This window comes from Mesocricetus auratus, unplaced genomic scaffold, assembly GCF_017639785.1.
Source record: "Mesocricetus auratus isolate SY011 unplaced genomic scaffold, BCM_Maur_2.0 Super-Scaffold_100694, whole genome shotgun sequence".
In the NCBI taxonomy this organism is placed as follows: Eukaryota; Metazoa; Chordata; class Mammalia; order Rodentia; family Cricetidae; genus Mesocricetus; species Mesocricetus auratus.
In genome coordinates, this window is record NW_024429268.1 from 5674739 (window position 1) to 5746283 (window position 71545).

The following is a 71545-nucleotide window of genomic DNA, read 5'->3' on the forward strand; positions in this document are numbered from 1 at the left end:
TATCCAGGAGAGGAACCAAATTTCAGTTGGGGCTAAAACCCATCTTTCTTTCTTGAGTTCCTTTTTCATAAGTTAGTGGAAGCTTGGTCTCCTTCTCCTGAAAATAGTAACCAACTATCCTCATGGTTGAAATGAAAAACAGAAAGTATCAAAAAGGTAGTCAGACAAATTTTACATAATGGAGAAGTCTCTAGAAAAAAGAAATCAAATGAAAAATAACCAGAAGTTCAGACAAAGGTTCTATAATAATAGGGTACCTGAATGCATGGGGCCAAGAGGTATAATTCTTAATCATCTAGGGTGCATCTGAACCATCAAGTACTATCTTCTGTTTTCCTTTTCTTCCTAAGTATCTACCCCAAAACATGCAGATTTTAGAGGGAAATAAAATTATCCTTTCCTCCATACACTATTAGCCTAGTACTTAGTTAAAATTTTATTGTACAATAGATTGAAAGCTTGCACATAAAGATTATATTCATACTTGTCTGATCTTGTATTACACACTTCAAACCCTAAATCATGCTAAGAAGCCATCTGTTATCAAATGTAGCACAATTATTAGCCACATGGTGCTGCAGAAGTATATAGGTAACTATCTTTTAAGATACAGTGAGATTTCTCCATGATGTAAACTTTTTCTGTTCTCTTTTGTAGGAGAAACTTCTGGTCAGCCTACCCAAGCTGCAGTCACCCAGGCCAGCCTGCATGCGCGGCAGGCGGTTCTTCCCTGAGCCAAGCCTTCCTCTACACTGAAAATAAGGAAAAGTGTTTGCTGAGACTCAATGAAGCTACTTTATTGTGAGTTCCCACAAAATTAACATCGTGTGTCCACATTTCCAATAACCAATGCATAAATTGTATTAGAAACAAAAGGAATTAGACTGAAACAAGGAAGGGCGGAGTAAGGACAATGCTAAACATGAAAAATAAGGTGTTCTAAACTCCCAAAATATTGGTCCATTAACACCACTCTGTATCATTATTTGGATTATGTGGTAACTATTGCTATCTTCTTTAAATCTTCCAAACTGTTGCAGCTAAAGTTTAAGAATCACAGAGCAAGATTCATCATAGTGATTAACAAGCCTATTTGGTATCAACTTTCAGTTTTAAAACTTTTCTGAATTCCCGTAAGTTAAAAGGAAGGAAGATTCGTAATGGCTGAGATGTCATTGAATCAGCTCATTATTGCTTGTCTTGGTGTCCTAGACAGCATCATGTAGTCAGTACAATATGATGGCCATTACTCACTCCAGAGCAGATAGAAAGGAAGAAAGAACAAAGGACTCTGGGCTTTAGAGGCATGCAATTAATCAGTCATTCTTTCTGATCATATTTCATCCAAACACACACTGTTTCCTATCATTGTATCTTAAATGAATAGTCCTTACAGAGCTTATGAATGTGGATGTGCACTGTCTCTCCATTCAGACTCTATGCATCTGCAGGCATTCGGTGCCTTTTTTTTCTGCCTGGGGAAATACTGTGAGCTTCGTGGACAAATATCAATGGCTGCAAGCTCCAAGTGTACAAAAACTATAAATTAAAGGCATATTGGTGGTCAGCTAGTTCAAATTGTCCCTCTGAACCAAATCCCCAGGAGACAGTTTTAGACCTAGGCAGTCTTGAAATAAACTAATTGGAGTCCAGAAGACTGGATACCAACCTTGTGGAAAGCACAAAAAGAATGTGCTGTTAGCAAGATGCAGAGTTATTTAACTGGTACGACCAGTGATACAAAACTCAGAGAGATGGTGTGCAAATAGTTCATAAGAGTGAAATTTTATGGAACTGGCTTATGGGTTGTGAGCAGGGCAGGAAGAAGATGACCAAGAAATTACCCAAGACCTTACATTTTCCTGACCTTATTTGTCAATTAAGGATATAGACGGTTATAGAGAAAGGATGAACAAGGATGGAAACATTACAATTAGATATGCAGGGAGTCTGCATTGCTCCTCAAAGTATCAGTACCTGCTACACTGACCCCATGATAATGGGAAAAGCTCTAGGCAACCATCCCCTCACCTTAATATAAGCATATGGTAATAGTAGATTCTTTCTGAACAGGGTGACTCCGGTGGCCCTCTCATCTGCAATGGAGAGATCCAGGGCATTGTCTCCAGTGGTTCAGTCTGTGCAATTAGAGGCAAGCCTGGTGTCTACAGCAACGTCTGAAGCTATCTGAGCTGGATTCTGGAGACCATGGACACCAAACTTAGTCTTTTTACATCCATAAACCACCTAGTCTCAATCTATTACTCTTTCTACCTGTGCTTGAAATAAAGTTGAAATAAAAGTATTTTCTCTAGCTCCCTACCTGTGCAAATCTGGCTTTTGCTTGATTAGTGGGCATACTATGAAAACTTGGTGCTTAATGAGAACATGACCAGAAAGTTCATCTTGCCAGTATCATTTAATATATCAACATTTGTCTACTGGTCTCCCTCTTTGACGTATGCATTACAGAGGATACAGTGGTGAATGTGAATGCAATTATCGCTGTATTTTTGCAATATGATTATTAATTATTCATTAATAGGTAGGATACATTTTATTTAAGACATATATCCCCATATACACAGTTTAGACTTGCTTCATAATAGATTTAATACACATATCTTATATAATAGAACACATGAAATGAGTTATTATCACTCGCCAACATATGGTAGCATTTTCTTATAAAGCAGTAATTCAGAATGAACAGTCCTGATACCTGATTCTTTCCTTTAGCCCTCAGAATAAGAGAATCTTCATGGGGCTAAGTGATTGAAAACTCTCAAAGAACACATTTTTAGGATTTATTTTTGCTTTTGATTTCATATAGATGTGTGTGTGTGTGTGTGTGTGTGTGTGTGTGTGTGAGTGAGTGAGTGTGCCTGTATGAAGGATTATGCACAGAAGGAAAGTGCATGCAGAGTCTGGATGTGTTATAGATAGCCTTGTGTTGCTGTTACGGGATTTTTGTGAGCTGCCTGACATGGGTGCTGTGAAACAAATTCTGCTCCTCTGCAAGAACAGCATGTGTTCTAAACATATGATCCATGTCTATCATTCTAGAAAATTTATTTTGTAAATACAAATTATGTTTTTTTCCAGTGTTTTTGTTTCTGTGTCACTTCCACTAATCAGTCCCATAATTAGAACAGGAATGTATATAAACAAAAGCTATGTGGGAAAATAAACTATAGTACATAGATTTTCAGAATGTAGGTGTACTCTGCTGCTGTCATATTCCACTGTGTGCACAGGAGTCATATGCTTTTTTTTATCTCAACCTGAAGAAGGAGACACAACCATGTTTCCCCATCTGCTTTTCACCACCCACCATTTGCACAGGGATAAGGGACTAAATATTTGTTCTAGAAGATCCTACCAACGCTTCCTGGGATAATCTGGGATGATCATGGGGATTTAAGGACATATTGGGCTTAAGTCAAAGCACAGTAGGAAAATGGGACAGTTTTGAAAAGGAAAAAAAAAGGTATATACTCAGAGATAAGGAAACATATTGTCATGGGAAACTCGGGATGCCATGGCAATAATTCAATAGAACCCAGCTTCAAAATATGAATTACCTCCTCGTGTTTCTCTACTCTTTTCCGTCTCAACAGTTCCGTGGGATCAAAAGCCCATGTGTAAATTCCCACTGAGACACAGAGTTAGTACGGCTGCCTATGAAGTACAGTGAAACTCAAAAAAACTTAATCACTTCCAAAACGCAACAGCACAAAAGAGAAGTTACTAAAGGGAGGAAGAGCACACAAATGAAAGAACGAACCAAAGCAACAACACAGCTCTGAAGATTTAGTGTTAAATCATGATGCCTTTTGGGAGGTGTCTGGAGCACATGCTGGCATCATTTTCTCCAAGAGACTTAGACGGCACATCCTGTAGAGTTGCCACACACAGTAAATATTCTCTCTCTCTCTCTCTCTCTCTCTCTCTCTCTCTCTCTCTCTCTCTCTCTCTCTCTGATTCTCTCTTTGTCTGTCTCTGTCTTCCTGTCTGTTTCTGCTTATCTGTCTCTCTTCCTCTCTCCCAAGGAGACATAACTTAAAGCGACCCGCCTTTCTCAGAGGATGACCCATATTCTTGGCAGTCCTCTAAACCAGTCTTCATTGCAGCTAGGGCTTTACAGCACATCTTAATGCAGAGCTACTCGCCAATTCTCTAAATGGAGACTTTTCTTTCTACACAAATGCCTAAAAGGCCAGGCTTTTCCTAGTGATACAGATGCAAGCTTCCGTTTTTCCGTAACACTTGAATCCTTCTTGTCAGCAATGCCACAACCTCATAAGCAACACGTTCTTCACCTGCTCATGGATTGGCCTTTTATTTTCCTCTGTGACCATGTACTTTCTGGCAACTGAAATTATAAGTATGTCCCAAAAGTTCCTTTTCCAGAGGTGCAATAGAAAGATTTCTTTTTGCATACTTTCTATCTCAAGAAATTTCTTTTACATGATAATATTTCTAGATATTTGAATGAATGAAGAGTTTCCCTTCTGACACCTTCCTGACTGACTGCATAGTGATAGGCTTCATTATAAGGATGCTAATCTCTTTAATAATTGCAGATGATGGTAAGGTTTACTCTGTCTATAATCTAACACAGGTTCTTGGTTGTATCTGTCTTAGGGTATTCTACTCTCCTTTTTCTCACAATTACAACTACAAGTCTTATGCCATCACTAAGTCATGACCATGCCATGCAGCCTTTTCTACCTAAATTTTCTCATTTAAGTGTCTTCCTACAAGCACTCAAATTTTAGAGGGAAATAATAGCATTCTTTGCTCCCTGAGACATTTACCTAGTCATTTGTCTGTTGGGAAGTAAATATGGAAGGAATTGCCAGCTTGTAAAAAAATTATCTTTCTAAATACCTTACCTTGTATTTAAAACTTTTAATCATAAATACCTGTTTAGTAGTTATGTCATAAAATGCAGCACTACCACCAGTCACATGGTATAACAGAATAATACAATTTTGGGGATCCGTGACGGGGTAGTTAAAGAGCTTTTGTATAGATCAGAGAAATAAGGAATGATGTGTTAGCCAGTTTGCAAGTGTATGAACATTATATAACATTACAACTTAAAGCCATCTGTGCCCTTGGTTTGAGAGGATTAAATATAGCATTACTTGGCTTCACATACTTGCACAGCAGCTCTGGCAGAAACTAGTGCCAGAGGAGAATCACCACATGATGAAATTCAGAAAATAATGAGGAAATATTAGTAGTGTATAATAAAACACAACGTCATGGCCTATTAGGTGACTATCTCCAACTTAGCCACACCTTCCATAATAGCAACACCAACTGAGTATCAGCTGTTTAACACAACAGACTGTGGGCTACATTTCACAGTCAATGCATAACCTCTCCTAAAATGATATGCAGAAGCTCATAACCATCTCATAATTCAAAACGTATTTTTCTTCACTTCCAAGAATCCCCAAGTCTAAACCATGGGAACATCATTCTCAAGTATAAACGCTATGTCCCTGTAGAGGAAATTATGGTCCATATTTGTAATATCAGTAATTGAGGGGAGAAATGGAGGCACCATGATGGTCAGAAACAGACATGAGGGCTACCTGGGCCAGAAGGGACTCAAAGGAAGAAAGAACAATGTCTGAAGCATTTTATACACAAAGGTGTAAAATCTGAATTATTGAGTGGAGCAATAAAGGGACAAACTCGCAGATAAAGAGTAAGGCTGAATCCACTGCTGATTCCACACAGCCTCTCTGCCCCTTGTGTCTCCCACCATGCCAATCACCAGAGAGAGAGAGAAAGAGAGAGAGAGAGAGAGAGAGAGAGAGAGAGCTTTCTCTTCCAGTTTTTCAGCCCCCATGTCCATGCCATGCAATGAAGTGGTATCTTGTTTATGATATAACATATAAACCTTACCTAAAGATCAGAGTGCAAAGCTAGCCACAGCCATAGACACCAGGCAGAGGTGGTGCACACCTTTAATCCCAGAACTCAGGAGATATGGGCAGATGTATCTCTGTGAGTTCAAGGCTCCCCTGGGCTACATGACAGTGATTAAGTCTAAAGGAGAAATAGAGTTTACACATTTAATTCTCGCATTTGGGATAGCATGCCTTTAATCCCAGCACTAAGAAGGTGGAGACAGGAATGATGTGGCTGGTCAGAGAGAGGAATATAAGGCAGGAGGGACAGGAACATCCGGCAATCTGAGGTTTTGGTGGAGACAGATGCAACCTGGAGATGCAGTCTGAGGGCAGGATCGCCCTTCAGTCTGAGCATTGGTAGAGGTGAGAACTCTCTAGTGGCTGGCCGCTTTGCTTCTCTGATCTTCAGCTTTAACCACAGTATCTGTCTCTGGGATTTTATTACTCATTCTACAATGCCCTAAGGCCAGTACCCCAAAGATGCTGGAGGAAAGAATTCCTACATTTCCCCCCTTTTGTCTGAAAAAGAAGGTTCTATACCTAATTCAAAACTTTATACAATAAAGACAATTATTTTTTTATTTTTATTTATTTATTTTTCAGTTTAAATTTAGATAAGAAACAAGGTTGCTTCACAAGTCAGTTCCAGGGCTCTCTCCCTTTCCCTCCCCTCCTCCCGTGCCCTTCCCCCAACCCCCCCATTATCCCCTCATTTCCCCAGGGAGGGTGAGGCCCTCCATGGGAGTGACCATAGTCTGTCATTTCATATAGGGCAGGGCCTAGACCCTTCCCCAAGAGTTCAGGGTGAGAGTACACCTCACACTGTTGGATGGGAGTCCAAAGTCCGTGTGTATACTCAGGATGGGTACTGATCTGCTGCCCAAGGCTCAATAGATTACCTAGGCCTCCTCACTGATACTCACATTCAGGGGGTCTTGATCAGTCCCATGCTGGATTCCCAGGCTGATGCTGGGATTCAAGAGTTAACCTTTGTCTGGTCAGCTGTTTCTGGGAGTTAAACCAGCCAGTCTTAATCCCTTTGGTCATCATCCTCCCTCTCTGTTACTGGCTTTCTTGAGTTCAGCTCAGTACTTAACCAAGGGAGTCTGCCTCTTCTTTGATCAGCCACTAAATGAAGTTTCTGTTTCCCAGACTCTCTGGCCATGGGATTGTAGGCTGGCACTCCCCAGATCTATGTCTAAAATCCATATATGAGAGAGTACATGCCATGTTTCTCTTTTTGTGACTGGGTTACCTCACTCAGGATGGTTTCTTCTAGTGTCATTCATTTGCCTGCGAATCTCAGGATTCCATTGTTTTTTTCTGCTGAATAGTACTCCATTGTGTAGATGTACCACATTTTCTCTATCCACTCTTCGGTTGAGGGACATCTAGGTTGCTTCCAAGTTCTAGCTATTACAAATCAAGCTGCTATGAACATAGTGGAACAGACATCTTTGTTGTATGAATGGGCATCTTTTGGATATATGCCTAAGAGTGGAGTTGTTGGGTCTTGTGGTAGGTTTATTCCCATTTTCCTGAGGAATCTCCATACTGATTTCCAAAGTGGCTGAACCAGTTGGCACTCCCACCAGCAATGGAGGAGTGTCCCCCTTTTACCACATCCTCTCCAGCATAAACTGTCCTTGGTGTTTTTGATTTTAGCCATTCTGACAGGAGTGAGATGGATCAAAGACCTCAACATAAATCCAGCCACATGGAACCTCTTAGAAGAGAAAGTGGGTGGTACCCTTGAACGAATTGGTACAGGAGACAGCTTCATGAACATAACACCACTAGCACAGACAGTGAGATCAACAATTAATAAATGGGACCTCCTAAAACTGAGAAGCTTCTGTAAGGCAAAGGACACAGTCAGCAAGACAAAAAGGCAGCCCACAGAATGGGAAAAAATATTCACTAATCCCACATCTGACAGAGGGTTGATCTCCAAAATTTACAAAGAACTCAAGAAGCAAGTCTCCAAAGCATCAAAGGACCCAATTAAAAAGTGGGCTGCAGAACTAAATAGAGAGTTTTCAATAGAGGAGTCTAAAATGGCTGAGAGGCACTGGAGAAAGTGCTCAACATCCTTAGCCATCCGGGAAATGCAAATCAATAAAGACAATTATTAAAATGGCTGAGAGGCACTGGAGAAAGTGCTCAACATCCTTAGCCATCCGGGAAATGCAAATCAATAAAGACAATTATTAAGTATTGTCCAGGAGAAAGAAAGGATAATAACACGCACAAAAACGGAACTACAACCAACAGAAACAACATCAAACAAGAAACACATACTAAATTTCCAGGTTATAGGTATTTGGCAAATAACAAAGATTATTCCAATATCTTTCCTATCCTAAAGAGTCTAAGTCTTGTACCTGAAATGTCTTAACTAAGATATGAGGGGATAGTAACTGTGACTGTCTAGTCTTCAACCCCGTCAAATACCTGAGAAGGAAAATAATATTACCTGAGTAAGCAGGAAGTGAAAGCAGGTGACTTCCAAAACTTTCCGGAAATGACAGAAATAACTGGCTACCTTTGTCCATCAGTTCTCCCTTTCTGTCACTGGATTCCAGGAGTTCAGTTCAGTGTTTGTCTGTAGGTATCTGCCTTTGCTTTCATCAGTCACTGGATGAAGGTTCTGTTTCCCAGACTCTCTGGCAATGGGATTGTATGCTGGCACTCTCCTGATTCATGTCTAAAATCCAAAAATGAATGAGTACATGCCATGTTTCTCTTTTTGTGACTGGGTTACCTCACTCAGGATGGTTTCTTGTAGTGCCATCCATTTGCCTGAAAATTTCAAGATTCCATTGGTTTTTTTTTTCATTGAATATTACTCAATTGTGTAAATGTACCACATTTTCTCTATCCACTCTCCAGTTGAGGGGCATCTAGGTTGCTTCCAGGTTCTGGCTCTTACAAATAATGCTGCTATGTATGTAGTTGAACAGACATCTTTGTTGTATGAATGGGCATCTTTTGGGTATATGTCTAAGAGGGGAATGGCACTGCACAACATTCAAGTCCAAGTGGATCAAAGACCTCAACATAGAACCTGATAACCTGAGCCTGATAGAAGACAAAGTGTGGAACATGCTTGAAGACAATGTCACAGGACACAGTTTCCTAAAACAGAATACTGACAGCACAGGTACTAAGATCAACAACCAATAAATGGGACTTTGTGAAACTGAAACGCTTCTGAAAGGCAAAGGACACTGCCAATAGGACAAAATGGCAGCCTACAGAACAGAAAAGGATCCTCACCAACTCATCTGACTCAGGGCTAATATCAAAAACATATAGAGAATTCAAGAAACTAGAATCATCAAACCAAATAATCTGATTAAAAAATTGGAGCACAAATCTAAACAGAATATTCAACAGAGGAATCTGAAGTGACAGAGAAACACATAAAGAAATGTTCATTACCCTTAGCCATCAGAGAAATGCAAATAAAAATAAATTTGATGTTGTGTATTACACCTGTCACAACAGCTAAGAATAAAAACATAACTGACAGCTCATGCTGGGGAGGATGTGGACCAACCAAAAGAAACACCCATCAACTTCTGGTGTGAGTGAAAACTTGTACGGCCACTTTGGAATTCAGTGCAGTGGTTCCTCAGAAAACTGAGAATCAATCTACCTCAAGACCTAACTATACTCTTAGGCATTTGTCTAAAGGATACTCCATCCTGCAACATGGACACTTGTCCACCCACATTTATTGCAGCTTTATTCACCATAACCAGAAAGTTAAAATATCCTAGTTGTTCCTCATCTGAAAAATGGATGAAGAAAATGTGGTACATTTATGCAATGGTAAATTACTCAGCTCTTAAAACAATGACATCATGAAATTTGTAACAAAATGGGTGAAATTAGAAAAAATAATCATTCTGAGTTAGGGAACCCTGCCCCAGAAAGACAAACATGGCATGTATTCACTTATAAGTGGATGTTACCTATAAAATCAAGGATAACAATGTGAAAATTCATATAACCAGTGAGGCTATATAAAAAGGATTGTTCAAGAGGTGCTGTGTGGATCTCCCATGGAAGGAGAAAGAGAAGAGATTTTGAAGGTGGACTAGAAGAGGTTGGGAATAGGAACAGTAGGGAACAGATGGGGGTAGGGGAAAGAGTACTTGGAGAGATGAATGAAACTGGGGAGAATTTCAGGATGAGGTAGAAACCTAGCTCAATGGAAACTCGCAGGAGTTTACAAGAGTTGTTATAGAGAAAACACCTGATAATGGGGGAACTAAAGCTTAACTGATCATTTTCTGTAAGCAGACAATGCTTCTAAAGGAGGGATGGGACACCAACCCAGCCACAAAACATCAGGCCAACAATTTCTCCTGCCACCAAGATGTTCCAAGGTAAAGATGGCAAAGAACGCTGTGGCCACAATGACTGGCCCAATGAGACCCATGCCGAGAGAGGGAGTACATGCCTGACAATGTCTGAAGAGCTAGGAATCAGAGGCTGGATAGTTGAGAGACCTGAGATAAATTCAATGAAACAATTCCTAATGTTACTCTGCTATACTCGCCTACTAAAATTAACATCAGAGAGGCTTCATCCAACAACTGATGGAAGAGACTCACAGCCAAATATTAGGCAGAGCTCAGAAAATCCTGCAGAATGAGGTAAGAAGCATTGTAGGAGCCTGAGGTTCAAGACACTACAATAAAACAACCCATAGAATCAACTAAACAGGATCATGGGAGCTCACGTGTGTCTGGCCTACATCCTCTGCATATATGTTAATGTGTAGCTTGGTGCTCATTTGGGACTCCTAATAGTGGGAGCAGGGGCTGTTTCTGACTATTTTGCCTGCATTACGGACCCTTTTCCTCCTATTAGGCTGCCTTGACCAACCTTACTATTAGGGAATTGCCTAGTTTTATTATAACTTGACACCTCATGTTCGGTTGACATGCCTGGGAGGCCTGCCCATTTCTGAGGGCAAAAGAGGAGGAATGAATCTAGGGGAGAAGGAACTTGCCTGGGAGAGGGAGTGGGAGGAGAGGAGGGAAGGTAAACTGTAGTCTGGGTGTGATACATGAGAGAGGAATAAATAAAAAAACGTGTAAATGCCAGTAACATGGAATGTATAGGGGGTAAATTTGAAGGCTTGAGTGAACCAAGATCAAGAGAAACACCCTGCTCATGTGGACTAAGCTACAGAGGACTATGTAGAGGCAGCTCCTAGACCACACCCAGGATATTGAGAAAAAGCACGGAATGGGCAAAAGCTAAGACTTTTCTATCTGAGTGGTACGGGGAAAGACAGACACTCTTATTCTGATGGTTTCTCTATTCTCTCATGTTTACTTCTCAAACTCCTTTTTGTTCACAGCTTAAACACCCACAAAATTTGTCTGGCATTACATTCGAAGGTCGCATTTCATTGCTGAGTAAATAATAAGGAACAGAGTCATCCTGACAACTCTTGTACAATCAACTTGATAACTTGTCATGTAGCAAGGAAGGAGCACTTTCTCTCACTCAACTCCCTAATTGGTGGATTGATAGCTTGCAGCTGCAAAGAAAGTATCAGTCTTTTGTTACCTTATCTAAAAAAAATAGTCTTACCACGGATGTTAAAGGAGTTACAAAAACTAAACTACTTAGGAGTCTAAGAAATACAAGGAAATTTTATATTATAGCCTATATTTCTAAGTGTATAAACATTTTCAACTAACATTTTTTATAGTGGTCACAAAAGTCAGGATTTCAAAGACTCAGACAAAGACTGTTTAAAAAGAACAAATGTCATTAATTGATCCTGTTTACCATAAATCTTTTAGTATAAGCTTAAATTGGAACTTCCCAAGACACGGTGATTTAAATCATAGAAAGTATTTTATGCCCTGTGCGTAACCCTTGACCACATCAAAGAAAGCTTGTGACTCTCAGGGCTATGAAGTCAAATTATCTTTTGTAGCCCTTGGCAGTTAGAGAATCTTTCCCTGTGGTACATCTGAATGAAATCCATAAAGCTGAGGTTATGAATTTGCACAGTGTTAACCACTGTCCTGTGTTATCAGTCAGACCTAGCAGAGACACTGACACGACAATTTGACCTCAATTTGTTACCTTGGTCAACAAACCAGACAGCTGGCTATATGTGCCTGTGAATACAATTGCAGTTTTCTGGGAATAGTTTATCTTAAAACCCATTAGCAAGGTGTCAGGTCTACTCTAAATCTCCTTTGGAGTTTTAAATCAGCTATCTTGGCAGCTGGGGAAATACAACTGTTTTCTTAATGTCAGGCTAAGCTGTAATCCAAGACAGCTCTTAGATGGAATTTATAAGCCCTGCTTTGATTAGCATTTCTTCTATACGTTTCATCAAAACTGTGTATAGGTCAATGCTATTCATATCAACAAAACAAAGAAGCTAAGCAGGAGCGATCTTAAAAATCCACAGATGGAAATGCACAGTAGATCCTGATGTAATCGTGAGATGCACACATACTAATTACATGCAGTGGGGAATTCCCCACAATCACTAGGGGAAAATGCAATAGAACAGAAACAAAAGATTCTGCAGTCTTGCTTTTGTAATTGTCTGCATCAGAGAATGTATTTCTGGTGGATTGACACATAGAATATTAATTGTCACCTGCTGTTTATAAATGATAATGGCCTCTAGCATGAAACTATGAAAAACAGCCCATGCTTTCACATACTGAACTGGATTCTCAGTTTGTAGTCCAATTTTGGGAGGTGGTGTTGAGTGGGAAAAGTGTCTAATAGGGCCATATTTTTGCATGCTATATCTAGTCATGGTAACTTCTCATTTATATTCTGGCTGTTAGTAAGTGCTGAGTCTTCTTTGTCAATAGCTTCTGCCACCATGATTTACTGCACAAGTATATGAATCCAAGTAATGTCAGGCTCAAAAATCGCACCCAAGAGCCTAGGTCATTCTTTGCTTAAGTTGTTATGTGAAGTGATCTTCACAGAGTTACAGAATTTGGCCACTACATATTTTATGGTTTCTATGATGCATGCACAAGTTCCCTGGAGACTTTAAACTACCATGAAATGACTACAAAGTAGGTATTCTTCCTCTGTACTGTATGGCTAGTGATGGTGCTATATTTGATGACAGATGCATACATGGCAGATATTTAAGATTAGAAGTGTATAATGCTAGTTAGGTAACTATGAGTATAATTTTTACATATAAGATTTCAATTCCTTCCATAGTGAGTTTCTAACAGACAGATGACTACTCTAGTGTCTCAGGGAGGAAAGAATACTAAGAGTTCTCCAATAATTTGACTGTTTGTGGGAAGACACTTGAGAGGAAATTTAGGAAGCAAAGGATCAGTGGTCAGGTTATTATTCCAACTTATACAAAGCTTGTAGTGAGAACTGTGAGCAAATGAGAGACTAGAACACTGCAAAAGATGTATATTTATGATTGCAATGGCCCAGAAGCTATTGTAGTCATAAACCAAAGAATAACTTCCCTCCTCAAGGTGGAAGAAGAACTTGTTATCTGAATGGTAGTAGCATTGTAGGCATGAAGATCCGAGTATTACAGAGTTATAAAAGCTTTCATCTAGATCATTAGGAAAAGCTCATCCTTTCAGCCACTGTGTAGAAGGATTAAATCCTATTAAGGAAGCTTAGGAGTGGACTATGCTTGAAGCTGGGCTTGAAGCCCAAGTTATAGTGAAATCCTACAGTCTGAGAGATGTCAAGAATATGATGTATGATGGGTCATTTGCAAAAGAAAGAAAGAAAGAGAGAGAGAGAAAGAGAGAGAGAGAAAGAGAGAGGGGGAGAGAGAGGGGGAGAGAGAGAGGGGGAGAGAGAGAGGGGGAGAGAGAGAGAGAGAGAGAGAGAGAGAGAGAGAGAGAGAGAGAGAGAGAGAGAGAGAGAGAGAGAGAGAGAGAGAGAGAGAGAGAGAGAGAGAGAGAGAGGAAAAAGCCATTAACTTTGAGTTATGTCTGTCTGGGAGAGAATGTGTACTGTGTATAGTAAGGCAACAGAGGTGGGCTGTCTAAGACTCTTAGAAGTCAGATGACACCAGCATGTACTCCAGATATGTCACAAAAGCATCATGGTTAAATGCTTATTCTTCAGAGTTGCGTTTTTCCATTGACTCATTGTTTCCTTTCTAATCCATGCCTCCCTTTTGGCATGGAAACGTCTTTATCAGACCATTACATTTTGGAAGTATGTAACTGTGAATTTGCAGGAATTTCATTTGCACTTATACTTGCTTTGTGTCTAAGAGGGGACATTGGACTTGTGATTTGATCACTTTAAACTGTTACAAGAGAGAAGACTACTGAGAAATTTACTTCTCTTTTGAAGCTGGGTCCTTTGAATTTTTTTTAATCATGGCAATCTGAGCTACCTCAGTCAATATGCTTCTCTTCCTTAGCTCAAGGTTACAGCCTTTTTCTTTTCTAAACCCATCCATTTGTTCCACTGTGCTTTGATACAAGCCCATTTTGTCCCTCATTTCCTTTGATCTTTCCAAATAATCCCAGGAAGCTTTTATAGCATCTTCTATAACACTTTTAGATTGATGATACATGAACAAATGGTGATTAGAGGAAATCAGGTGAAAAACTTGGTTGTGTCTCACTCAACAGGCTGATATAATAATGCAGATGAGAGCTCTGTATCCAGGGCAACATGACAGTAGAGGAGATCCCCTACATTCTGAAAACACACACACACACACACACACACACACACAGAGTCAGTACTTGGGTGACAACTTGGGTCAAGTGTGGTAACTCAGAGGCCACATTTTACATGAAAAACAGATGTATTTGAAATGTTTCTTCAAGGACTTTAGAGATTGCTGAGAGGTAAAGAGCACATACTATTCTTTCAGAAGGCCAGACCTTGGTTCCCAGCAACCACATGAGGAGGCTGTAAAATACCTGCACCTGAAGAACAAAAGAATCTTCCCTCTACAGGCATCTGTCTTTCATGCATGTACCTCCACACAGGCACACACACACATGCATAACTGGAAAAATATTAATATTTATTCATCTTGAGTTTTCAGTCACCAGGATCATAGAGATTCTCAGCTCTTTAAAGATTATGAAAAATAAGGAAGATACAGCACTGTGTCTTAGGGAATGAAATGCACCACATATCGGGAGTGTTAATGCTAAATGTCAGTTTTCTAAGAAATACTTGGATAACTAGGGTAATTTGTAATAATTGATGTCTCCTGTTATCTATCTTAAGTTATAAATATACAATGTACCATGAAGCAAGCTTGAAGAGGGGTGTATGTTAGATATATTTTAAAACAAAATGTATTCTACCTAATAATAAATCATTAACAATTATCATGCAAAAATACACTGATAATTGCAAGCACGTTCCTCACTGTATCTGCTATATATCACATACCATAGAAGGACATGAATAAACCCTTATCGTTAGATGAATGCTTAATTATTTACAATCTTCTCAGCTCTCAAACTTTGTTCTCATTAAGCATCAAATTTTCAGAGAGCTCCAAGTAATAAGATGTAAGAATAAAGCATTCACAGAGATAGAGCAAAAGAAAATTTATTTATTCTGATCTCAATTCAAGAGGAGGAAAGTAGAGAAAGGATAAGGAACAGGTGATTTATGGAAGGGAAGAGAACTCAGTTGGCAGCCATGGTCTCCTGGATCCAGTCCAAGTAGTTGCAGACCTTGGTGTAGACACCAGGCTTGCCTCTCAGTGCACAGCCATCACCCCAGGAGACAATGCCCTGGAGCTCTCCATCACAGATGACAGGGCCACCAGAGTCACTCTTGTCAGAAAGAAAAGAACATGACTTTATGCTTATGTTGATGTGAAAGAATGGACACCAAGATGGTGGGGAATGTACTTGCAATTATCAGTATATTTTGTATTATAATTAATTGTTTATTAATAGGTATGATGCATACTTTTAAAGATATTGTTTTCATATACAACTCTTTCAGCTTGCTTCATTCCTGTTTGTGTATTCATAACTTACGACTGATAACATGAAACTGCAGATACTACAAATTATTAACTGATCAAGTATTTTCTTGACAAACTGAAATTGAGTATGAACAGTCCTTATGCCTGGTGCCTTCCTTATATGCCCTAAGACACATGCTGTGCCTTCCTTCCTTACTTTTCTTCATGATATTTTAAATGCTGAGAATTTCTATGATACTTGATGACTTAAAACTCAAGATGAAGAAATTTTAAGAATTTTTCCAATTACACACACACACACACACACACACACACACACACACACACACACACATATATATATATATGCCTGTGTGGAGGTACATGTATGAAAGCAAGGTGCCTATAGGGGCAAGAGGTGTTAGATGTCTTTATTCTGCAGATACAGGGATTTTAGAGCCTCCAGGTCTAGGAACGCAGCTCTGATCTACTGCAAGAATAATGTATGCCCTTTATCTCTGAGCAATCTCTGAAGACCCTGAAAAAATATTTTAAATACATTTTCCTCTAAGTTTTGGCCTCTGAGTCACCTCTTGTCACCAAAGCCTTTGTCCAAATACAGGTTACATATGTATTAAAACCATGTTCAAAAACAAATGTAAACCATAGGTATTTTCAGAAAGAAGATGAACTCCTCCACTGTCATGCTTTTCTGGGTACAGAACTGTCATCTGCATTTTTCTGTCACCCTATAGAAGAGACACAGACATATTTTTTAAATGATTTCTTCCAGTCACCATTTGTTCATGATCACCAAACTACATAATTGTTAGAGAAGACCCTGAAAATGCTTCCTGGGATTATTTGGGATGATCAAGAGAAATTAAGGACAGAATGGGCTTGAGTCAAAGCATAGTGGAATAAATGGATGAATATAGAAAAGAAAAATATATGTTCTCAGAACTAAGGAAAAGAAGGATACTGTCTCTGTAGCTCAAGCTACCATGAAAAACATTTCAAAGGATCCAGCTTCAAAAGAGAAGTAAATTTCTCATGAGTTTTTGCTCTCATAACAGTTCCACGTGACCAAAATCCAAAGTCCAAAATCACCTTTGAGTCACAAAGCAAATACAGTTGCCTATGGCGCTCCCCAAAATTCACAAAGAATTACATACTTCCAAATGCAATGGTCCAAGAAAGCCATTTCCATGCCAAAAGGAGGCATGGAATGGAAGGCTAGAAAGAACCAATGTAGAAACACAACTCTGAAGAATGATGCTTTTTGCAAAGTGTCTGGAGCACAGGCTGGTATCATCTGAGTTCCAAGAGACTTAGATAGCCCTCCTCTGGAACCTTACCACACACAGTACACACTCTATCTCAGGCAGGCATAACTCAAAGCTACTAGCATTTTCAGCAGTTGACCCATATTCTTGACACTCTAAGAGTGCAGGTATCCATTGCAACATGAGTTTCAAGCACCGCTTCATGCAGAGCCCACTCCAAAGATGCCTTAACGGAGTCTAATCCATTTTCACGGTGGCTCCAAAGACCAGGCTTTTCCTAGTGATGTAAATACTAGCTTCCATAACTCTGTAACCCTTGAATCCTTCATGCCCTCAATGCCACCACCACTTAGACAACAAGTTCTTTCTCCCACCTTGAGAATAAAAGTTGTCCTTTGGTTTATGACTGCAGCCCTTTCTGGTCAATTGGAATCATAAATTGAACTCTTAAGCTATTCTAGTCCCCCCATTTTCTCACAAATCTCACTATAAACTTTGTATAAGCTATGAGTAGTATCTATGCTGCACTGCCTTTTCTACCTAAATTTTCTCTCACACGTCTTCCCACAAACACTCAAATTTTCATGGCACTGCCACTATTCTTTCTTCTCTGAGACATGAGCAAATTAATTTGTCTGTTAGAAGTTAATTGTGCATATATTGAAAGGTTATACATTAAAGTTATATTCATTGCTACCCAATCTTTTTATTACTATTTGTCATTTAATTATGGACCACAATGTACCTTCCCTCCTTCGCTCCCATTCCCTCTCGACACCTCCCATTCATGCCTCTTTCCATCCACTCTTCCTCTGTCTCCATTCAGAGAGGGCAGTCCTCCCATGCATGTGGACAAAGCACGACACATCAAATTGAGGCAGAACTAAGCTTCTTCCCCTGCATCAAGGCTGGGCAAGGCAATCCAGCATGGGAAATAGGTTCCCAACAGCCAGCTAAACACGCTAGAGACAGGTCATGATTTCTTTGCTAGGAGCCTCACGGACAGACCAGACTAACCAACTGTCAAACTCATGCAAAGTGTCAATGTCCGTCCCATGCAGGCTCCCTAAGTCCTGAGTCCATGAGCTGTCTCTGTGGATTCCCCAGTCATGACCTTAACACCCCTGACTTTTACAGTCTCTCATCTCTTCAGCAGAACTCCTGGAGCTCTGGCTGGAGAAATGGCTGAGTTGTGAAAGGATAGAAAATATAATTAGCTAATTGCGCATGATAAACTTCTAATCCTAAATATCTTCCATTAAACATCTGCCATGAAATATAGCATCATCGTTAGCCATATGGTACAGAGGAAGAATCACTATTTTGTGGGTCATTTCCTGTTAGCTTAAAAATTTGTCCAAAGAACTTGTGTATGAAACCACAAAATATGTGGTAGCATAATTTTGTAACTCTGTTAAGACTACTTGACATAACAGCTTAAGAGAGGACCAAACGCCCTGTAGTCTTGCTTTGAGAGGATTGAGTCTATCATTACTTGACTTCATATACTTGTTCAGTAAAATCATGGTGGCAGAAGCTATTGGCAAAGAAGATTGATTCAGCACTTCATGACAGTCTGAATATAATGAGTGAGAACTTATTTGATATAACTAGATATAACATGTAAACCCATGGCCCCGTTAGCCATGTTTCCTCATTGAACCCCACCTCCCAAAATTGGACCTTGGACTGAGGATTAAGTTCAACTCATGAAACCATGGGCTGTTAGCTAGCCCATATGAACAGGGTGTTTCTCTTGTCTTTATTCAATCAAGACATTAAATCTACTCTTCGTACACTCCATGTTGCCGGCATTTCCGTTTTTTAAAAAATCTTTACTGTGATGTAGGTTTCACCATGACACTTACACAAGCCACACACACTGTCAAGGGATTACTAAAGGTGTTATGAACTTGTATGCTTATCTAGATCCCCAGGTTTTCCTTTGAAATCTGCTGGGAGTCACCCACATAATTTCACCACTTTCTTTTTGCATGTTTGCAAAACAGTCACCAAATGAAGGTCATCAAGTTTTGCCAACAGAATCGGCTTCTGTCTAGGATCACATGAATTGTGTCTGAAAATCTGGAGAACCTTGGTGTTTGAATATTGTAAAGCACACTCTGGACAATATCTTAGGTGGCTGGAACTCTGCTTTATTTACAGGGACTCTTTATCCAAGGGCCTTCAGATAAATTTACCACTTCATATCCTTCTGTTGGATTTCATAAGTCCCAAGATACTCCATAGACATTATTCCCATTGTCTTGTGTTGTTTTAACTACATCTAATACTTTCTGAAGACAAGGCTTCCTAAGTCCAATTTTAGACAAACATTTCTAAGCAAACTACAGACAACCAATGCTTTCTTTTCTCATTTTCTCCAGTAACTTCAATTGTAACCTTGGTCCTCCCAAAATAGGTGTAATTTCCATATCACAAACTCAATGTTGGACTTCCTTTTAATTTTCTACATTAGATACATTAGTTCATAAACTTTCCTGTTAGCCAGACACAAAGTGTTAGGATATACACCATGTAGTCATGTTCTTTCCGCAGTAAACTTTCCACGTAAATTTTGTCTATAAGTCTCTGTCCATCTCTCACCCATCGTTTGGCACTCACCGGTCATCATGGGATATACCAAGCATCCCACTTATGCCATATTCATAACAGCCACATTGATAAATGTCCTTTTCTGCTTTCCACTATTAACATGGTTCTTTTAATTGGCATCGTAAGCATGGATTCTAGAACTGGCTTTTCTTGAGCATCTTGAACATAGGGACCCTATCAAAGGAGCTACTTCTATAGGACAAAAATTTTGATTCAACATAACTGCATTCTGACCATTTTTTCAATTGTTATTAAATATGATAAAAAGAGATAGATGTATCTCTTATAACTAGAAACTTAAAGATATCACTGAATTGTGAACCTCATGCTTATATTCTTTTATAACTAAACTTAATGAATTAATACTTACACTTAAAAGCCTGGCTACTTATATATATACATACATTGTCACAAAAATACACAGTATAGGTAACAGTGATTTCATACCAACGGTGTTGTTTTTCACTAAGAGTTAATTCTCCTATTAACATGATATACACACCTACATATGCTTAAGATCAATTTAACTCAGTAAAGTTGTCTAAATAGAATAAACATGTGACACTTTTATTCCTAGAAACCTTATTAAACCCAAGAAATTTTGTCTTCCTATGACAAATAGTTATTTTAGCGCGTAAGAACATTTAATGGGGCTGGAGAGATGGCTCAGATGTTAAGAGTACTGACTTCTCTACCAGAGGTCCTGAGTTCGATTCCCAGCAACCATATGTTGGCTCATAGCCATCTGTAATGAGATCCGGTACTCTCTTCTGGCATGCAGGCATTAATGAAGACAAAATACTGTACACATAATAAATAAATAAATCTTTAAAAAAAAGAACATTTAATGACAGTTTTTTTCACTCCCAATGTGAGGTGGCTTTTATTGGCATTTAACTTAACATGGTCTCTGATAAAGTTGGAAATAAATCTCTGTGCATGTCTATGAAATATTTTATAACTTTGTTAACCGAGGTGGGGGAAATCTGTGTTAAGTATGAGCAGAATCATTTGCCTGGGTTTGACTCTAGAGTGCATGTGAAGGACAAAGCAGGCTGTGACTCTCCCTCTCATCTCTCAATGCTGTCTGCCTCTAGATGAAACGCAACCATCACCCTCATGGTTCTGGACCATGCCTTCCCCACAAGGATGTACTTTCTTCTCAAAATATGTGCCGAAATTCCTTCCTAAGTTGCTTTGCTTAGGTATTTTGTTCAAACAATGGTAAAAGTAATTGAAACACACCTTAGAGAAGTTAATTTGAGCATGTCAGTCTTTTGTCATATTCCTCCGGTAAAGAAACTATCATCTGCATTCTTTTATCTCTGCCTGTAGAGTGGAACACAACCAAGTTTATTCATCTTCTTTCCTTCTCTCACCAAATTAAAAATTTGTTATAGAAGATCCTACAAAGAATTCCTGGGATTATATGGAATGATCAAGGGAAATTTAGGACATAATGAGCTTGAAACAAAGCATATTAGAGTAAATGGAAGTTTTTGAAAAGCAAAATAAATATACACCCTTGAGGATAAGAAGGAAACTGTATTTCCTTTGTTTTTCATTACACTTTATTACTTTAATTTTAAATAGATTGCTTCACATGTCAATCCCAGTTCCTTCTCCCTCCCCTCCTCTCGCACCCCACCCCCCACCCTCCCACCCTATTCCCACTTCCTTCCACATAGGGGATATCCAGAGTCTGTCATTCCGCTCAGGGTAGGGTCCAGGCACTCCCCTAAGAGTCCAGGCTGAGCATCCCTCTTTGTGTTATGGACACACAAAGTCCATTTGTATGCCAGGGATAAATACTGATCTACTGTCCAGGGCCCCATAGGTGGGTGTCTGCCTCTGCTTCCATCAGCCACTGGATGGAGGTTTTAGGATTGCATATCAGGCAGACGTCAAGTTCATTATCAGGAATGGACATTTAAGGTGGTCTCTCCACTATTGATTAGCTTGCCAGTTGGTGTCATCCCTTTAGATCACTGGAGGTCTCACTGGTGCCAGATCTCTCTTCAAACCTATGACTCCCTCTATTATGGTATTTTTCATCCTGTTTTCCCCCTATTCTACCCCCCATGACCTACTCTCTCCTCCTCTTCTATTTCCTTTGTTAGCTCAGGCTGCTTTGACAAAATTTCCATAGAGCTTGTTCACAAAACACAGGCTGATTTCTCGTAGTTCTTGTTACTTTTACAGTTCCTTGTGTTTTCGAAAGCCCTAGTACTAAATCCTTCTGAGACTCAATGCAATCTTAGCTCTAAGCTCCTGCAAATTCACAAAAAAAGTTACATGCTTCCAACATACAATGGACCAAAGTAGGCATTTCAATTAGTAAAGTGCGGAATAGTAAGGGAAGAATGAACCAAAGCAAAATGCAAACTCTGGATAGTAAGTATTAAATGATGTGGCTTTTTGTGAAGTGTCTGTGACACATGCTGGCATCATTTAGCTCCTAGAAATTAGGCAGCTCCACACTGTGGCCTTGCCACACACAGTACATATGCCCTCTCTCTCAGGCAGGTATAACTCAAAGCTACCAGATTTTCTCAGCAGAGTGTCTTTTCCTTGTTCCTCTAAGGTCTGTATTGCAACTTGGGCATTATACTCATTTTCATGCATAGCCCACTGACAAGCTCCCCGAGTGCAGTCTGATCCTTCTTCATGTTGCCTGAAATGTCAGGCTTCTCCCAAAGATCTCGGTGCTGTCTCAACTGTTTCCATTTCTGTCCACAGTCTGGTGTTTCAGACTGCCACTAAAACTTCTCACTGGGTTCTACTTCCAATGTCCTGAATGTGCTCTGCTGCCCACCTATAAACTTATCTATGTTTGTTCTATAAACCTGTCCCAAAAGCCTATGATTAATTTCTCAACAAAAACTACCCAAATATTATCTGTTATTTACATTTGTGTCATGATCAACCACTTGACAAAAATATCTTACTTGGGAAAGTTTAATTCTGACTCACAATTTCAGAGTTTTTCTTCCATTGTGACAGGAAGGACGTGGTGGAATTCACGATGGCAAACATGAAATTGTGGCTTCTCAGATCCTGGTGAGTAAAGAATTCTCCTAATGTGGGTAGCCCCATTCCATAGCCTAGGGGATGTGGAGAGAGGACATTTAAGATCTTACCCAGTGCTAGACCTTGTAAGCTGCAATACCAACCTACCAGTCAAAACATGCCAACTAGTGTAAATGTGGCACAACTGTTTTAGGTCACTTAACTGCATTCTCATTGGACCGAGGCCTTCTCCAAAGTGGGGAGATTCCCATGCCTAGAACTGTAATTCTAGCCTAATATTCAGAGATGAGTAGATATAGACCTTAGAGTAGAGCCTTCTATTATATTTTGCTAGATTGTCATGTTGTCAGATTGCCATCTGTATATTTATTTATACCCACAGAGAGGAGTTGTTCTCAGTATTGGTCAGACAAGTTTCATTTTGTAACAGGCAGCAGTAAGTGGAATGATTCATACTTGTCCAGAGTACTGAGAATAAAAAGAAATGTCTTCTGCGCCACAGCCACATTAATGACCACCACCACCATAACCACCACCATCACCACCACCTCCACCTCCACCACCACCATAACCACTACCATCACCATCACCACCATCACCACCATCATCACCATCACCATAACCACTACCATCACCATCACCACCATCATCACCATCACCATCACCATCACCACCACCACCACCATAACCACCACCTCCACCACCACCATAACTACCACCATCACAATCACCATCACCATCACCACCACCATTACCATCACCATCACCACCACAGCTCAGGAGGAGGAGGAAGAAAAAGATGTTAAGAGCTGGATGATGACGAGAAGTGCTACGAAGTGTGGTCTTCTGGAGATAACCCAGCTGCATGAACTCACAACATACACGTAAAATAAGTAACTATAAAAGGGAGATGAGATGAGATTGGTAAGGAGCCAGGTTGGGGAAATTTAGGATGAACTGAAGGGGAGAAACCAGGGGATGGGTATGATCATGTTTCATTTTATATGTATGAAATTCCAAGAACAAAGAAAAGTAACATTAAAGCAGCATAATATTCATAGTGTTGTCTGTCGTGACCAAATGATTTGATGCACTGAATTTCTTCTGTGGTAGAGACTCCACAACCATTATAATTGATGAAGAATTCTGCATCAATCTGACAAGAACACAGACTGATTCCACCAGCTTGTTGTGTGCTATTAGTAAAGCACTGTACCACTTTGGTCACTTATATTACTGTCTTTACTGACTTCATCAGGCATCTTATATAGCTGTCAGGAGAATAAACTTCTATGGAGAACTTAGAACACACTCATAGCCTTACCCAGGGAGAATGCATTTCAGGACCTCCACTAAATGCACAATAAGACAAAAAGTAAAAATCTCACATAGAATTTAATTTATCTACATATAAAATAGAAGTTTAGTTTATAGTTATTCAAAGTAAAAGAGTAACCTCACTAACTGCTAATAAAATAAGCACAATCCTTTGATTCATTATAATCATGTTCTTTAACACAAGGTCATGCTACAGAGCTTAAGTTGGCCTTGAATATGTAATGACTCAAATTCTTTATCTGCCTGACTCTCTCTCAGGTTCAGAGAATACAATCACATGCCACTGTGCATGGCCAAAGTCACTTTAAACTTAAGAATTATTTATTTCTAGAATTTTTCAGCCATTTATTTTTCCTTCTTATCCACAGGTAACTGGATCATTTCTTCCAGAGAAATTGAAGCTCCATGTAAATCGGATTTCTACATTCCATATACTTGGTAAGGTCTAGGAAAAAGTTAATATAACTACTTTTCTTTTCCTCTTAATTGACTATATTTTAAATAATAAGATGATTACTTGCACCAGGACAACAATCTATTCTATTAATAATAACAGTTACAATCTATTCCATTAATAATAACAATTACCATAGTAGGTCTTTATGATATCCTCTTGGAAAATAATTCACATGTCAGCAAAACAACTATCAAGATATTTGGCTGAGAGTCTGGAAACTTTTAGCGGTTATCTGTGACCTCATACCAATTTTTTTTCCTTTTAGGAGAACCAGTTCCTGCCAGGTGGGTTTGCAACTTCCTTTCCCATAACTTGCTGGGAAAATGCTAACTAAGTCTTGAATTATACCCCACCTGTCACAGAATAGGATTCTAAGTTTAGACTTGTGACTTCCCAGTGAAACCACTTTTTTGGCACCTGAGACCGTGGCTGTCATTGATGGATGTGGAGGTATAACTACCCATGAGATCAAACCTCAGTCTTGTTACCTGTTCTGATCCAGTGCGCAGCCATGAAGATACTCTTCTCTGTTCTCCTGCGAACTGTTGGTGAGTCTTTGAAATGAATGAATCTGCAAGTTCCTGAATTGTAAGTTTTTATTTTATGCGTGGGGAGGGGGAGGAGGAGGGAACAGCAATGCTCATTGCACATAAGGGCGATAAGCAAGAAGCTTAAAAGGTACATGAGTGTACAGTACCCATGCTTGACAGAGATTAAATCTCCCTTGAAAGTAGAAATTCACAGCATCAAAAATTGATTCAGAGAGGAGGCCTCGTGAAGAATCACATGGTGTTTTGGTCTTCCTTGTAGACTCCAGGAATTTAGAACAGGAGAGAAAGGATAGCAAAGACACACATAAACACACACACACACACACTCCCACTGACTTCTAAGAATTCGGAGCAAAAGTAGTCTGTGCTCCTTGGTGGGGCTGTGATCACCAAAACCTGAGAGCCATGAACACTGCAGGGGCAGTAATTTACCAAAAAAAAAATCCCAGCAGTGAAAATATTTTTTTCCTCACTGATAAAAATCTTGGGCTATGTTTTCAGACAACTTTTTAAGTGAAATATCTCTAATATAAACTCACAAGGCATGCAGTTATGATAAGCAGAGATAAGTACTTTTTAATACTGTTTGTAATGCTACTAAATTTTCATTCTTAAAATTTGATATTTACTTTTCCTATGTAAAACCAGTATAAATGTAATGCATTTTTGTACTTGTCTAGACATTTCTTTTCTAACTTATTTGAAGTATTAGATAATAGAAATAAGATTTTTGAATAAAATGCATGTGGAGTTGTAATAAATCTCAGTAGATAGTTGAAAAACATGAGAATGCTGAATAACTTGCTTGATGTTGGAAGGACAGTCAGATAATAAACAGATGTTGTTTCATTGATATAGCAATTTCACCTATAGTTTGTTCATACTGTCCTGAAACTCACTGTACACCTGTTAGTCTAGAAGTCATAAACTTCCAAATGATAAGACAATTTATTCTAGACTCCAAGAAAGAAGTTGATTAATCACTTCTTTATAGGACAGAATATTCTCTCACAGCATTTAAAAGTTCCCTTTTTATTAACTTATGGAAGTAGCTTTTCCATTTTAACATTTCATCAACTACCACAAACATACACCAGGAAAACTCCTAGAAGGTTTCCTTTTGTGGTGTGTGTGTGTGTGTGTGTGTGTGTGTGTGTGTGTGTGTGTGTACCCACACGCTGGTGTATGCTGGTGTGTGCCGGTGTACTCATCTGTGGATGTGAAGATCAGAGGTTGTCTTTGTGTATCTTTCTCTGTCATTCCCTACCTTACATTTTTGAGACAGGGTCTCTTACTGCACTTGAAATTTTCTATTTTCAGCTCCACTGACTGGGTAGTGGGTTCCGGTTATCGTCTCTGTCCCCATTTGCTCTCACTTGCACCCAGGACTGGGACTGCAGAGCATGTCACCATGCCTGACTTTTATGAGGATACTGCAAAGCTTTCTCCACATCTGCATGGAAATTGAAGAGGTTGTGGTTTTAAGTGGTTAGATGTTGAGTGGTGGCGGTAGAACATTTATTTTCTAAAGAGCCTCTGATCTGTATAAGATTTGTGGGTATGTATATTCACTACAATGTATGTGTTTGTGAATGGAATATATATATATATATACATATGTCATAACAGAAAATATTTAATCAAACAAAGCACATATTTCAAAGTATTTGTTTATTCATCATCGTATTCAAGGTCTGTGTTCAAGGTGCAGAATAATGAAAAATCCAAAGACTACCTAAAGCTATTTTTCTTACTATTGTGACAAAACCAGAGAGGAGCCACTTAAGAAAGAAATACTGTTTTGACTTATATTGGAAAGAGTATAGTCAGCCTTGGCAGGGAAGTTGTGCTGGGATGGGTCATATTGGTGTGTGTGGTGGGGAAGGGGAGGCAGGGAGAGCGGGGAGGGGAGTGTAGGTAAGACAAGTGGGTTCTACGATACTGACAGTCAGGAAGTCAGGAAGCAGGGACGTAGCAGTGGAGTCCCTCCAGGATTTCACGCCACCCACTTTGGTTCAGTCTGGATCCCTACCCCACAGAACAGTGCCACTCATGATTAGAGTGAGTCTTCCTTCTGCAGTTAAACCCCCATGGAAATAACCTGACAAAGACACAGAGGTGTGTCTTCCGGGTGATTCCAAAAGCAGTCATCAACCAAAGTTAACCATCACATTGATATGTCTTGACTGTGTGGTGCAGAAGATCATTGTCGTCTTTTTTTCTCCTCAGTATGACACAAGACCTCATGGCGCATGAAATAATATGACAGAGTCGTGTAACAGAGAGCTCCTCACTTTTCTCTCACAGCTTCCTTCCTCACTGAGGAGAATGATGATAGGATCGTTGGGGGCTACACTTGTCAGAAGCATTCTGTCCCCTACCAAGTGTCACTGAATGCTGGATCTCACGTATGTGGGGGATCTCTCATCACTGACCACTGGGTGTTGTCTGCAGCTCACTGCTATCATCCGTAAGTAGCCACTATTCACATTCTTAATCTCTAAGATCACTTTATCTTCTAGGATTACCAATTTCAGTTTGGGCAAATACAGAGTTATGCTTGAGAGATAAGACATTCTGATCCTATGAGACTCGTTAGTCATTCCATGGTTTTATTAGCCATGATACTAATTTATCATAAAGGATGTTAACACAGGTGGGTGGATCCTTGCTATCTTCCTAAATTACTATGTAAAATAGATAGGAGAAAGGATGGATCCTTAAGAGCTTTACAATGCCAATCAGTATGAGCCCTAAGAAGTATAGCTCAATCAGAACTAAACTGCACACCAGGTTAACCAAGCATGTCATACTTCCAGTGCCACAGCACAGAGAAAAATAATTTGATCCATTCCCTAGATTTATTTCTATCCCTCTGGCTCTTGCCTTGGGGAATTCAACAAGTAGAAAGCATCAGTCAATATTCAGCAATGTTCTTTTCACCTGGAAACATTTTGTAAGATATATTTGGTATCCATTCCTATACCTCCCAGTTATAAGATGATGGTGGGCTATGTGTCTCAGGTACCCGAGACATTTACTAAGGAATTCTGTAACCTATGCCAGGATTGCGAGTGGGTGCTTACTTCAGTGACCCAGTGCTTAAGTGGAGAGTTATGTTTACACTCATGGTTGAGGGGGTTGGAGAAAGGAAGGGGTATTCATGTTGGATACTTAAATATTTTAAATTGTTGCTTTTATTTCTGATGTTGTATAGTTGCGTAATTTTTCCTTTACCTCATTTCATACCCTCCTCTCATATACCCCTCCTTAATTTCTTTCAAACTCATGGCCTCTTTTTTCATTAATTGATATTTTAAATGTGTGTGTGTGTGTGTGTGTAAACATGCTTGAACTCTATAACATTACTTGTATGTTTTTATATGTATATGTATGTGTATGTGTATATGTATGTGTATATGTATATTATAGTATATCGCTATGTTTTCAGGCTTGACATTTGATACTGATTAACCCATCGATGGGCTTGTCACTTAGTTGCAGTTGCCTGCAATTGTTCGCATGCTGTTGAGGTCTCAGTGCCTTTCCCCAGTCAACCTTAACATGTCCACTGGTGTCACCCTTGTTGAGAGCTATACCCACAAAGTCTCACCAGCACCACTGCCTCAACATGAACTGAACAAGGACACTAAAACTTTTAGTCTTTAAATCCAGACGACTGCAAGTGCGTCTCGGAGAACACAACATTTATGAAATTGAAGGCAGTGAGCAGTTCATTGATGCAGCTAAGATTATCCCCCATCCTGATTATGATAAGTGGAATACTGATAATGACGTCATGCTAATTAAGCTGAAGTCACCAGCTACCCTCAACTCTCAAGTATCTACAATCCCTCTGCCAAAGTCATGTCCATCAGCTGGTTCTGAATGTCTTGTGTCTGGCTGGGGCTTTCTGAAATCTGGAGGTAAGTGTCTCTGTGAGATATAAAGTAGTAAGTGTGAGTATTGTACCTTAATGACAGTAGGTACAAATTCTCACTCAAAGTCTGGTTCTCAGAGGATAACTTTGAACCTGCTATTTAAGAAATGCTAGCTGAAGTTAGAAAATTTCCCTCAGTAATCTCATCAAGACAGAAAAAAAATGAACTTAGAAAAGTGTCAAGGAGTTTGACTGCATCTTGATTACTGATGGGCTAAAAACTATAAATAGAATAAACATCTAGGACAGAGGAAGCCCCTGGACTTGAGTCAGTAGTGACTGATACTAATGTCAGAGAAAGAGTAACTAATAAATAAAACCATTGAAATCTTCTAAATTATAAATTGCTTTACATTTTTAGTTTTTTTATGTTTTATGTATGCGTACTTTCTCTACCACCACCGGTGTGTGTGTGTGTGTGTACGTGTGTGTGTATGTGTGTATGTGTGTGTATGTGTGTGTATGAGTATGTGTGTGTGTATGTGTGTGTATGTGTATGTGTGTGTATGTGTATGTGTGTGTGTATATGTGTGTGTGTGTGTGTGTGTGTGTGTGTGTGTGTGTGTATGTGTGTGCACATTCAGGCCTGGTGCCCTCAGAACTGGAAGAAGCTTTGAAAACGAAAGAGAAATGCTCTTATGAAAAGTAATAGACAGAACAGGAAATAGATACTAAGTCAGTGTGATTAATTGGATTTTCACCCTTAGCCTCTCAGATTCCCTCCCTTCTTCAGTGTCTGGATGCCCCCGTCCTGTCAGAGTCTGCTTGTCACAAGGCCTACTCACATCTAGTCACTAACAACATGTTCTGTCTTGGCTTCCTGGAAGGTGGAAAGGACTCTTGCCAGGTGAGTCGCTTGTTATCTGTCTCTTGCTATCTATCTCTGCCGTGATGGTCTGCCTCCCTTCCTCACCATATTTCTCCTTTGAAATGGAGAAAGGCAAATCTGCACCTGGGTCTCAGTCTGGGAGGTGAAGAAGGGGTTTGAGAAAACATATGCTGGTTTTCTCTTTGTGATGTGACGATGAATATTATAGGTAAGAGGCCCAAGAGCTGATGTTGTGTAAACTGTAAACCCAAGTAGCCTTGCATTGTAGGGTTGAGTCCATATGAAAGAGAAAGAGCTTATGAGTCATATGAAATCTCTGCAGTCCTCACTCTTTTCTGTACCCTCCCGTACAATGACTGCAGAAGGAAGTAATACAGACAGAGATACTGAATATATTGAAACCTGCAGTTTTAAGGACAGTCAGTGCTTTGTGGAGGATTGGCAACCTGCAAAAAAAATATCCTGAGAACACGAAAGAATGTCTTGAATCCCGTTTTTCCTAAAGGTATAACCAAGTCTAAATATCTCATCTTTGTTGCTCAGTATGACTCTGGCGGTCCTGTGGTCTGTGACGGACAACTCCAGGGTATCGTTTCCTGGGGTGATGGCTGTGCTTCAAAAGGGAAACCTGGTGTCTACGCCAAGGTCTGCAACTACTTGAACTGGATCCATCAGACCATTGCTGAAAACTAAGTGCCTTTATCTCTTTAGGAGTCACCCTCTGGTGACCTTCCTTCTATCTCTACAATCGATATGGAAATAAAAACATTTTTCTCTGCTCTAAAATCTTTTCAGTCTTGGTGCTAAAGTGAGAAGTTGGGCAAAGTTGAGAGGTAAAAGCAAGTTTAGGTGTTATTCAGTCATTCAGTGCAACCTAATCAGAAAATTTCATTGTCACCTGCTGTATTCCAGACTCTATGAGACAGTGAGGTTGAAATAGGGTTGCCTTTAGGAAAATTACTCGTAATATATCAGATTATCAACAGAACAAAATTCTGTTACAATACACATTGGGTTACAGTATATATCATATATCATGTGCTCATCAGTTTCCAAAAAATACATAGAATTAAAAACAATTGCTAAAACTCATTCGCGTTGTTATTATGAAAAACACGGGAAATCCAGGCTGTTCTTATCCCCAGTATGATATAATGTTTACTTTATCTTTCGTTCAAACCAGCCAATGTTTCGTGGAGATACTATCAAAACTCAATATTTGGAAATGTTTGGACAAGATTCTTGCACCTTCTCTCAGGTTTCAGTTCTCTGTATTAAGTTCCTCCTCTATACCGGTGCCCTCTAGAGAAACTCTGGAACCCATTTACATAGCCACCTCTGCAAACCCAGCCTAGAACAAAGATATGAGCCTTGGGCAGTGAAGTAACCACAGCAGACAGGTCTACAGAATGCTGATGTAATACTTGGAGAGCAAAGAATTCTTGAGTTATAGTGGGGTTGCCTAGACTTTACAGGTCTTGCTGGGATGCACCATTCTCTTTGATTGGTGCCTTGGCAGTTCTCCTCCAAAATGTCAGTTTTCCCATGGATCACCATAAAAAAGGTTTGTAGAAGAAGCTAGACATGATATTCCTAGATATCTGGCACAAGACAAAGGAAAAGATATGATCGCACCTGAGGACAAATGCCTTGAATGAGTGGGTCAAGTTGAAAGTAGAAAAACAAGTCTCTACAGTAAAGTGTGGCAAGCATACTAATTTAATCAGCTCAGATTACTGTGACAAAATTTCCATAGGCTGGAGTTCCTCAACAACACAAAATTATATTTCATATTTATGCATGCTGTTCAGTCCTAGATCAAGCTATCCACAAGTATAATTTCTAAGGAAATCTGGTTTCCTACTGTATCTGTAGTCTTTGGATATCGATGAGAAAAGTGAATCCATTTTGATGGTGACAATTTTCCAGCTTTGCCTTTGGGTCATTTATCTGAAGACATCACTGTACAACAATCCTATACTTTGGTTTTTCTTGTCCTTGGCTACTTAGATACAGCTGTCCTTACTGTTGACCCCATATCACAGGGGATGTTATGAAAGATGGAGAGTCAGGACTGTCTGCCACATTTGAGAAGCCAAGAGATGTTAAAGGAGTTGTATGCTGACAATAGGAATTCACTGTTGAGTTTGATCTCGTCTGTCCTATAGGCCAAGGCTAACATCTTACAAACAGATACTTCCACGTGAGCTGCAAATATACACGACATGAGAGACCAAAAACTTCAGAGATCAACAAAAGGATTCATCTTTCATATATTTAAATCGATAAACATTTATGTAAAACTTTTTCACAAAAGCACCAAATACTCAAAGAAAACCATTTGTAAAATTGTTTAGTTCTATCAGAAAACTACAAAAAAATGGATTTAGATTCCGATAGACAGTAGGTAAGTATCCTGAATACACACACAAATATGTCAGATTCTAATGGTATCAAACAATATATGAAACTATATTAATAATGCATCTATAGATAAAGATCTGCATATTTTCAAATTCCTAGATCCTTCCAGAAATCCTAAAGTTACTCCTAGACCAAACATATAATTTCACATTTATCAATTATATTAATGGTTTAAAATACAAATTTAAATAGGATCACTGTAAAATAGAACAATGGTCATTTGTTCTACTCATTTCTCTTCCTAAGACAGACACACAGGAGATGACAGTATTCTGAATGTTAAGCAGTTTAACTAAACACAAAAAAGTAACATTCATAATTTGAGTAAGTCAGCTCTTCAAGTAAACCTTCTCCTCATTTCCATACAGAAGACCAAAGTTTAATTTTGGAAACAGCATCATTGTACTGAGTGCCATGAAGAAATCATGGCACTGAGAAGGATTAGATTGGAAAGTACCAGTTTAAAGCCACTCTGGGTCATATTCAAGACTCTATTTCCAAATCAAACAGGCAAACAATTGAAAAATCCTTTTGTTATCTGTTCAGTTCAGTTCCTACAAAAGCTTGTAATTGTCGCTCATCAATCACACAGAATCTTTAATATTCTCAAGAACATATTCACAGAGCTAGACATATTGCTCAGTGATGAAGGGCACCAGCTACTCTTGCAGGGAGCCAAAACTGGGTCCCCAGGACACACAACTCCCATTCCAGTGGATGTAAACACTCTTCTGACCTCCATTGGCACCCATACCTATGTGACTTTACACAGAGAAAGACATATACATACACCTACTGAATACACATACTTACTGAAAAGATAATCCTAATAATTGTCAATATTAGTAAATACACACATTCTTTCAGTGTTTTCATCTTTCATAGTTTTTTAAACTCTTATTGTGTATTACATTTTTACTTTTCTATTATGGGATCTTGGTTAATATAACTTTCTGAGTAGAATCAAATCATCTATTACTTAGCATAATTCCATATCTTCAAGTTACTAAAATTCTTTAAATCACAGAGGAGTTTATTTGTGAATATGCATTTTGTGTATATTCATTACATTTATCTATTTTAGCAATACTGAATCCATGCAACATCTAAGGCATTAAATAAATCTAGATGGTCATCCAGGTATTTTGTTTGTTTTTCTGATGATACAGTTTATTAAATAAATATTAAAAAATAAAAACCTAGAGGCAAAATCATAAGAGATTGTTTTATTTCCAATTTGCAATCCTTACCTAATGTTCTGTGCCCTGTGGTTTGCTTTATGTTATATAAGTTGTTTCAAACCTCTGAGGTATATAATTGACAACTGCCATTTGCCATTTTCCTGTCACTAAGCCTATCAACAAGGGACTATCTCTGGAACTCCAGATGCATCCTGTCTCCTGTCTGTTAGACCCATCATCAGAGGTGACTACACAAAGTCCCTTTTCCTCTCTAGTCATCATTCCAACATTACCCCTACTGCTACCAAATGCCTGCCATTGACTATTTTTGGAGTCATAGCCTGCAAGTCGATTTCAAATAGAAGTCACACAGCAGCGGGGGGGTGGGAGGGAAGGAATCCTTGAAAGAAAATAATTTCATGTGTACCTCTGTCATAGCCTCTGCTAGCCTGGGTCATCTTAAGGATCCATATCCAGGCATGGGCAATCTCTATACCCACCCACAAAAGCCTCTCCGTGCCCACACACCCCCACCCCACGATACTGGTCTGAATCTTACATGGATTTTGATGCTTGCTGGCCTCCAAAACGATCACTTCTCATGGGCAGAACATCATCAAAGCTGTCTGTGGCAAGATGAGGAAGGCACTCCAACCTGTGTTTGGCGGAATCTTGGTTCCTGGCTCAGCCAAAAGAACAATCATTGCTGCCGATACCAGGTGTTTGATTAGCAACGTCCACTAGAACCAACGTCCGCTGGAACCAACGTCCGCTAGAACTCTCCTTGTTACCTAGAGACTCTTGGCTGAGACTCGGTGCACTGAGCAAGGGAATCCGGGTCCTCAAACGCATAACCCAACCTTTCAACCTGTCTGGATTGCTGGGTTCACGTGGTAAGTGCGCCGCACTGGTATCTACTCATCTAAGGAATTCCGTAATGGAGTTTTCTGTCACATCAGAGGCAAGTCGTGTGGAGGTTGCAATTTGGGAAGAGGACTCCAGTTGACAGTGGGTTCTGGAGCAGCTTCACGGAGCACTGGGCAGAATGAAATAGTCACTTGGAGGTGCCAAACACATACTGCCATTGCGACAGCCACAAATTGTTGAACACTCCTTCCAGGTCGTTCTTTCATCAGCCCAGCTGGCCAGTGTGGGGACATAGGGCTATCCTCCACCAGTCTGCCCCCTCAACCAGAAAGTCCGCTAGGGAGATGGTCTTCCCTTCTTATCCGTCTCTTTTGATGAAACCATCATGCTATGCAGGTATTTTTAAGGTCATCTCTTTAAATAAGAGCCCTACCCCGTTAAGTATATTGATCTAGCACAGCTACATTTTTTTTATTAAGTCAACAGTATTAGAGAATGTACTCATTCAAGTTTGCCTAGGTTTATAAGCACTTTTTACATTTCCAATTACAGGTTGTTGTTGTTTTTTTTTTTAAGTCACTTAGGGCTGTTTAGAACCTGTATGAATAACATTATTGATTTTGTGTTTTATCAAGATTCCTGATATTTTTCCAGGCTTGTAACTACTTAGAAAATAAATTCTTACTTTAGAGGATTTTCTATTTTTTTAAACATACAAATATTTTCTTGCATGTATTCCTGTGCATTTTGTTTGATACCCTTGGAGGTTTGACAAGGCCTTGGTATTATCTGGGAACCAAAGCTGAGTCCCAAGCAAGAGCAGCAAGCTCTCACTGCTGAGCCATCTTTTAAGGCTCAAGAAATTAAGTCTCAATATAGTATTCATCAAAAAATCTTTTCATGTGAAGTATTTTTAACAGTAAATTTATAAGCAACTATAATTTTGCAGGGTTCTTCTACATATCTACAAACAGATATGTGCAGATCTGGTGTCTTAATTTTATTGCTTTTATTTTTAATATGATGCAAGGTTTAGGGAGCTTAGGGTACATGGGTCTCATGCATCCAAGTGACCAATGTGCATTCTGTTCTGTACAATGTAGACTGCATGTGGACCCTCAAAGTCAAAATGGCCACATTAATTTTTTTTGACATTCTGATTTTGGAAATCCTATTTTTAAAATATTTGAACCTGGTCTACATCTATGTGCCTTGACTAAGCAACCCTTTTGTCACTGTCCATAAGAATAGGAAATACAGACTCAAAGTTCTCTCGAGAGACAGGTCTTTCACTTGTTTGGTTAGCATTACCACCAGGTATTTTATGTTGTTTGTGGCCATTGTAAAGGGTGATGTTTCTCTGATTTCTTTCTTGTCCCTTTTATCATCTAGTAGGGCTTCTGATTTTCTTGAGTTGATCTTGTATCCTGCCACATTGCAGAAGGTGTTTATCAGCTGTAAGAATTCCCTAGTAGAGTTTTTTGGGTCACTTATGTAAACTATCATATCATCTGCAAATAGTGAAAGTTTAACCTCTTCCTTTCCAATTTGTATCCCCTTGATCTCCTTTTGTTGTCTTATTGCTTTAACTAAAACTTCCAGTACAATATTGAAGAGATATGGGAAGAGGGGACAGATTTGCCTTGTTCCTGATCTTAGAGGAATTGCCTTGAGTTTCTCTCCATTCTATTTGATGTTGGCTATTGGTTTCCTGTATATAGCTTTTATGATTTTTAGGTATGTTCCTGTTATCCTGGATCTCTCCAAGACCTTTTTCATGAAGGGGTGTTGTATTTTATCAAAGGCTTTTTCAGCATCTAGTTAGATGATCATGTGATTTTTGTTTCTCAGTTTGTCTATATGGTGGATTACATTGATGGATTTTTGTATATTGAGCCATCCCTGAATCCCTGGAATGAAGCCTACTTGATCATGGTGGGTGAGTTTTGTGATGTGTTCTTGGATCCGATTTACCAGTATTTTATTGAGTATTTTTGCATCAATGTTCATGAGGGATATTGGTCTGAAGTTCTCTTTCTTATTTGTGCCTTTGTGTGGCTTGGGTATCAAGGTTATTGAAACCTCGTAGAAAGAGTTTGGCAAAGAACCTTCTGCTTCTATTGTGTGGAATACTTGGAGAAGAATTGGTATAAGCTGTTCTTTGAATTTCTGGTAAAATTTTGCACTGAAGCCATCTGGAACTGGGCATTTTTTGGTTGGGAGACTTTTGATGATTGCTTCCATTTCCTTAGAGGTTATAGGACTATTTAAATTGCTTATCTGTTCTTGATTTAATTTAAGAAGACACCAGGAAATGGAAAGATCTCCCATGTTTGTTGGATAGGTAGGATCAATGTAGTAAAAATGGCAATCCTGCCAGAAGCAATCTACACACTCATTGCAATCTCTATCAAAATCCCAGCACAATTCTTCACAGATCTTGAAAGAAAAATTCTCAACTTTATATGGAACAACAAAAAACCCAGGATAGCCAAGACAACAATGTTCAACAAAGCAACGTCTGGAGGTATCACCATCTCTGACTTCAAGCTCTATTATAGTTATAGTCCTGAAAACAGCTTGGTATTGGCACAAAAATAGACAGGTAGACCAAAGGAATTGAATTGAAAACCCTGAGATTAACCCACAAACCTATGAACGCCTGATTTTTGACAAGAAACTAAAATTATACAATGGAAAAAAGATAGCATCTTCAACAAATGGTGCTGACATAACTGGATATTGGCATGTAGAAGAATGCAGATAGATCCATGTCTATCACCATGTACAAAACTTAAGTCTAAATGAATCAAAGACCTCAACATAAATACAGCCACACTGAACCTGATAGAAGAGAAAGTGGGAGGCATCCTTGAACGAATTGGTACAGGAGATCGCTTCCTGAACACCAGTAGCACAAACACTGAGATCCACAATTAATAAATGGGACCTCCTGAAACTGAGGAGCTTCTGTAAGGCAAAGGATACAGTCAGCAACACAAAAAGGCAACCCACAGATTGGGAAAAGATATTCACTAACCCCACATCTGACAGAGGGCTGATCTCCAAAATTTACAAAGAACTCAAGAAGCAAGTCTCCAAAACACCAAAGGATCCAATTAAAAAGTGTGAGACTGAACTATATAGACAATTCTCAATAGAGGAGTCTAAAATGGCTGAGAAGCACTTGAAAAAGTGCTCAGTATGCCTAGCCATCAGGGAAATGCTAATCAAAACAACTCTGAGATACCATCTTACTCCTGTCAGAATGGCTAAAATCAAAAACGCCAACGACAATTTATGCTGGAGAGGATGTGGTAAAAGGGGAACACTCTTCCATTGCTGGTGGAAGTGTCAACTCGTACAGCCACTATGGAAATCAGTATGGAGATTCCTCAGGAAAATGGGAATCAGACTACCACAAGACCCAGCAATTTCCCTCTTAGACATATACCCAAAAGATGCCCATTCATACAACAAGGATGTCTGTTCCACTATGTTCATAGCAGCATTATATGTAATAGCTAGAACCTGGAAGCAACCTAGATGTCCCTCAACTGAAGAGTGGATAGAGAAAATGTGGTACATTTACACAATGGAGTACTACTCAGCAGAAAAGAAAAACCAATGGGATCTTGAAATTTGCAGGCAAATGCATGGCACTAGAAGAAACCATCCTGAGTGAGGTAACCCAGACACAAAAAGACAAACATGGTATGTACTCACTCATATATGGATTTTAGATATGGATCAGGGGAGTGTCAGCCTACAATCCGAGTACCAGTGAATCTGGAAAACAGAGGTTCCCAAGAGAGATGCATGGTACTCCAGAGAAGTGGAATGAGGCAAGATCTCCTGAGCAGATTGGGAACATCGGGGGAAGGAGAGGGAACTAGGAAAAAGAGAGGGGGATAAGAGGAGGGGAGAAGAAGGCATAGGGGAGCAGGAAGGTTGAGTCAAGCTAAGAATAGAGGAAAGCAGAATGAGAGATACTATAATAGATCTAGTCATTATAGGCTTGAGGAGAGAGCTGACACTAGTGAGATCCCCAGAGATCTACAAGGATAACACCAACTGGCAAACTAAGCAATAGTGGAGAGACTACATTAATAGCCCCTCCTTGATGATAAGGTTGATGACTACCCTATACGCCATCCTAGAACCTTCATCCAGTGACTGATGGAAGCAGAGACAGATACCCACAGCTAAACACTGAACCGAACTCCTGAAACCTAGTGACAGAGATGGAGGAGTGATGAGCAAAGGGGTCAAGACCATGATGGTGAAGCCCACAAAGACAGCTGACCGGATAAGGTGGAGCTCTTGAATACCAGACTGATGGCTGAGAGGCCAACAGGGGACTGATCCAGACTCCATGAATGTAGTGCCAGTGAGGAGGCCACAGAATTCACTGGGGCCTTGGGTAGTAGATCAATGTTTACCATGTTTTATGAATGATTTTGGGGAGCCCATTCCAAATAGAGGGATGCTCTCTCAGACTAGACACATGGGGAAGGGCCTAGGTCCTGCTGTGGATGAAATGACAGACCTTGGAGATTCCTCAGGAAAATGGGACTCAGACTACCACAAGACCCAGCAATTCCCCTCTTAGACATATACCCAAAAGATGCCCATTCATACAACAAGGATGTCTGTTCCACTATGTTCATAGCAGCATTATATGTAATAGCTAGAACCTGGAAGCAACCTAGATGTCCCTCAACTGAAGAGTGGATAGAGAAAATGTGGTACATTTACACAATGGAGTACTACGCAGCGGAAAAAAAAAACCAATGGAATCTTGAAATTTGCAGGCAAATGGATGGCACTAGAAGAAACCATCCTGAGTGAGGTAACCCAGACACAAAAAGACAAACATGGTATGTATTCACTCATATATGGGTTTTGGATATGAATTAGGGGACTGTCAGCCTACAATCCGAGTACCAGTGAATCTGGAAAACAGGGAGGTTCCCAAGAGAGATGCATGATACTCCAGAGAAATGGAATAAAGCAAGATCTCCTGAGCAGATTGGGAATATCGGGGGAAGGAGAGGGAACCAAGAAAAAGAGAGGGAAGAAGAGGAGGGGAGAAGAAAGCATACGGGAGCAGGAAGGTTGAGTCAAGGTAAGAGTAGAGCAGAGCAGGATGAGAGATACCATAATAGATTGAGTCATTATAGGCTGTTGCCTACACTTGGTTGCAGTCTATCCTAGTTGCTTTTCTGATTCTGTGATAAAAAAAACCACCCTAACAAAACAGCTTAAGGGAGAATGAGTTTACTTTGGCTAAGAGTTCTAGAGCGGGTACAGTCCTTCCTGGTAGGGAAGGGATGCCAGCACCAGAAGGGAGATCACTTTGCATCCGCAGTCTGGAAACAGAGAGAGGTGCAGAAGTAGAGGCGGGCAATAAAACCTCCAAGCCCAACCCAGTGCAGGCTCCCCACTCCTAAAAGTTACGTATCTTTACAGATAACACCACATCCTGGGTATCAAGCATTCAAACACATAAGCCTGTGGGGGAGTATTTCACATTCTAACAGCAACAAGGCTTCATGCCTTGACTTTTGTCAACATGGGTGACCTATTTTATACAGCCAGTGATCCTAAATTTCACTACAGATGTAGAAAAGTTAACATATATGAAGTATCTCTATATAGCTGTAACACTAATAGTTGCCGGTTTATTACTTATTAAATGAAATTATATGTGCTGTTTATATGTGTCTTCAAAAACACAAAGCTCTGAAGAATATTTGAAGGCTCTCATTCTTGTGCTCTGAACTGCTTCAAAATAACTAGAAATGAATAGGCATTGTGTACTCTAAGCAGTACTATTCAAGTAATTAAAAGGGTTGGTCACTGAGAGAGTACAACTGTAAACAAATATAAGTTGTTCTACTTTACACAATTTTAATCTCTTAAAATGTAAAAATGAAATCGAGGTTTATGTTTTAAAGTACTGTTATTGACAAATTGCATCAATTTTTAAGCTGAAACAAGATTTTAAATGCATTTATGAAAGGATACTAAGAACAACTTGATGGCCTTGGCATAATATTTTTATCATAATTTTTACCCTCAAAACTGCATGCAGAAACAACAGTACTATTTTATCAAGTACAAAATCTTTCTTCAAAATTGATATTCAGTAACAAAGGACAATTAAATTCAAACCATAGGATGGTTTATCAGTGATTTCTTCAGAGAAAACTTTTCAGACAAAGGGGAAATATTATCATAAAGTGATGTCACACCATGCATTGTGGCACACAGATGTAATCCCCAAACTCAGAAACCAAAAACAGGGCAATTGCACAGACTGCCCTTGATCTTGCTATCTAGGCCAATGTCATCTCTAACGCAGTTCCCCTAACAATGAAAAGTAAGTCTTTCTATCCTAAGTCTTTCTAATGAGTGAATCAACATTTAATTGTATGCTTTGTGCCTTGAAAAATCACCAAAGTACCTAATTGTGAAACTACTGTTAGCTACATATCAAGGGTACAGTGTTTAACATAGTCCTTTGGGCAAAGGTTCACAGCAAGAACCTTATATTTTTATCTGGGAATCCAGCAACATGCAGCCTTTGTACTGTAAGCTAAATTCGGTCGTTCCCACCAGGTTTGCAATTTTCACTCCCATAGTCTTCTATGGAAATCGGGAAATGCTTACAAGTAGTCCTGTGTTATATCTTTCATCATTCACAGACTGAACTCATCTGTTTTCTTTTCACTTAACAGTGAAATCTCCTTTCTGGCACCTATGGCCCTGAGTGTCAATGACAAATCTGGAGGTATAAATAGCTGTGGAAGGAAAAGCCTTTATCCTATTGCCCAGTGCAGGACCAGTAAGCAACCATGAAGACCTTCCTCTTCCTGGTTCTCATTGGAGCTACTGGTGAGTCCTTCAAAAGAATGCATCAGCTTTGTGTATAGAAATCAGCAATGGTTGTTGAATATAAGGTCTGAAACAAGGTGGGTGAAAGGTAGGGAAATTAGTATGTAGACTAGATTTCTATGAGAGGGAGTTCATGAAATCTAAGTGTCCTGTGTTTGAGGCACAGAGATGCAGACTGCGTTCTGGATTTCCAGGCAGTCTCTCTAAGTTATAGAAGAAAAGGAAACAGTGGTCCACATAAAAGAAGCGATGGTCTTTATCTCTAATAACATGGAGCTAATGTTAAAGTTAATCTGTGTTCACTTGTGAGTCTGTAACCACTCGAGCCTGAGTTTCCTATAGACTGAAGGGCTGGTCATTTACCAGGCACAAGGGATATGGCACGGCAAAGGTAGCTTATGTGTCATAGCTAAAACCTTAACCTGCGTTTTGAGAAAACTGTAGATGAATCTTCATTAGCATAAAGCCTCATGCCATTTGATGGTGAAAAGAAAGAGGAAATTATCTATTTCAGTGTTACTACTACCCAACTTTTATTACTAAATATTAATTTTCCCCATACAGAACTGGTACAATCGACTGTAACTATCTACAAGCTTAAAGACTCTTTTTCCAAAATTAAAGCTTTAAATAGTAGAATGCAAGGACCATATTTCAAAATTAAGGACATCCATAGCTATTATCCCTGGCAGACAAATGGACTTTGGGGACCCATCCCACAATGAGGGATACTTTCTCAATTTGGACAGACTCTAGAGATCCCCATGGAGGGCCTTACCCTCCCTGGGGAATGGAGTGGGGATTAGGGGTGAGGGAGCAGGCAGGGCAAGGGGGAGGGAGTGAATGTGGAGAGGGGAGGAAGAGGGAGCTGGGACTGACATGGGAAGCAAGCTTGTTTCTGTTTTAAATATATAATAAGAAAGTGTAAACATAAAACAACAGTTAAAAAAAATAATGCATAGCATAGTCTCCAATGCTATAAGCAGTGAGAATCAGTAGAGAAATAAGCGGGATATCGGGAAAGACCAGGGATGTTCTGTAAAATGTTCAAAGAAACTCTGCAGGCTAAATCCAGAGCAAGAGTTGACGCAATAAAATTTCAAAACAATTATTTCCTTCAGAGCAAGAACAGCCTCAAGCTGTTACCGCAAACTCCATTTCTATTACATGATAGAAACAGCTAGACTTTTACATACACCCACACTTTTACATACACAACCAGCAAGTCACTGCACAGGGCTTAACTTATTTGCATTGATGCTGAGGCTAATTATACATTTATAAATGATATTTTATATCCTAACTAGTAGTGGTAGAACACTTATTTTCTGAGCCTCTGCTGTGTGTGAATGCCTTTATGTGTGTGTGTGAAAATATTTATGTAAGAATATAAGGTTCATCAAACATAAATCAGTCCCTATGGTGAATTTTCCTATGTAAGAAGATTCATATAAAAGGCGTAATATAATAAGTTATAAAAATACATTGAAATAAATAGTAAAATGCAAAAAAAAAGAAAGCAAACAACTACCACCTAAAGACCAACATTTTCTGGCTCGACGGTGATACAGAGCACATTCATCTCGTGAGTGTTTAGTCTGCATAAATTTCATGCATGCAGTTTCATGACAGATCTATGTAACAGAGTTTCTGCCTCTTCCCCTTAACAGCTGCTATCCCCACTAATGAGACTTATGACATTACTTATGAGAATGATGAACCCACTAATGAGAAAGATGAGCCCACTACTGAGAGCGATGACACGATTATTGGAAGCTACACATGTAAGAAAAACTCAGTCCCCTACCAGGTATCCCTGAACGCTGGCTACCACTTGTGTGGGGGCTCTCTTGTCAGTGACCAGTGGGTTCTGACTGCCGCTCACTGCTATAAGCCGTAAGTATCCAATATTCACACTCCTAAGTCTAGGGTCATTTTCTCCTTTAGCCTGCAAAAGAATAAACAAGAAAAAGTCAGTTATCCTTAATGAGTAAAACAAATTTTACGGTTTTCAGTTACTCTGGGGGAGGCACATGAGGAGGTCAGCGGACAAGTTCCAGAGCTGTTGGCTTTTCTTTTTCTTCCGCCCTATGAGTCCCTGGAATCAATCTTAGGCCACAGGCTTAAGAGCCAGCACCTTTAGCTATTGAGCCATTTTGCCAACCCATTTGATGGATCAAGAAATAAATAAATGAAGGAAGGAAGGAAGCTAGATATCTTAGTGATCATAGGAATTTTATGAGTGATAACAGATGTTGCCCTTGAATTTTACAGATATTTTTCTAAATGATGAAGTTACCTGAAACCATACACAATGTCTCAACAATTGTTTCTCAACTGTGATTATAAAAATGCCATATGAAGTAATAAAATGTGCCATATTTCTATTATAGCATGAAAAAGGAGAATTTGTTCTGTGCTCTAAATATTTTCCATCTCTGACTCCTTCCTCATTTCCCTGTTAAACTTTGTGATCACAACCAGAAGAGAAATATTAGGTTCAACTGATACTCCATCTTCTCCATTCAACCCGTTCAATCTTCTCCAATCCCATTTTCACCACCAACTGTTTGGTAGGGGGCACCTTTTTCTGTCTTCTGCCTTGAATTCTAGTGAGATGGGCTCTGAGTGTGCACTAGCAGTGACGCATTAGGGACTCTCTAACTATGGCTAGGAGTAACTGCCGCTACCTAAAGTGATAAGATGGTGTTTGTGTTTATGTTCATGATTAAAGATAGGATACTTTAGAAGGATACGTAGAAAACCGTTAACCCTTATAAATCTAGCCAAATACAGGTTCGTCTGGGAGAATTCAACATTAACGAAATTGAGGGTGGTGAACAAATTATTAACGCAGGCAAGATCATCCCCCACCCCACGTACAACAACGATACCACTGACAACGACATCATGCTGATTAAACTGAACTCACCAGCCGCCATCAACTCGTACGTGTCTACTGTCTCTCTGCCAAGCTCCTGTCCATCTATTGGTACCGAGTGCCTTGTGTCAGGCTGGGGTGACACAGTGAGCATTGGAAGTAAGTGTTACATAGACCATAAGTTGCAAATGTGAGAAGTCCCAGAAATGGAAGGCAGGACAGTGTCACCTGGTCCAAATTCTCACTTTAAGCATGTTCTCCTTAAGATAACTTTGGACACAGACAGTCTTGGAATATGCCATTCAATGTTTAAAAGTTTGTTTTGCTGAGATCATATAGAAGATAAAGTAAAAGTGAACTATTAGAATGGCACCAATGAATTTAAGTATGATTGGTGATTAATTATATCATTAGACACTGGGTGAAACATAGGACATTAAGAGATTCAGTTCAGCCTAGGGAACTCAACTTCAGGTCTCTGGACTTCAGATCTGACTCCACTAAAATTTTGTGTCAAAGAAAGAACGTGTTGGTTAGAGCTATTTGGGACATCTTCTAGGGAAAAAAAAAAACAATCCTCCCAAATTCTAAGGCCTAGCCTAGCTGAAAGACACAGGAAGTATTATGAGAGGGGAGAGAGGGCGGGAAAGAAATACCGCGGGACACTATGGATGCTTTTCCGTTTCTGCTCTTCACTCACAGACAGCTTGTCTTCAGATCTTCACTGTCTGAATGCCTCCATCCTGTCGGACCCCGTTTGCCACACCGCCTACCCACACCACATCACAAGGAACATGTTCTGTGTCGGCTTCCTAGACGAGGAAAAAGATACTTGCCAGGTGCGTTTCTTTTCCCTGCTCTGTCCAGACAGTCTCGTCCCTGTCAACGTATCTCTCCACATGAAATGCAAAAGGCTGTGCCTCGGTATCTGAGAGCAGACTCAGTGGATAAAGCACTTACCTCGCAGGGACCACGGCTGAAATTTGGATCTCCGGAATCCACGTAAAAGCTGACCGGCACAGCAGCCAGTTGTGATGCTGACACTTGGCAGGCAAAGACAGGGGATCTCCGGAGCAAGCTGAATAGTAGAGCTCCAGAGATCAACAATTTTAAGAGCAATGATAGACCGTCTTGAGAAATAAAAATGGAGCACAGTAAAGGAAGATAGCCAGTATCAACTTCAGACATTCGTCAGACGCTGCACACACACACACACACACACACACACACACACACACACACACACACACACACACACGTCCTTCCCTTTACACAGAAACTGACAAAAACACAAACACATGTGCATGCACACCCCATGTACACATGCAAAAATATAACTAATTTTTTTTCTGAGGTTGAATCTGAAAACTTGAGCATGAAAAGTTTTCTGTTTGTGACATGATGGCCAAAATTGGTGGTAAGACTGCCCAGACAATACACATAGGCAAACTTCTGAGATGTATTGCAGGGAGCGCTTGTGGAAAGGCAGACCTGATTGGACAATCTTAGATCTTTCCAGTCTTCACCCTTTAGAGCCTTTACAGGTCTGTGACAGGAAGAAGTAGTACAATACAAAAATAAGGATAATAATAATGACACTGCACGCTGAATCTCCAGGAGCAGAGTGGGTGCCATTTGAAGGACTTGAGAAATAACCCAGGATAATGAAGGGCCACATCAAACCTCACATTCTCTGAACACTGGTTATCTTTCTCTTCTGTTCAGTATGATTCTGGCGGCCCTGTGGTCTGCAATGAAGAACTGCAAGGTGTTGTCTCCTGGGGTGGCAGCTGCGGTGAGAAAGGGAAACCTGGGGTATACACCAGAGTGTGCAACTACCTGGACTGGATTCAACGGACCATTGAGGCCAACTAAGTATCCCTCCTGAGCCACCCTCTCATAGTCAACTTCACTTTCCTACTGTGCCTGAGATGGGTATGGAAATAAAGACATTATATTTTTCTATATATTTGTCTACATACTGTCTTTGTTTGGTAATGATAAACTTTCTCTTCAAACTTGCTGATAAAAAGGTGCCATTATCTTCAGTGTTGCAGCTACTGATAAATTGCCCAGATTCCAGTAAATAAGTTCCTATGCATGGCAGCAACCACAATTAAACTCAATGAGTTTTAAAAAAATAAATCAAAAACACCAATGACAGTTTATGCTGGAGAGGATGTGGAGAAAGGGGAACACTCCTCCACTGCTGGTGGCAGTGCCAACTTGTACAGCCACTTTGGAAATCAATATGAAGATTCCTCAGGAAAATGGGAATCAGTCTACCACAAGATCCAACAATTCCACTCTTAGGCATATACCCAAAAGATGCAAATTCATACAACAAGGACATCTGTTCCATTATGTTCACAGCAGCACTATTTGTTATAGCCAGAACCTGGAAGCAGCCTAGATGCCCCTGAACTGAAGAGTGGATAGAGAAAGTGTGGTACATTTACACAACGGAGCACTACCCAGCAGAAAAAAAAATGGAATCTTGAAATTTGCTGGCAAATGAATGACACTAGAAGAAACCATCCTGAGTGAGGTAACCCAGTCACAAAAAAGACAAACATGGTATGTACTCACTCATATATGGATTTTAAGCATGAAATACGGGAGTGCCAGCCTACAATCCATACTGCCAGAGAGTCTGGGAAACAGTGAGGACCCTAATAGAGATACACATGGTACCCCAAAGAAGGGGAACATGTCAGCTTCTCCTGAAGGGACTGGGAGCATGGGGGAGGGGATAGGGAACTTGGAGAAAGAGAGGGGGAGAAGAGGAGGGAAGATGAGGACATGGGGGAGCAGGAAGGATGAGTCGGGAGGAAGAATAGGGGAGAGGAGGATGAGAGAAACCATAATAGAGGGAGCCATTATAGGTGTGAGGAGAGATCTTGCACTAGTGAGATTTCCAGAGATCTACAAGGATGGCACCAACTGGCAATCTAAGAAGTAGTCAAGGGACTACCTTAAATGCCCTTCCCCGATAATTGACGACTACCTTGTATGCCATCTTAGAGCCTTCACCCAGCAGCTGATGGAAGCAGAAGCAGACACTCACGGCTAAACACTGAACTGAACTCCTGGAAACCAGTTGCAGAGAGGGAGGAGTGAAGAGCACAGGGGTCAAGACCATGCTGGTGAAACCCACAGAAATGGCTGACCTGAACAAGTGGGAGCTCATGGACCCCAGACTGATAACTGAGAGGCCAGCATGGGACTCATACAGATCCCCGGAATGTGGGTGTCAGTGAGGAGGCCTCGGCATTCTTTGGGGCCTCGAACAATAGATCAGTATTTATCCCTGTCTTCCAAATGGACTTTGGGAGCCCATTCCACATGTAGGGATGCCCTCTCAGCTTGGACACATGGGGGAGAGCCTAGGCCCTGCCCTGGGTGATATGACAGACTTTGGGGGTCCCTCATGAAGGGCCTCACCCTCCCTGGAGCATGGAGTGGGGATTGGGTGAGGGGTTGAGGGGGTTGAAGGAGTGGGGGGAGGAGGGGAGGAAGAGGGATGTGAGATTGACATATGAAGCAAGCTTGTTTCTAATTTAAATAAAAAATTAAAAAACAACATAAGTAAGATTTTTTGAAGAATATGATAGGAGAATAAAAAGATAATGGGGATGAAAATTCAATGATTTTATATAGGCAAAACAGGTTATATTCAAGAATGTATATCTAGAAACATATAGATATGTACATGCAATAGCAATTAGCAAAAAGAGAAACCATGAACTTGAAGGAGAGTGATGAAAGGTATATAGAACTCTTTGGAGAGAGGAAATGGAAAACAGAAATAAGTATATTATACTCTTAAAAATCAGAAAAAAATAAAATATAAAACAGTAAATACATGTATAAATTATTAAAGTATAAAACAGGTCAAAATTAAAAAATAATGGTAAATGAGAAAGTGAGCAGAATGTTGAACTATTTTATGGAATTTGAAGGATTTTTTCATCATTTATTCAACCTTATCAATAAAAACTAACTGATCATTTGACATATGGGAAACTCTTTGAACATTGCTGTAATGAAAATGAATAAGGTTACTGTTCCCACTATCCTTTTAAAAAATAATTAGGTATTTCTTAATATGTGAGAGAAATTTTACTACAGTGATCATTTAGTCATGCCTACCATGTAGCTTAAGTTATAGAACTCAATGATGCCAAAATTCAGTTAAAAAATCAATTGCCAAAAGTCATTAATTTACAATAAAGACAAAACAAAACCCTGACTGGCCTCATCCCCAAAGAATTGATGCTTATGTGACAAGGTGGTGCCATTTCCTTTTTATTTTATAACAGTTTTTCTCTCTGTTTTCCTAAGCTTCACCCACCAGTATGTCTGCATTCTCCAAGATCTTGCCTTCCAAAGGTGTATTACTCCTTGCTATGGTTTCAGTCTTGGATATTTGTTTGGTGGAATTTCTAGGGACTAAGGCCTAACTGGAGGAAATCTAATAGTCCTGAAGGTGTATCTTGTAGAATTTACACAGTCCCTAGTCTGGTCTCCTTTCTACTATTCCCGTCACATTTAGGTGAATGCCTTCTGCCACATGTTCCTGTCACCATCACGCCTCACATGACCCAGAGTAAATGTAGCCCCAAACTGTTGACCCCTGAAATCATGAGCAAATACAGATAGTCATCAAATTATCTTAGGTATTGATCCAAATAATGGAAATCTGATCACGCTACTAGAGTAGCCATGATCTCTAGCAATGATCTACGCCAAACCCATCTCACCAAATCAGCCTAGATTGTGTGCTAAATTAACTAAAGATAAAATTTTAAATGGTGAGTGTATAAACATTTGAAATCTAAATTCCTAATGTGGTGACTATCTGTGTTTTTAGTTCAGCCTAAGAAGGGAATGAATGTCTCCCTCTCCCTCAACACTCTCTCCCTCATATCTCTCTCTCTCTCTCTCTCTCTCTCTCTCTCTCTCTCTCTCTCTCTCTCTCTCTCTCTCTCTCTCTCTCTCTCTCTCTCGCGCTCTCTCTCACACACATGCTCACTATATCTATCTATCTCTATATAAAGATATATACACACACACATATATATATATATATATCTTTAGTTTCTTACTGACTCTCAAATCATCATTACCTCACCAATCATCCAAAGAATGATCTGCAGTAAAATCACGATTCCCGTGGTCATCTGGGATGACCCAATGGAAAGGAAATAATGAGGGGCAGTGTCTGAGCCAGATACTGAATAAATGGAGTAGGTTTGAACAAGGAAATGCAGTCCACCCTGGTGATAAGATAAAATAATGAAAATAATGTATGTGTCAGCTCAGGTAGCCATGACAAAACACCAGATCCAAGGGATTAAAAAAAGACATCTATCTCATGTTTTTGAAAGCAGCTGAGTCCAAGATCAAGGCAATGAAAGGTCCTGGGAAGACTTGTGCCCTGATTTTCTGGTATGTTCTCATACCTCATGTAACTGTATCCTTATGTGGTCACACAAGCTACCTCTGGTCCTTCCACCTTGCAAACACTCCGTCGTGGGACCTCCACCTTCCCCACCTAACTTAAGCGTAATTACTTTCCAAGCCTCCTCTCTTTGTACCATCTTATCTGCGGGTTAATATTAACAGGCTAATGATTACACCATGACTCTTGGTCTAGCCATTTTTAATTCTTGCCAGTATCTGACTAGACAATCTCTGGGTTCAAATGTAATATTATTATTGCCCCTAGGATGAAGCTAAAGAAATCTTAACTGTGAAACCAATAGGCTGATAAATGTGCAATCACGACTGGCCTCAGTATTATTTCCTTAGTTGTCACTAAACTACCTCTTTTTGTTTTGTTGAGAGGGGCAAGAGCTGGAAAGGAGAAGTGGGGGGAGGTGGCTATGATCATATGTCATTATATAAATTTATAAAATCCTCAATAAAAAAGTAAAGGTGACTCCCTATTGCTGGTTTCCTGTCTTGGGGAGGGGTGGTAATAAATCAGGAAACTATCATGTCAGATTTTCTCATTAAAAAAAACATGGTTCATTCTGAAAAAAAAAAGCAGTGGACAAAATAACGAAGAGTGAAAAGGGTAGCAAATTGGCTTCATTTATTATTCCAACCAAATGATGTCAGCAGGTAGTTTTTGGAGTTTGGTGATTAAGTAAGTTTTTGATGGCCAAATTCAGAGTAGGGGTTGTTTCACAATTAACATAAAATCCCTAATTAGCTGAAGAAAAAATGTTTAAAGATAGGCAATTTTAAGGAAATACGCTATCTTTCCTCATTATGTATGATGAACAGTAAAGAGAGTTTGGAAGGTCTGAATATGTCTGGCCTGGTGAGAAGATAAAAGCTTAGAGATTTGCTGAAGGAGAACAAGGGAACTGGCTTTTGTAAGGGCTGTAAGGCTCCTCAGCACAAAAGGGAGGGGAGAAGTCTAAAGAGTATTATTGGTGAGCGGGTCCATCAATGTTTTGAGAGACTCTGCGAAGGCCAAGGTGCCCAGGGAGGCAGGTTGAAGTCACAAGCGGGAGGCTGGGGAGTCAACAAAGAAAAGTCATGTCACAAAGAGGGGGCAGGAAAGAGGTCAGCAGGCACATGTGATGGCTGGGGAGGGCTTTAGTGTCACACAGGAAGCACCAAGGCCAGCGCTGGGTCTTGCTCTGCAGCCACATCAGACTCGGATCCTGGTGACGCCCATACGTCTTGATAGATGAGACCCTGAGAAAATAGTTTGAAGGTTTTCATAAGACCTTTGTCTACTGCCTCCTGCCATAGTGTTTCTTCTCCAGACATTCTGGTCAAGGTGTGAGGTCTCCAAGTTGGGACAATTTACAGTGTGGCCACCTAGTCTGCTCTGGTGACATCATAGCTTGCCATGAAGATTTTTCTCATCCTCACTCTCTTGGGTGCAGCAGGTGAGTTTCTAGTCTAGTTTCTGCCTAGGGTGAAATCCAGAGCAGTGTACCAGTGGTTGCAAGATGGCATAACCATCCCACAGCTTGTGAGATAGAGTGCTAACTGGGGAATCATTTTAAGGATAAAATTAGCTTTCTGAAGGAAGACAAAAAGAGACTCTTATTTCACATATTTTCCTATCAGTATACTCTCTGGGTCCCTGTGATGTCTGGGAACATTTTGAATACCCTGCCCACGAGGTTTTATAGAGTCATCCCTAGGCGTTCCTCAGTAGACACTTGAGTGCAAGATTTCCCCTGCACAACCACCACTCCTTTTCCCATATTGATGTTAGGAAATTTGGGTCCAGAAAGGAGGTGGGCTAATCAGAAAGTCTATAAATTATAAATTTGAATTTCTATGCTCTCCCACTACCAAAGTCAAAAAGTATTTCATTTATACCCCAACTACTGGCAAAGGTTAATGTTAAGAACTAATATTTAAAGTACTTATTGATTTTGTTCATTTTCCTATTATACAGTGCTGCCAGAATTTTTGATCAGCATCAGATGAATTCATGTATTAGTATCAGATAATTTTGCTATAATTCCATCTCAACAAAAACAGTCATTAGTTTCCTAATATGTATAGTTTTTATGACACATTGTTTTCTATGAATTTTTTAAATGTCAAAAATAAAAGACCTGATATCTCTGAAAAATGTTGGCTAGATAAAACTACCCTAACCAACACTAGCTTACTAAACTTTTTGTGTTTTTTTTCCGTCCCCAATCCCTAATTCTCCAGAAGTCACTTTAGGAGAATATCAAGACTCAGATGAAAACTTACCAGATGATTTTAACATTCCTTACATGGCCTATTTGCAATCCAAGCCAGAACCTTGTGTGGGGACTCTCATTGACCATCAGTGGGTACTCACTGCCGCTCATTGTTCCTTACCGTAAGTGGCTCCTTAGTCATGGGAGCTGGGAGGGGTCTATGCTATGGAAGTTGGTCTGGGAAGCCGCCTTCCTGGCTTTTCGTGGAATTAGATGATCCATTACCCACTTCAGTACAGAACTCAATAAGAAGTCTTAGAAAGCGTATTTCAAATATTCTTCTGTAAACATTCGCCAGTCATTTATTAGGCTGCTTAGTATGACCCTTGAGGGAACAAGACAGAAGTAAGTTTTCTTCATGGAGCTTACATTCTGATACAAGAAGTAATCCATAGCAGAGAGGAGTGATTGAAAAATAAAGAATAAAACCGGACAGCAAGGTGTGGGGTATGGGAACAATGTATACGATGTATGGGGGGGGTGCGTGTGAGGCATCTCTAAGATCTGAGGCCAGCAGGAATAAAACAAGTCAGCTAGATGAATAAAGCCTCGAAATGTGCCAGGGCAAGGGAGCAACACTGAGTAGTAACGGATAAAAAAAAGGCATGAGGGTTTTAGAACACTGAGGAGGCAGGGGTAACAGTATGTGGTTTAAGGGAGGTGGTCACAGAATGAAGTCGAACACAGAGATCACATCCTGCAGGAAAAACCAAGAGAAAGCAAGGATGCTCTGTATGACATAAAGCATCTCTTGAAAACGCACCTTTTCGATCATCTTATTGCAGTGAAACCACAAATAAAATTATCACACAGATTAACAGTCTCTCAAAGAAACACTGCCCAGTCCTAAATCCCACGTCTCCATTTAAGTTCTAAACGTTTAGAGTGGCCACGCTGAGCCAGACAGCTTCACTTAGGGCTTTGGGATTTCTTTATCGATCACAGGTTTGTGCACTTACAAGGAAAAAAAAGTCAAAACAGAATTAGGAGGGGAAAAGTAGCTTCGTATCCTCTCTCACACTTCACCACCCACTACTAATCTTCCTTGTTCTTCTTTCTAAATATTATTCTATAACCAAGTATGTGTGTGTTTACATATCTACATGTATGCAATACTAGCTAGGATCCCCATAAGAGGGAGAACATTGGGCTTTGTTTTTCTGAGAATCTCGGGATTTTTTTTTTGGTTGGGTATCAAGAATCCATTGAGGGGATGGAGAGACAGCTCAGCAGTTAACAGCAGTTGCTGCTCTTGCACGAGGGCGTGATTAGATTCCACGGCACTCAGCACTCATCATTCATCTCTCCACAGAACTCACAGCCACCTGTAACTCAGAGTTCCAAGGGGGGCTTGATGTCCTTTTCTGACCTCCACAAACACTTTCACATATGAAGTGTGCACACACTCATGCAGGCAAAGCACTTATACACATCAAATAAGAGAAAATATTTTTTTTTAGAAAAAGAAAAAGGAATGTATTGAATGAGGGAGTCTGAACCAGAGCTTCAGCTCCATTTCAAACTTACCACTCTTAGCTATCGATTGTTCAAGACAAGTTTGATTCAACCGAGATTGAAGGCTTGCTCTCTGCGTTAGGACAGATACACAGGAAACAAAAGCAGGTCACATGATCCTGAGGCTCATGATCAGACTTTCTGTCACTACCGTGAACTGCTTTTGGTAGGAAATGACTCTTGGTAGGTTGCATGACTAGCTTCCTTGTGACGGCCATCTTGAATTTGCCTAGAGACTATAAGAGGAAATGACGACTTGTTATCTCTACAAAACTACTCATGGAAATTTGAGAATCTTGGATCAGTGTGGAAAATGCATATAAAAAATAATTATATAGTCTTGAGAAGAGCACTGGATAGACTAAGAATGTTAGAAGCAGTAGGCGCAGGTTCAAAACCTGCCTGAGTAAATATGGAGTATACAAAGAGCTCTGAAGCCATCAAATGCGATGACTTCTCTACCGGCTGTTAGCTCAGGTTATTCAAATCTTAGAATAGGAGCTATTGAGTATGCTGTAGATATTGGATCCCATGTTGGTCATTTCATATGCATGCTGATGACATAACAATCCTGCAAACTATTACTTCATGCACAATTTTTCAGTTATGCAGCTGAAAAGTGAAACTAAGTTGATTGGATAAGGTGACTTCTGACATTATGTGACTGTTTCCTCTTCCATCTCATCCCTCTGCCTTTCCTTTCCCCCCAAGAGCTAAAATCCGACTGGGAGTTCATCAACCCACCATCAAAAATGAGAGAGAGCAGACATATACTTACTCACTGACTGTAGTCCATCCTAATTTTGACGCAAATTTGCGGAAAAATGACCTGATGCTGATAAAACTCTCTTATCCTGCTGCTATCAATATGCATGTGGGAACCATAGCCATAGCTATGGAAGCCATGACATTTAATGAAACCTGCTTTATACCAACATGGACCTGGAACAGCTACAATAACGGTGAGTGTTTGACTGTTTTCTTCATCTTGGGAAGGTCGGGGCTGGGGAAATATGTGGTTGAATATACTTGCTAGAAAGAGGAAATATAAAGTTCTTAATCCTATGGCAATTACCTTCAAACTTCTTGCTCCCAGGAGGTGACATATAAACTCATTAGACTGATACAGGGAATCTACTCTGATAGCAACGTATAGGGCAGGCGGTGATTATTCTGTCTTTAAAATATTTGAGAGCTGGGGCTAGCAAACTGAATACAAACGAATTAGAGAGAACAGGGAGTCCCGACTGATAAAGATGGTATTGGAGGTAGAAGGTGGACTCCTCAGTGAGAATTGCTGAAAGCCTATCATGCACTTCTTAGGAGAGGGGTTAGAAAAAGCAAAGCAAATCTTTTTGTGATAGTATGAAGGATGCCTTCAACATGCGACCACAGAACTTTCAGGCTGTGTCCAGGAGCAGAGGACACATTCTTTCCATTGGGCACTGAATGACAGAGAAATATTTGAAGTGGCAATCTATGCTCTTGCCATGGCTGGTTCTTTACAGAGTATAATTTTCATGACTTGTGTCACAAGGGAAAGTTCCTCACTTGTGGGTGTAGACTTGGGTGGTTCATAGACTAGTTTATTATAGCATGCTTGTAGTTGTATCTCTAGATTGGCATATCTCATGGGAAAATAATCACAGTTCATAGTGCATGCATGCATCCCTCTGCCTTATGGGCCCAACTTGGAAAGAACAGAGTGAACTGATATCTGCAAGAGCTTCTCTTCAAATGTGGCTCTCTCGTGTCCTTGCTGGCTCTATAGTGACTACTTGTATGTTATGCTAGTTTTAGATTTTCTCAAACTTGCTTAGTCAGGTTTAAACCCAGCTTCTGGTGTCTGCAACAGAGAATAAAATGAGGACTTTGCAAATAAACATTTTTCACAACACAAACTATAAAAGCTTTGATTTTCTCAGTATTTTGAAACTCTGTACTTTAGAAACAAACTGATTAGGAATCTAAGTGTCTAGGCTTTCTAAAAAAATAACAAATGAAAAATACATTTCATGTGGGTTTTGTCATTGACTTTTTAAGCTTTATTTTAAGTAATCACACTTTACAAAACTAATTTATTAGGTACCATTTGACTTTTTGTTTTGCTTTGAGACAGGGTTTCTCTGTAGCTTTGGAGACTGTCCTGAAACTCGCTGTGTAGTCCAGGCTGGCCTTGAACTCACAGAGATCCGCCTGCCTTTGCCTCCTGCGTGCTGGGATTAAAGGCAGGCGCCACCACCACCCAGCCTTAGGTATCTGTTGAAACAAAGTAAACTACACTACATGAAGACTTTATTTTGTCAGATCTGTATATTAAAATAACCACAACAGACTATCTCTAAAAGATTTCTGCTACAAAGGTCCCAATATCTAAAAGGAAATCTTTATTTCAAGTAACTTAAGTTGCTTTCACATAACTTGTTAAGTGATTTTTTCCATAAAACTTAAATACACTAAACTGAACATAACTTCTTTCTCCCTCTCTTCTGACATAACATGTTTTGATCTATTATATAGAGCACTATCTTGCTAGATATACTATCAGCCTTTTAGGTACCACAGTGTTGATTTTTTCTTATTACTCTTTAATAGAGATTAAAACACTTAGTCCCTTGGTTAAAGTCCCTGTGCCCAGACATTACAATATAGTAGCAACTTCTATGATGAAAATGAGCAATATGAACAAATGTGTATGTGCATTCTACATAGATACACATGCATGGAAATAGCAATTTGCAAATGATCACTTTATAGCCAAGAACAACATAATGGTGTTTCAGAGAATGAGGAGAGATGTGTGACAGCATCTCCACAAAATGCAATTTGCAGCTTAAAAGTTCCTAGTGACAGTATTCTACCATACTTTTCTATGGTCACACATGTTTAGATAGACAAGTCGCTACCACTGTGTGACAATACCCACTGCAGTAACATGCTGAGCAGGATTATAACCTAGGAGGGAAAGACTAAAATATAGCTTGAATAGGTAGTGAGCTCTACCACTTCGATTTGTGTGAGTACGCATTGTCTAGTGATACAATGCTCAGAACACATCCATCTTTAAGTGAAGCATGACTGGACTTGGGGGCTGGCAAGATGACTTTTCAGGAAAAAGCACTTACCACCAAAACTGATGGTCTGCATTCAGTCTCCAGAGCCTGCATGGTGGAAGCAAAGAACTGAATCCCACAAGCTGTCTTTTGACCTTCACGGCTCACCATTATGTAAACACATAGCATATACATACATACATACATGCATGCATACCCTCACAGTGAATAAATAATAAAGCTTAAAAGAGTAATTTTATATACGTTTTCTTATGAGATAAAATATAAAGATGATGAAATAGATGCAAAGCAAAAGGTTATAGTAGGGATTTTGGAGACCGAAGTCTTTATTTTTCTTTATGGACATTCATAATCTGTATACAATTGTTTAAAAACCTTTGGATTATGTATGGTAGACAGAACTATACATCTAGTGATAGGAAGATGAGAAACTTTGGGATCTATTTCTCCAATATGTAAATTCTGCCTGAGGAACAACTCTAGGAAGGACTGCGTTGGATATTCTCAGGGATTAATTGATTCACAAACTAAGGTCTTGCCACAAGGTCACTCATCAGAACAGCTCTGGATGTCATCTGTCTTTTCTTTTCCACAGTCAGCGATCCTGACGTCCTGACATGGACAAATCAGTATTTGCTTTCCCCACACGACTGCTGGAACACTCTCCAAAAACAGAAACAGGAAACAAGGATGAACATCATGTGCATAGGACGTTCACTTAATGTCATAACTTCAATTAAGGTATCTTTCCTTTATCCATGCAAGAAGAGAGTATAGAATCTGTTAGAAGAGAGAGGTATGGTTGGTAAATCAAACATCACATATCAAAAAGACCTCCCACAAAATGAAGGACAGAAAGCTGAAGTCCCTCTCCCTACTGCTCCTTCTGCAATGTACTTCATTCCTCTCCCCATGAGCCTTGGGCAGTAGATCAGTATTTATCCCAGGTATACAAATGGACTTTGGACTCCCATCCAACAATGTGAGATGAACTCTCACCCTGGACTCTCGGGGGAGGGTCTAGGCCCTGCCCTGGATGAAATGACAGACTATGGACACCCCATGGTGGGCCTCACCCTCCCTGGGGAAATGAGGGGATATTGGAAGGGTTGGAGGGAGGGCGTAGGAGGAGGGGAGAGAAAGGGAGAGGGACCTGGAATTGACATGTGAAGCACCTTTGCTTCTAATTTAAATTTAAATTTAAAAAGAAAAAAAGTGGAAGAGATCTAGGGTAGACAAATTTGTCCTTTCTCCTATTTGCACTCAGGTTAGATAAAGTTTGAATGACAAAGGGAGACTATAGAGCAGATTGAAGCAAAAGTTGTCACCTCTTCCATAGAAGGAATACATTCCCCTTAATGATTTTGCTACTGCTACATGCCATGTCTTAGTATTTACTCTAGATCCATGACAACAAAGTGACATTGACGTCTTGTTATCTTCTTCTTGTCAGGAGGTCTCTGCTGCTCCAGCCATCTGCAACGGGAGGCTTCATGGGATATTGTCCTGGGGGAAAGCAGGCATAACCAAGGGGAGTCTAGGCTTCTTCACTGAAATTCACCCTTATGCCAGATGGATCTTGAAAATGATGCATTCCCACTGAGAAGCAGTACCACTCAGTGCAAAAACAATGCAGTCTCTGCAATGAATTAACAGTTCTTCAAAATCCAAAACACCCAATAAAATGACCCCAGAAATTTACATCTCTTGCTTTTATGTATAATGTAAACTTTTAGAGTAATGAGAAATGAATTAACAAACTATTTGTTTATTTACACAAAAATGATCAGTCACAAGGTTTTTTTTTAGTAGATTCTGGATATGCTAAAGGAAAACATGTGTGACTATAAAGTGACAGGTACTAGAGGAACTTACTGTTGTCAGTTTGCGTTCTAAATATGTCATGCCAATAGATTTGCACACAGCTTTCAACCTTGGTCAAGAAACTCCTTCTTAAGTGAGGCATCTCTCTCTCTCTCTCTCTCTCTCTCTCTCTCTCTCTCTCTCTCTCTCTCTCTCTGTCTGTCTCTCTCTCTCACACACACACACGAACAAAATCAAGTCAGTTAAAAATAAATGTCTTACAATGATAATAGTATCATATAGTGAAAATGTGGTGCATACACAATTAAATTATCTTCAGCTGTGAAAATTCAAGATTCCACTATTTTTTTACGCTGAGTAGTACTTTCATCATGTAAATGTACCATATTTTCTCTATCCACTCTTCAGTTGAGAGGCATCTCAGTTGCTTCCAGGATCTGGCTATTACAAATAATGCTGCTATGAATATAGTGGAACAGATGACCTTATTGTATGAAGGGTATATGCCTAAAAGTGGAATTGCTGGGTCTTGTGGTAGACTGATTCCCATTTTCCTGAGGAATCTCCCTCCTGATTTCCAAAGTGGTTGTATGAGTTGGCACTCCCACCAGCAGTGGAGGAGTGTTCCCCTTTCACCCCAACCTCTCCAGCATAAATTGTCCTTAGTGGTCTTGATTTTAGCCATTCTGACAGGAGTAAGATGGTATCTCAGAGTTGTTTTGATTTGCATTTCCCGGGTGGCTAGGGATGTTGAGCACTTTCTTTAGTGTCTCTCAGCCATTTTAGACTCCTCTATTGAGAATTCTCTATTTAGTTCTGTACCCCACTTTTTAATTGGATCCTTTGGTGTTTTGGAGACTTTTTTCTTGAATTCTTTGTAAATTTTGAAGATCAGTCCTCTGTCAGATGTGGCGTTGATGAATATCTTTTCCCATTCTGTGGGCTGCCTTTTTGTCTTGTTGCCTGTGTCCTAGGCTTTATAGAAGCTTCTGAGTTTCAGGAGGTCCCATTTATTAATTGTCAATCTTAGTGTCTGTGCTACTAGAGTCATGTTCAGGAAGAGGTCTCCTGCACCAATTCATTCAAGCATACCTCCCACTTTCTCTTCTAAGAGGTTTAGTGTGGCTGGATTTATGTTGAGGTCTTTGATCCATTTGGGTTTAAGTTTTGTGCACTTTCTGAGTCTTAGGTATGGGAATAGTATTGTAGAATTATTCCTTGGGACTGGACTCCACAGCTACACATTTTGTTTGGATATGGTTTTCTGTACTGAAAATATACATACAAGTAATATGCAAACTGAGGTTGGAGCTGTGTATTCAGAGATAGATAGATAGATAGATAGATAGATAGCAACAATTAGTTTTTAAAAAGGTCATAAATGTGAAAGTGAAGGTGTATGGGAGGGGAGGGCTTGGAGAGAGAAAAGGGAAAGGAAGAAATGTATTATATCAAAATATCAAAACATAAATAATCTTTAAAATTTCAAAAAGAGCTATTAAAATAACTTTCAATTCTCATTCTCACCCCCTTAGTTTCTTCTGCCATTACTCAAACAAGACAAACCTCACTCAGTTCAAATATGGACACCAAACACCTGCTTCCTAGGTCTGCTTTCTTGTGACAGAACTTCTGAATTTGTTTTTGCTGTTGTTGTTGTTTTGTGGGATCCTCCTCTCTATTAGTCCTTCTCTGTCATTCTTCTTAAAATTCTTCTATGCTCTGGCTCATCTTCGCAGAGATTTCTCTCCATTTTTCTTGCTGCTTCCCACACTTCCAAGCATAAAATCTCCCTGTGGAGTGTATAGCCCTTCCTCTCAGAGTCACTAATTCTTGAGTCTCTGCCTCAGTCTACCCCTCTCCCAAATGGTGATACTAAATATGGTGGCAAGTCTTAACATGCGTCTCCCCTTTGTACTGTGACCTAGGAGATCAAAGCCTTCATCTCTCTTCCTACTAAGCAACAAAAATCTAACAAAGTATCAACACATGGTATGTATTTGTGTTAGATGTTTCCCTAATTTTACAGTTCAGGTAGCAATGAGTGAGGCAATCTCCTCTAAGATTCAAAGAAAGCAATCACCCATCATGTAATCAAGCTTCCTGGAAAACTAATCTCCTGTGCTTACTCTTCACAGGGCCCCTGCTACAAGTTCTTACACTGAACTGATTAGAGAGGCTGGCAACAGCTGGATTTCCTCATAGTTTCTTCGACTCTAGGTTTCACAACATTGGACTTCATCAAGCAAGCATGGAGACTCTCCTGTGGGTGTTAGCAGAACTTAGAGAGCATACAGTTCGTCCTCACACATTAACACTGCCCTGTGGACATACTCCACACAGAATATATAATAATCTCTCTCCTTAGGCATTACCATCATAATGTGGCTGTACACAATCACTTCTAGGCTATTCTGTTAAAAGCCAGTCAAGAACACTGCTCCATGCTCAAGGTAAGAGGACCACAGAGAGGAGAGACATAGAACTTAGAATCTATATGCTACAATAGTCCAATATATTTTTGTTAAGTCTTGGCTCCTCTCCTCCTAGATGATGAATACTGATGCAACTCTTTTTTATTTAAATTATAAACAATCTTGTTTTACATACCAATTCCAGTAATCTCCCTCTCCCACTCATCCACTGTCTCCACAGCCCACCCTCCATCTACTCCTCAGAGAAGGGGAGGCCTTCCATGGGGGGATCATCAAGGTCTGTCACATCATTTGGGGCAGGACTAAAGCCCTCCCTACTGTATCTTGGCTGAGCAAGGTATCCCTCCATAGGAAATGGACTCCAAAAAGCCAGTTTATGCACTAGGGATAAATACTGGTTCCACTGCTAGCAGCCCCATAGACTGCCCAAGCCCCCCAACTGACACCCACATTCAGAGGGCCTAGTTCTGTCTTATGCAACTTCTGAAGCTGTCAGTCTGGAGCCCCTGAGTTCCCACTTGTTCAGGTCAGATGTTTCTGTGGGTTTCCCCAACATGGTCTTGACCCCTTTGCTCATCACTCCTCCCTCTCCACAGCTGGACTCCTCCAGAGTTCGGCTCAGGGCTCGGCTGTGCATCTCTGATTGTGCTTCCATCAGCTACTGGATGAAGGCTCTACATAGCATTTAAGGTAGTCATCAATCTCACTATAGGATAAAGGCATTTAAGGTACCTTCTCCACTATTGCTTAGATTCTTAGCTGGAGTCACCCTTGTGGATTCCTGGGAAATTCTCTAGTGCCAAATTTCTCTTTAACTCCATAATGACTCTATCTTCAAGGTGTCTCTTTCCTTCATCTCCTTCTCTGTCCTTCTCCCAACTCTACATTCCTGGTCTCTCAAGCTCTCCTCCCCTTCCCTTTCTCTCCTTCTGTCTCTCCTCCCTCCCTCCCTCTTCCCCATGCTCCCAACTTACTCAGATCTTGTCCCTTTCCTCTTCTCAGGGGTCTGTGAATCTCTCTTAAGGGTCCTCCATGTTTCCTAGATTCTCTGGGGTTGTGGATTATAGGCTGGTTATCCTTTGCTCTATCTAATATCCATATATGAGTGAGTACATACCATGTTTGTCTTTCTGTGTCTGGGTTACCTCACACAGGATGGTTTCTTCTAGTTCCACACATTTGCCTGTAATTTCAAGATGTCATTTTTTTCCACTGAGTAGTACTCCATTGGGTATATGCACCACATTTTCTTTATCCATTCTTCGGTTGAGGGGCATATAGGTTGCTTCCAGGTTCTGGCTTTTACAAATAATGTTGCTATGAACATAATTGAACAGATATCTTTGCAGTATAAGTGTCCAACCTTTGGGTATATGCCCAAGAGTGAAATTTCTGGATCTTGAGGTAGATAGATTTCCATTTTCCTGATTTCCAAAGTGGCTGTACAAGTTTGCACTCCCACCAGCAATGGAGGAGTTCCCCTTTTCCCACATCCTCTCCAGCATAAGCTGTTTTTGATTTTAGCCATTCTGACAGGGTATCTCAGAGTTGTTTTGATTTGTGTTTCCTTGATGGCTAAGGATGTTGAACAATTCCTTAAATGCCTTCCAGGCATTTGAGATTCCTCTGTTGAGAATTCTCTATTTAGATCTGTACCCCCATTTTTAATTGTATTATTTGATGTTTTAGTGACTAGCTTCTTGAGTTCTTTGTATATTTTGGAGATCAGCCCTCTGTCAAATGTGAGGTTGGTGAAGATCTTTTCCCATTCTTTGCCTTACAGAAGCTTCTGCATTACTGGAGGTCCCCTTTATTAATTGCCAATCTCAGCTGATACAACTCTTAAAGCATATTCTAAAGACTTGTACAAGAAAGCCTTCTCTGCCTTATTCCTAGTTACATCTCCAGTTATTCCTTAGCAATCCCCTTTCTATAATTGATGATAGTTTCACAAACAGATCATATTGTTTCAGGGACTCACATCTTTGCAGGATAGTGTGTGTGTGTGTGTGTGTGTGTGTGTGTGTGTGTGTGTGTGTGTGTGTAGCATGAATCTAACTGGAAATAATAATAATAACAAAACCCAGAGTCAGATATTAGGGGGTGAAAGCTGAAAGATCAGAGAAGTAGAACAGTCAGCCATAACGTTCTTACCTCTAAGAAATCCTCAGACCAAAAAGGGCTGAGCTCCTGTCTCCTCCCACCTTATATTCTTCTCTCTGCCCAGTCATATCACTCCTGTCTCCACCTCCATAGTGCTGGGATTGAAGGTGTGTGCCTCCCAAGTACTTGGATCAAAGGCATAAGTTCCCAGTGCTGGGATCAAAGGTATGTGCCACCACTGCCTAGCCTCTATGGCTAACTAGTGCCTATCTCCACACTCTAACCTTCAAATGAACTTTATTTGTGAGAGCACAAACAAAATATCACCACATGTGTGTCTATGTATATCTGTGCATGTGTTTGTGAAAATGTATATATGTATGTATGTACATATATGTGTGTGTTTGTGTGTGTGTGTGTATTGTGTGTGTGGGGGGGTGTATGCATGTATGTGCATGCATCTGAAGATCAGAATAGGACAACGGATGTCCTCTAGCTAGGCCTCACTTTGTATTGTGTAGATCCGAAGACTTTGACAAGTGTTTAGTTGTGTATATATCATTCCAATGTCATACAAAAAGAAATTCACTGTCCTAAAAATTCCTTGTATTATTCCTGTTCACACAACTCTCCCTCCAGTCTCTTTCCAGATCATCATCTAAAGGGATCATACAGAATATATTCTTTTCAGAATTATGTTTTCACACTTACAGATATACATTCCCTCTATGACTTTTGGGGTTTGCTAGTTCTGTTTCTAAAGTCATTGAACCAAGTATTATGAATTTACGCATATGAATGTACCACACTTTATCCATTTACCTATTGATAGACATCTTGGTTGCTTCCGAGGTTTAGCAATTGTGGATGATCATCTGAGGCTCTCATTGTATAAATATTTTCAATTCACAGAAGAAAACCAAAACAATGATTGGTTGCACATATGGTAGTGTGATATTTAGCTTCTGAGTGAACTTTTAAACTCCCTGCACTTCAGCATTGCCTTATTTTGTCTCTATGTAACCAGAGTTAAATGAGATTACAGAGGAAGGAGAAGAATCTGTTAGAGATAATATTCTTTCTTGAAGACTTTTTATATTTAATTGTGTGTATACATGTGTGTCTGTGTAAATATGTATATGAATGCAGAGAGCAGAAGTCGGGTCCTTGGGACCGCAGTGACTGGGAACTATATGACATGTGTCCTGGGAAATGAACTCAAGTTTCCTACAAGAGCAGTAAGCAATCGCAACTGCTGAGCTTTCTCTCCAGCCTCAGAGCTGTATTCTCTCAAATGTTGTTGTCTTACTTAAAAATGTTTCACACATGTTACATATGTTGATCATATTCTTTCTTCTCCTCCCTGATTCTCTCTCTCTCTCTCTCTCTCTCTCTCTCTCTCTCTCTCTCTCTCTCTCTCTCTCTCTCTCTCTCTGTCCAACGCCAAAACCCATTAAGATAAGACAGAAAAGAAGAAAGAAATGAAAGATGAAGGAAGGAAGCAAAGAGAAAGGATGAAAGAAAGAAGGAAAGAAAGAAAGAAAGGAGAGAGGGAGGGAGGGAGGAAGACCAAATATTAATGAAAAAACACCCAGAAAAAAATCATATGGTTCGTTTTGTGAGTTTGTGCTTGACAATTACTCCTGGCGTGGGACTTGCTCTGAAGTGTAGTTAATAAACTTTTGGCATTCCATTGGAACAAAAGAGATTTTTCTTTTCCCAGAAGGCATCAAATTTATTGGTTAGGGGTGGGACTTTATGTTTCTGATTGCTGGTATTTTTGTCTGGTTTGAATCTGTATAAATTTTATGCATGTTGTCAGTCTCTGCGAGTTTACATTGTATTGGCTCTGGTGTGTCTGGAAGACGCTGCTCTTTAGGAGTCATCTTACCACCTCTTACTCCTATAACTTTCCCGCAACCTCTTTCATATAATTCCCTGAACCTTGAGGAGAGCGTTTTGATAGAGACTTCCCATACAGGACTGAGTGCTCTGAGGTTTCTCACTCTCTTGACATTTATGGTTTCTGTCTTAGTAACTATCTACTACAATAGTAAGCTTCTCTGAGGAGGGTTAAGTGATACACTGATCTACGTGTGTAGCAATATGTCACTGGAAGTAACTTTATTACTATATCCCTTTAGCAGAATAATAGTGGTGGCTTTTTCTCTTAAGGTTCAGAACTTATTTAGGCTCGGATTTTAAACCACGTTAGCAGTGTCAGGCAGGGGTTCCATCTCATGGAGTGAGCCTCAGATCACATTTAAAAAGTGGCTGATTACTCCCATAATATTTTGCCACTATTGCACGGGATTTGCAGCTCAGCGATATGAATGATCACTTTCCCCCTCCAGCCACCCAGACTATGGTATTTATCTTGTCAATTGATGGAAACCAAAACATTCATCAAAATCGCCACCTTCTCAGATCTTAGACCCACTTTCATCTTGCTTATTGTTTAATTTTAGTATTTCCTCGCATTTATTTGGATACGGATGTTTTACAAATATTATTACCTAGCCTATACCATACACCAGTTTCTTCTAGCTTTGAATACGTTTCTTAGTACCCATTTGCTCCACTACCTATCACTTCTTCCAGCTTGGGAGCTCTTTGAAGGTAGAAATGGAAACTTTGAAAGCATGTATCTCCAACAACAACAACAAACAAAAAACAAAACAAAAAAAAAACAATTTCCAGTTCTGGTGAGGACTATGTGGTTTAAAATGATGACTGGTTGTTTAAAACTATTCAAATTAAGAATACCATGATTGCTCAAGTACAACAAAGAGACACTGAGTGTCCTGCAGAGGCTTTCAGTACCAGAGTACAGATTAACACACCAATGTCACACAAATGGCATGGCATCATAAAGACAGGAGGGATCTGTGTCCTGCACACAGCTCAGAGAGCAGCCTACCTGCACAAGTCAAAGAGCAGGGTCTTATGGAGACATTGTGACCATCTCTCTTTAAGTAACTTCTTCAAAGGAGGACAAAAATCAGACCCAGACGGCGTGAGAGACCACGCTCAGAGTAACTTGTTCCTTCCCTCTGACACCACTCTGTACTCTGACGGGAATACCAACCCTGCCACGGAAATAACTCATCGATTTTTTTTCTCACCTAGATCTCTCTCTTGGTTTATCACTTGTATTTCATCTCCTCTCTTCTTTATTCTTTACAGAGACACTTAGCTAAACACCATCTCATAAGGAGGCTTTCAACACCATGATGAAGCTTATCTTCTACATTCTTTCAACCCTGCTTGGTGAGTACCTGCACATCTGTCTCTATTTCCCAGAGAGGACTCCTTGGGGAAGGCATGGGAGACAGAAAAATTCTGGAGGCATCTATTTCAGACTTAGTGATTCTCTCTCTGTCTCAGCACTGCTACTGTCCCTACCCAGTTTCGTCACTTCCTGTGACAACACCTGCCTCCTGCACTGCAAGTTGATTGCTTATGTAGTTTGGGGGAGACATAGACATTGACACATCTACATGAGATCCATTCTACATTAGGGGTTGTGAACTTGGGGTATAGGAGGGGGAATAGAAGGATGGGAACTTGAGGGAGCAGGTTGGGTGGGCCGGGTGCTGGAGTCCTGATAGGAGGTGGAACAGAAGAGGAGAGTGATGAAAGACATGCCCTTGATAGGGGAACAGTTATGGGGTTATGGGGAAACCCCGAGGAATCCACAAGGATGACCCGATTTAAGACTCCTAGCAATAGTGGAGAGGATCCCTGAACTAGCCATCTACTGTAATCAGACTGGCAATTGCTCTGTCATAAAGATACTCTAGCTGAAACTGGCGGAAGCAGACGCAGGTTCCCGCAGTCAAGCACTCAAGTACTGGACTGAGCTCCAGGAACTTTGCTGAAAAAAGGGAGGTGGGATTGTACAAGCCACTGGGTTCGTGATGGGGGAACCCACAGGGGCGCTGACCTGTGCCCTTAAAAGCTCATGCACTCTGGACCAGCAGTTGGGAAGCCTCCATGGGACCAGCTCAGTCCCTCTGCATGTGTATGACAGCTGTGTAGTTTGGTCTCTTGGTAGTGCTTCTAGCAGTGAGACCAGGAACTGTCACACTGGAGTTAGCTGACTTTTGGGAGCCTGTTCCCCATGCCCAGCCTTGACACGAGGGAGGGGCTTCTTCCTGCCTCAACTTTGATGTACCATGCTTTGCTCAAGCCCGTGGGAGGCCTGCCTCTCTCTGAGTGGAAATGGGAGAGTGGAGGGAAGGGGAGGTAGATGGGAAGCAGAGAGGGGTAGGGTGTCATGGGTGAGGGAAGGTAGGGGTGAGGGGAGACGAACAGCCGGGAGGAGAGGAGGGAGCAGAAACTGTGTTTAGTATGTAAGATGAATGAAAAGGAAAGTTATTTAAGCAAAATAATTTTTTAAATGACTAGGGGGCCCATGAGCTGAGGACAGTGAAAGGACAGTAGACTACTTTGTGGGGAGGGTGCTCTCCTTGCATCATTGTGTGTACATTCTAGGGGACCCAAACCCCAGGCTGCCAGGCTTCCTCAGCAAGTGTTCTACCCACTGAGCTTTCTTAAGAGGCCTAAGAGAACTCACATTTCAAATTAAGGAGTATTTATTTACAACTAATATGATAAACAATATTTAACTTTTAAGGTAGGTGTTTCTATCCCTTGTCATTTTCTTCTGAACAAAATAAGTCACTTAAAAATTTGATTCCCCATTTAAATGTACTTGAGGAGGAAGGTGCAGTAACTTGGTTTTTGCTCTGTTATTGTTTTGAACTTTTTTTTTCAGGGGCTTCCTTAGAGATTAACAAAAATATCCTATCCTTCTCTTTCCAGGGGCCTTTGCCTATAATCCAGACCACATAGCTGGTGCCACTCCCCCCTACTTGGTCTACCTGAGGTCTGAATACTTGCCCTGCACTGGAGTCCTGATCCATCCTCTTTGGGTTCTCACGGCTGCACACTGCAATTTGCCGTGAGTAATAAGAACTTCAGACCATTTTGCTGTATGAGATCTCAGGTTAGACATAGACCCAGCCACCTGCATACGGCTCTCAGTGAAAGGGACATAGGAGAACTCCCGGGAATGTTCATTGGTCCATATGATTGCAGAAACACTGATAACATACTTTTGTGAACATCCCTACCATTCTAGGAAGCTTCAGGTTTTTCTTGGGATCACGAACCCATCAGACTTCACTGAAGAGAATGTGGAAGTAACCGAATATGAGAAAATGATTCATCATCCATACTTCTCAATCTCCTCTATTTCGTATGACCTCATGTTAATCAAACTGAAGAGAATAATTAAACCCAGTAACTATGTAAAAATGGTTGAACTGCCGCAACATGTCATCCCTGTGAATACCGTATGTTCTGTCTCCACCTGGGCCTACAATCTATGTGACACCAGTGAGTTCCAGGCACTAAGTGATGGCTTCAGACTTTGCTGGTATTCTCTCACAGCTGGACTATCCTCTGAGCTTCCATTCTGCTTTCAAAGGGTTTTCTTCAAGCTTCTGCATTCCTTTTTCTCATTGGAAGACTTTAAAGCCTTTTCTAAGATATGCCTTTCTCTCTTACAAATTAATATTTACTTATAAATATAAAAGAAGTTGTTTTAATGAGAATATATTTACATGTCTAACATGATCTGTGACAGAACTTCCTTTTGTCATGGAGCTGCAATCTTCTCCCCTCTAAAACGAAATACAACACTCTATCAAAAGTTTTCATACCATTTCAAGCAATGAATGAGCTCAAATGAATGATCTTAAATCCTTGAAATCTTAAATGCATAAATATCAAATGTAAGATAAATCCATAATATTGTGGCAAGTCAGGTAGAGAATTAATAAGTAGGCTTGAAAAATAAATACCTGAAGACTAGAGAGAAGGAGAATAAGAAGCTGACCACTAGATGCACAGCCTGGCATTTGATTGTGCAGTAGAGTAACCATAATAAATAATAATATAGTGTGTACTTCAGAACACATAAATTCCTAGAACAATAAATTTTGAATCCCAGCATATCAGCAACATAAAATGACAACCAAGAGTTACTCTTACTAGGTATAAAAAAAGAAAAAAATTACTTCCCCACAAAAGAAAATGTACCTTATTTTGGTCAAACTCCTGAAGTAAACACTTCCTAAATAACCCCCAAAAGAAACATGGAACTAAGAAAGTTTTGTTATACTAGAAAGAAAAGCAAAGGAGCTCAATGTTTAATTTGAAATTTTGAGTCATTTTCAAATAGATATTTAGCAGTAAACACACATCTTAAATTAAGAAAAGTAAAATCTCAAAATATAGAACTTTTGCCCAGGAATTATTAAGCAGGGCACCTATAGATAGATGATATTACACTCTCATTATTCTCATCCTATACCAGATTAGAAATAGGTTCTTTTTTGTTGTTTTGGATTTTTGCTTGTTTTTTCTTTTTTTTTTTGGTTTGGGGGAGGTTGCTCTGTTTTGGTTTGTGTTATCATTTATTTATTTATTTAGCATCCTAACTGAAGTTTCCCCCTCTCTTCCCAGTCATCCCCCAGCTCCCCATCTGCCTCTCTTCCCCTATCCTCTCTTCACCTTAGAAAACCTTTCTTTTTCTTTTTCTTTTTCTTGATTTTTTTTCAAGACAGGGTTTCTCTGTGTAGCATTAGAGTCTGTCCAGAAACTCACTCTGTAGACTAGGCTGGCCTCGAACTCACAAAGATCCACCTGATTCTGCCTCCTGAGTACTGGGATTAAAGGTGTGTGCCACCACCTTCTGAACTAGAAACCCCTTCTGATGGGTATGCATGATAGGCAATGCTTGTGAGACTTTGGTGTAAAAGAAACAGCTTGAATTAGAAACTAGAATACATGGTGCTAAATCCTACTATACCATTTAGTCTGGTTGGTTTTCCTTTCCTTTTACTAGTGTCTTGGGTAATTTTCTTTCTTTCTTTCTTTCTTTTTTTTTTTTTTGGTTTTTCGAGACAGCGTTTCTCTGTATTGTTTTGGAGGCTGTCCTGGAACTTGCTCTGTAGACCAGGCTGGCCTCGAATTTACAGAGATCTGCCTGCCTCTGCCTCCCGAGTGCTGGGATTAAAGGCGTGCGCCACCAACACCCAGTCTTAGGTAATATTTTTATTTATTATTATTATATTATTTTATTACCAGATAATTATGTTTACCACCTGACAAATAAGAAATTAGACTCTGTATTTCTAAATTCCTTCAATCTCTAACGCTTTTATAACAAAAGACACTCTCCAAATGCTTAAATTTCCAGACAAAAGCTAACGCAATTTGGTTCACTTTGTTGCAGGAGTGTCTCACATATGCAAACCACCCTTCTAAGGAGAGGGACATTTGCACTATGACAAGCTTTTAATTTGATAATCTCCTGTATGCCTAGTGTCTAAACTTATTGGTTTTAATTTCTCAGAGTTTGAACTCTTTTCCTGATAACAGAGCAAGGGTTGATAATAGAGGAAAGCAAGAGGAAGCTTTAGCACTTAGGAGAACTCATGCCAAGTATGATTTCTCTCTTTCCTCTAGCCAAGGACCCCGACTCACTGCAGACAGTGAACATCTCTGTAATCTCCAAGACTGAGTGTCAAAATGGCTATAAAGCCTATAACATCAAAGAAAACATGATCTGTGTGGGCATCGTGCCGGGACGAAGGTTACCCTGTAAGGTAATGTATTCTCAATGCCTCGTTTTTCTCTTTCAGTTTATTGTCTTCTGCCAGAAGGATGACCTGGTTTTCTCTTTCCTGGTAGGAAGTGTCGGCTGCCCCAGCGGTCTGCAATGGTGTGCTTTACGGAATCCTGTCTTATGCAGACGGCTGTGTTCTGAGAGCTGACGTTGGCATCTATGCTAGCATTTTCCACCACATGCCCTGGATTGAAGATACCATAAAAAATAACTGAGCTTCCACAACAGGAGGAATGAACAAAACTATGTGACCAAACGTACGCCCACATCCCACCTCACAATTAAACAAATGGGCTCCTTGGGCTGCCATAAGCACTCCAGGTACTTCCTCTGCACACTCAATGACTTAGTGGTCACTCACACAGCCCTTTCTCTCTCCCCATCACTGAAAATGGGAAACTTGAGATTCACCATTTCTCAGTCCAGCGGATAACAGAATTGTTGAAGAGGGGCCAATTCACAATCATTTGGGAACATCAGACTCTACTACTGCCACAAAATTACGCATTTTTCAGAAAGTTAACACACCATTTGGGAAAAGGTTGTCTCACAGTGAATGAGATAATACAGGAAATCAGTCGGCGTAAGACCTTAGAGATGGGGACCGTGAGAGGCACTGTGATAAGTCCCATGTCCACACAACTCTCTTTTAATTTAATTTATTTATTACTTTACATCCTGACTGCAATCTCCCCTCCCTCCTCTCCTCCCATTCTGTCCCCTTACCTCTCACCTTCAATGCACCCCTCCATAAATGCTCAGAAAGGGACAGGTCCCACATGGGCATCTGCAAAGTGGCACATCAAGCTGCAGTAAGGTCAGGCACATCCTCCTGTATTCAGGATGAACAAGGTGACCCAGAAAAAGGAATAGGCTCCCAAGAGCCATGCAAAGCACCAATAACAGCCCACTGCCAGGAGACCCACAAACAGACCAATTTATACGGCTGATATACATATGCCGAGGGCTTAGGTTGTCCC

General features: G+C 40.1%; 4 protein-coding genes and 2 long non-coding RNA genes across 8 annotated transcripts; 4 read left to right on the forward strand and 2 right to left on the reverse strand.

Moving 5' to 3' along the window:
* The first annotated feature begins 9038 nt into the window (after positions 1-9038).
* LOC101836651 (trypsin V-A-like) lies at positions 9039-30718 on the forward strand. Its single transcript, XM_040740423.1, has 7 exons — positions 9039-9096; positions 24524-24593; positions 24878-24896; positions 27446-27633; positions 28839-29095; positions 29811-29950; positions 30476-30718. The coding sequence occupies exons 1-7, from the start codon at positions 9039-9041 to the stop codon at positions 30623-30625; spliced, it is 882 nt and encodes a 293-aa protein (XP_040596357.1). The 3' UTR covers positions 30626-30718.
* A 917-nt stretch (positions 30719-31635) lies between these two features.
* On the reverse strand, positions 31636-34324 carry LOC121137778. Its single transcript, XR_005875074.1, has 2 exons — positions 34097-34324; positions 31636-32140 (listed from the first exon to the last, which is right to left on the reverse strand). It is a non-coding gene; the product is annotated as an uncharacterized LOC121137778 (long non-coding RNA).
* Positions 34325-34327: 3 nt separating this feature from the next.
* LOC101836927 (trypsin-like) lies at positions 34328-46152 on the forward strand. 3 transcript variants are annotated; one of them, XM_040740462.1, is made up of 6 exons: positions 34328-34430; positions 41148-41304; positions 42975-43200; positions 44091-44344; positions 44903-45024; positions 45911-46152. In XM_040740462.1, the coding sequence occupies exons 2-6, from the start codon at positions 41265-41267 to the stop codon at positions 46058-46060; spliced, it is 792 nt and encodes a 263-aa protein (XP_040596396.1). In that variant the 5' UTR covers positions 34328-34430; positions 41148-41264; the 3' UTR covers positions 46061-46152. The 3 variants fall into 3 exon arrangements, with proteins under 3 accessions (XP_040596396.1, XP_040596394.1, XP_040596395.1); XM_040740460.1 differs by having other exon boundaries at positions 34329-34430; positions 44888-45024; XM_040740461.1 differs by lacking the exon at positions 34328-34430 and adding an exon at positions 34716-34800 and having other exon boundaries at positions 44888-45024.
* Positions 46153-50796: 4644 nt separating this feature from the next.
* LOC101843353 (probable inactive serine protease 58) lies at positions 50797-58205 on the forward strand. Its single transcript, XM_005083106.4, has 5 exons — positions 50797-51096; positions 51884-52037; positions 54142-54392; positions 57100-57245; positions 57958-58205. Exons 1-5 carry the CDS (start codon positions 51057-51059, stop codon positions 58105-58107), a joined length of 741 nt encoding a protein of 246 aa, XP_005083163.2. The 5' UTR covers positions 50797-51056; the 3' UTR covers positions 58108-58205.
* LOC121137767 lies at positions 56801-58017 on the reverse strand. Its single transcript, XR_005875070.1, has 2 exons — positions 57903-58017; positions 56801-57284 (listed from the first exon to the last, which is right to left on the reverse strand). It is a non-coding gene; the product is annotated as an uncharacterized LOC121137767 (long non-coding RNA).
* A 7477-nt stretch (positions 58206-65682) lies between the features above and the next one.
* Positions 65683-70877, forward strand: LOC101837193 (putative inactive serine protease 58). Its single transcript, XM_005083091.3, has 6 exons — positions 65683-65901; positions 66053-66136; positions 67694-67832; positions 68013-68269; positions 70406-70545; positions 70631-70877. Exons 2-6 carry the CDS (start codon positions 66097-66099, stop codon positions 70778-70780), a joined length of 726 nt encoding a protein of 241 aa, XP_005083148.2. The 5' UTR covers positions 65683-65901; positions 66053-66096; the 3' UTR covers positions 70781-70877.
* Positions 70878-71545: the final 668 nt, after the last annotated feature.

Bases quoted from the DNA above. Each gene is read 5' to 3' on its own strand.
- LOC101836651 (XM_040740423.1), top strand. From the start codon at position 9,039: ATGCTTGAAGACAATGTCACAGGACACAGTTTCCTAAAACAGAATACT. The intron at 9,097-24,523 runs GTACTAAGATCA...TCTTATCCACAG, and splicing joins ACAGAATACTGACAGCACAG to GTAACTGGATCATTTCTTCC. The intron at 29,951-30,475 runs GTGAGTCGCTTG...TTTGTTGCTCAG, and splicing joins GTGGAAAGGACTCTTGCCAG to TATGACTCTGGCGGTCCTGT.
- LOC101836927 (XM_040740460.1), top strand. From the start codon at position 41,265: ATGAAGACCTTCCTCTTCCTGGTTCTCATTGGAGCTACTG. The intron at 41,305-42,974 runs GTGAGTCCTTCA...TCCCCTTAACAG, and splicing joins GGTTCTCATTGGAGCTACTG to CTGCTATCCCCACTAATGAG. The intron at 44,345-44,887 runs GTAAGTGTTACA...CTTCACTCACAG, and splicing joins TGACACAGTGAGCATTGGAA to ACAGCTTGTCTTCAGATCTT.
- LOC101843353 (XM_005083106.4), top strand. From the start codon at position 51,057: ATGAAGATTTTTCTCATCCTCACTCTCTTGGGTGCAGCAG. The intron at 51,097-51,883 runs GTGAGTTTCTAG...CTAATTCTCCAG, and splicing joins CACTCTCTTGGGTGCAGCAG to AAGTCACTTTAGGAGAATAT. The intron at 52,038-54,141 runs GTAAGTGGCTCC...TTTCCCCCCAAG, and splicing joins GCCGCTCATTGTTCCTTACC to AGCTAAAATCCGACTGGGAG.
- LOC101837193 (XM_005083091.3), top strand. From the start codon at position 66,097: ATGATGAAGCTTATCTTCTACATTCTTTCAACCCTGCTTG. The intron at 67,833-68,012 runs GTGAGTAATAAG...CTACCATTCTAG, and splicing joins GCTGCACACTGCAATTTGCC to GAAGCTTCAGGTTTTTCTTG. The intron at 70,546-70,630 runs GTAATGTATTCT...CTTTCCTGGTAG, and splicing joins GACGAAGGTTACCCTGTAAG to GAAGTGTCGGCTGCCCCAGC.